Raw genomic sequence first — 72089 nt, forward strand, 5'->3', positions numbered from 1 at the left:
AGATGACAATATCAGCAGGCTGACAGTGAGTGTGTTGGAAAGACAGGAGATGTTTGTTCAGACCAAAACTTGAATAACCACAAAGCACATGACCTGGTAGTGGAGAAGGATAGAACTATCTGATTCCAAATCTTGAATCCTTGGATCCTGGTCTATTCTTGTTCTCACCCATAACAGTTGTCTGTTACCTCAGACAAGGAGTAGGAAAGTGTAGTCATAATATTTGCTCACTGTTCTGAATTATCTGGGTTTTTGACATAAATCTGACTCTATTTATTCCCTATTCATTAGAAGCCATTGTTCTATGGAGGGATTGATTATGTCACCTGTACAGAATTTCTTTTTACTAAATGATAAAATAGAAGAAAAGGGGAGAACTGTTTCTTCATGCACATGTATTCAACCCTTAAAGTTTCATATTCTGCAATTAGTGATACAGGACTACAGTTACTGTCTACTGGAAAAAGTAGAGGAAGCATCCTCACGAGAAAGTCTGAAGGTTAAATGGTCATGGAGACTGAACTACTTTCTCTCCTTTCAAGATGAGCCCTCCAGAAGTGGATTGAAAAATATCTGTGAATAAAGTTGGTTGATATTTATGTAAATTTTTTTCATAAAAAGGCCTTTATTAAAAACTGAAACTTTCCACAATAAATTGTTGATATTGAAAATTTCAATTTTCACAATATTTGTTACCAAAACATTTACTTAAAGTTTCAACAAAACAATTTTCAAAATCATTATAGAAATATTTTGTTTTCTGAAAAAAAAATGGTTACTTGCTGAAAACTGGGTCTTAGGTAAACAAAGTAAAAAATAGATTAGAAAATTATTTTAAAAGTTTCCATAAAAATTTCAGTAAATGTTTAACTGAAAATGTTATGGAAAAATGGGTTCATTTTGAACTCTGTGAAAGGGAAACAAAATAAAACATTTTGATTTTTGTTTCAAAATAATTTTTTTGCTTTTCAAACAACTTTACCTGTGAAGAGTCCTGCAGACTCTGCTCCTTATTATATTTGTAGGAGTATTTTAGTAAAACAGCCTCCAATAGTGTCGATCCAGCAAGATTTTCATGTAAAACAATATTTCTATACTCTGAGGAGATCCCAGTTCTGAAAACTCTAGGTTGCTACAGGTTAGCTCAGGATCAGATTTGATATGAAACAGTCAGGTGGAAAAAAGCAAAGGGTAAAATCACTTTTGCACCAAAATGTGTGTGAATTTTTGCACAGGGAACATCAGTTTTGACTGAGTTCAGGCTGAGTTCTGAGCATGCTTCTTATGTGAAATGGAGAGAAATGCTGGGTGTTTGAAGGAATCTTGTTTTGAGTTTTGAGTCTGTCCAAATCTGAAACTCAAAGAAAATCTTGAGGGGTCAAAAGCCACATGAATCAAAATAGAAACAAAGATTTGAATTTGTATTGTTCACCTTGAAGGATTTATTCAGCTTTTGGAAGGACTTGGAGATACCTTGATATTTGCTGCTGCTGTTCCACCAGGCATCACTTCCCCCTCTTCAGACATAGGCACATAGAGCTTTCAGTTAAGGATTCACAGTAGTGTGGTCCAAAAGGCATGTCCTGTACTGAAAAGCACCATAATTCAAACTGCCTCTAGACATTATTCAAAATACTATGCACCTTTTTCAAACTAGTGGCATGAAAATAGTATAAAATTCAAGAATTTCCACTATTTGCAAGATGGAAAAGAAAAACCAACATAGTGCCCCTCAAAATAGCATGATATTTGAGGCCTTTTTTCTCACTATGGTTCTGACAAGAGATGCTGGAACAAACCATTGGTTGGAAATCCTTGAGAGTGGAACATCTGTAAAATATGTTGTGTTCACACACAATAGCCACCCCACTTATTTTATGAACACTGGCTGTACAGATTCGAATGCAACATGGGACAAGATCTCTAGCTTAGATCCAACTGAACTCATGCAATCTACAAAAATGTCACTCCAGCATGGACAAGAAGCCACAAGACAATTGCACAAGTCAGCAGGCTCATATAACTCCATGCCACAGTGAAATCTAGCCTGACAAGAGGGAAGGAAAGGGGGACAATTGTACCAGGGTCTTGAGCTTACCTGTAACATCTATGTAAATAAAGTGAAATGGGAGGGGATGTGGCCCCAGAAAACATGATGTACAGGGTCCCCAAATTTCTCTTGACAGGCCTGAGTATACATGAGAATATACACTGAGTTAGCCCTATGGTCCATATAGCCCATTATCAAGTCTTCTGACAATTGCCAATGCCAGATGCTTCAAAGGAAATGAACAAAACAGGGCAATTATCAAGTGATCAATCTCCTGTCTTCCAGTCCCATCATCCGGCAGCCCGAGGCTTAGGGACACCCAGAGCTTGGGATTGCATCCCTGACCATCTTGGCTAATAGCCTTTAATGGACCCATCCTTCATAAACTTATCTAATTCTTTTTGAACCCAGTTATAGTTTTGGCCTTCACAACATCCCCTGACTATGGGTTCCATAAGTTAACTGTGCATTGTGTGAAGAAGTACTTCCTTTTGTTTGTTTTAAACCTGCTGCCTATTAATTTCGTAGGGCGACCCCTGGTTCTTGTGTTATGTGAAGGGGTAAATAACACTTCCTTATTCACTTTCTCCACACCACTCATGATTTTATAGAGCTCAATCATATCCCCCCTTAGTCATCTCTCTTCTAAAATGAACAGTTCCAGTCTTTTTAATCTGTCGTCATATGGAATCTGTTCCACAGCCCTAATAATTATTGTTGCCCTTCTCTGTACCTTTTCCATTTCTAATATCTTTTTTGAGATGGGGTGACCAGAACTGCATGCACTATTCAAGGTATGGGCATACAATGGTTTTACATGGTGGCATTATGATATTTGCTCTCATTATCTATCCCTTTCCTAATGGTACCTAACCTTCTGTTCGGTTTTTTTGACTGCTGCTCCACATTGAGCAGATGTTTTCAGAGAACTATCCACAATGACTCCAAGATCTTTCTTGAGTGGTAACCGGTAATTTAGACCCCAACATTTAGACCCCATCATATAGTTTGGAGCATGTTTTCCAATATGCATTACTTTGCATTAATCAACATTGAATTTCATTTGCCATTTTGTTGCCCAGTCACACAGTTTTGCTGTATCCCTGTGTAACTCTTCGCCATCAGCTTTGGACTTGAGTAATTTTGTACCATTTGCAATCTTTGCCACCTCACTGTTTACCCCTTATTCCAGATCATTTATGAATATGTTGACCAGCACTGGTCCCAGAACAGATCCCTGAGGGACACTGCTATCTACCTCTCTCCATTCTGAAAAACAAATTGTTTATTCCTACCCTTTGGTTCCTGTTTTTTAACCAGTTACTGATCCATAAGAGGACCTTTCCTCTTATCCCATGACTCCTTGCTTTGCTTAAGAGCCTCAGGTGAAGGACCTTGTCAAAGCTTTCTGAAAATCCAAGCACACTATATGCACTAGATCACCCTCGTCCCCATGTTTGTTTACCCCTCAAAGAATTCTAAGAGGTTGGTTGAAACTATAGTAAAAAAACAGAATGATCAGACACACAGAAGAACATGATATATTGGGGAAAAGTCAACACAGCTTTTGTAAACAGAAATCATTCCTCACCAGTTTGCATGTTACTAAAGTTAGGCTTACCAGCCTGTAATTGCCAAGATTGCCTCTGGAGCCTTTTTTAAAAATTGGCATCACAATAGCTACCCTCCAGTTATCTGGTACAGAGGTTGACTTAAGTGATGGGTAACACACCATAGTTAGTAGTTCTGCAATTTCATCTTTGAGTTTCTTCAGAACTCTTGAGTGAATACCATTTGGTCTTGGTGACTTACTATTGTTCAGTTTATCAATTTGTTCCGAAACCTCCTTTATTGACACCTCAATCTGGGGCAGTTCCTCAGATTGAATGACTCAGGTGTGGGACTCTCATTCACATGCTCTGCAGTGAAGACCGATGCAAAGAATTCATGTAGCTTCTCCTCTATGGCCTTGTCTTCCTTGAATGCTCCTTTTGAACCTCAGCTGTCTAGTGTCCCCACTGATTGTTTGGCATATATACTTAAAACTTTTTGCTGTTAGTTTTTTAATCTTTTGCTAGTTGCTCTTCAAATTCTTTTTTGGCCTGCCTAATTACACTTGACTTGTCAGAGTTTATGTTCCTTTCTATTTTCCTCAGTAGGATTTCACTTCCAATTTTTGAAGGATGCCTTTTTGCCTCTAACCACCTTTTTTACGCTGGTTAGCCATGGTGGCATTTTTTTTGGTCCTCTTACCTTTTTTTCTTTTTTTTTTTTTTTTAATTTGAGTTATACATTTAATCTGAGCTTCTATTGCGGTGTTTTTAAAAGTTCTAATGCACCTTGCAGGCATTTCATTTTTCTGAAAGGTAGTGCCCATTTTTAAAAATTAGCCATTCCCAACAGCGAGGATGGGACTACTATGGGATAATCGAATATACAGATTCAGAATGCATGGATAGAATGACTGTTCTGTACCTCCTATGCATGCACACTCCAAAATTGTTTTGTCAGAAACAGAATATTTGTGTGGAATGCTTGAACTATTACAAAGAGAAATAAGGAAAGAACCACTTCATGCAACCAACATCCCTGCAATAGTCTCTTCGCTTAGAGCTTGATCAAAAGTCAATGGGAGCCTTTCCACTGACTTCACTGGGCTTTGAACCAGGCCTTTAATGTAGATCCACCCTATGTGTGTTCATTCACATCTCTCTTTTCTATGAAAACTGAAACTCCTTCAAGGACTTTCTGAGTCCTTCAAGGACTTTCACTTTGAGTAGTGCAAAGGAGAATTCCCAGTATAAAGTAGGTGTGAGATCAGAATCACTCTCTCAGTCTTTCCCAAGAGGAAAATCTAGTATATAATTATGGCTTGTTAAATAATTACAATAATTAGCAATGCTTTGTATGCACTCACCATACCTGTTTCTATTACAGAGATAAAGGTCAATTCTGCAACTCATTCTCATACCAAAGGTGTTTTCTACTCAATGTGAGTAAAGGTTGCAAAATCCATCCCCCACCACCTCATTTTCACTTTGACATTAATCAGCCTCAGCAGCTATTTATTGCTTTGTATGGTAGAAAACAGCAAAGATTCTCCATTAATTGACCCTCTGGAATGATGAGGAATGGCAGCAAAAATTGTTTATAAACTCCATCATTCAAGTGGGAACAACGCAGAGTGCCATGTGAAGTAAAACCATGCGGCAGGGAGACCTTGCGAAGCTGGGGTGAGGGATGTCTGAACAGTAATTAGGTTAACCAAATACAAGTCACATGTTTCTAGGCAGTAGCAGCAGCAGTAGCAGCAGCAAAAGTATTACAGTAGCTCCTAAGAGCCCCGGTCATGGACCTTGACCCCATTGTGCTAGGCATTGTACGAACACTCTGCATAGATATCTCTTATTAATCTCGTCTCACATGGAAGCTTTTCCATCCCCCCCCAATCATTTTTGTTGCCCTTTTCTGAATCTTTTCCAATTCTGGTATAATTTTTTTTTTGAGATGGGGCAACCACATCTGCATGCAGTATTCAAGATGTGGGCATACCATGGATTTATATAGAGGCCATATGAAATTGTGCACCTTATTAGCTATCCTTTTCTTAACGATTCCCAATATTGTTAGCTTTTTTGACTGCCGCTGCACGTTGAGTGGATGTTGTCTGCTATGTCTCATTTATAAAAACTAAAGGCTTGTTTCACCCACCTCAGGCTGAACTCTATATGTATTTTACATGTTATCACTCTCTGGGCTGAACATCTGTTGCCTAATTATTTGTGCAACCTGCAAGCTATAGGCCAATTCTGGTTGCTGTTGATGTGAAAGGGAGTTTTGCTATTGACTTCACTGGGAGGTGGACCAGACTCTGGCAATGAAACTCTTAGGGGCTTGTCTGATTGAGGAGTTGCTGGCCACTGTTTCTGCAAGTGTACTCTAGAAGTTTCAAGGCATCATTTGCACTAAGAGCATAACTTCTACTCATGTGCTCTTATGAGGTAAAACAAAACTGATGGGATGATCACTCACTGTTCAGACAACATCTACATTGAATAATAATACCTACCTCTTAGAGTACTTTTACATCAATAGATCATAAAGCACTTTACAAAGGAGGCCAGTATCATTATCCGCATTCTACAGATGGGGAAACAAGGGGCAGAGAGGAGAATTGAACTACCCAAAGTTGCCCAACTGGCCAGAGGCAGAGCTGAGAACTGAACCCAGTTCAACTGAGTCCCAGCACAGTGATCTAGCCAACAGGATCATACACGCACATGGTACTTGCAAAGCATTAAGTGCCAAATTCTGCCATCATTAGTGCAATTGCACTGATTTAACTGGGGTTGCAGATGTGTAACTGTGGGAGCAATCTGGCTTTATATATAATCTCAGAATAGGGTCAAATCCTGCCTTTATATTTCATCTTAGTAACCTGCTCTGTGCAATAGTGATGGTCATCTTGAACTTAGTATTGCATAGCACTCCAAACCTCAGCAATGCGCTTGCTTACTTCTGGCATGGCTCGTTAAACAGCTCTGTCCTACTCCGCTGCTGAGATCAATCTTCATTCTCCTCATTCCTGGGAACTTTGGAGCTGGAAGTTGGAGCTAATGAAATATCATCTCCCTGTGATCTCTTCTATCTGCTTCCATTTGCAAAAAAGGGATTCTTTTTGTTCTTGTGTCCAGTGGAATCTAAAAACAAAGAAAAAGCCTTTTAGAAGCTGATTAACAGTGCTAAACTAAATCACTTATCAACAGTGAGAGCTCAATGTTCCAGTGAAGTAAGAGCAGAGTGCATACCAGTGAAAACTGAATGGGCAGAAGGCACTGGCCTGGCAGATAACTTGATGTTGTATTGTAGTCAGCAGCCTTATTCCTTGATTGTGTAGTGCATGCCAGAATATAGGCAGATCCCTTGTGGTGACACAAGGCAACACATGCTGTGTTAACCTAGGAGCTAGAATGCCACAGAGAAGCACAGGGCCTAAGTCCAGAAGTCTTAAATAAATCTCCTTTATTTTCATTAGAATGACATCTATTCTCTGCTCAGCTGTTGGGATCTCTCTCAGCACTTAGGTACTATGGGGATGGAGGCCAGATAATCTACTGGTAATGCTGGAGTTTGTTCTCTTTAGAGTAATGGTCTCCGCTCCAACCTATTGTTAAAGATAATCTACAATATGAGCCCTACTGCAAAAGGCCTGCTGATTTTAATGGAGGTAGGAACAACCCATATAAGTCACCTCTGCCGGAAAACCAAGGAATTCAGAGATCTTGGACACTGACAAGGCAGACATAATCATGTGGTGGCTACTGGATAGTCTCATGTCCAGATAGAATGCACTTAGTGTGATTCTGGATTTACTATGCATATGCTAACTTGTCACTGATGTCAGGGAATGCTAATGGCCAATGGGAGCACAGCAGTTGGAGAACTACCAGCAAAAGAGAGAGACCTTATGAAATGTTAGTTTCCTTTTCAATGGCATCCTCAAGCACAATACGCTGGTAAGTGCCCAGTTTGACAGCATTTCTCTCCCACTTCTATAAAACAAGGTTTGACCCTGTTGCTTGCAGAGCAGTGCAACAGTTAATTAAATAAACAGAAACCTGAAAAGTAAGCCTAAACCAAACATACCACTTAATAAAATGACCTGATCTTGTGCATTGAAGTGAAAGGACTTGACTGGAGCCCACAGACAAGATTAGAGTGTGGACAGGACATTTTAAAGAAGTGAAAAAATAAATAGCCTTGTTAACAAGGCTGGATTGATCTGATCCAAGATGTTTGGCAGGTTTAGATGCTTTTTACACTCCTATGATTAAAAAATGGCTGTTGATTTCTGAACAGGTGGAACGTTAATTTGAAACATTGTTAATCCTTCGGGGTGGCAGTGGGGGCTCTGTTCATTTGATTTGTCTTCATTCTATATTGTTACAATGTATAAAAACTAGCTACTGTGCATAAGGAATGAAATTCTCTCCAGGGGCCCATGCACAATTTATGTCACATTTAAGCTTTATTTTCAGGACTTTCTACTGGCTGTCCGTACGGGGTGAATTCACCCAATAAGCACTAAATGGTGGATCTAGATATCTCAGGGAAATTTTAAAATGGTATAGAGAGACCCCAAAGAATGCAGTCATCTCAAGATATCACTAGTGACTAAAAGTCATTGCCATCTGATGGCTGTTTGGTGACTCATGATATGTGAGCTAATGATCCATTTGCTTGTGAGCTGAGATCCTTATCACAAAATCACAATGGTCACAATTGGCATCTCTCCAGCATTTGGGTTCAGGAACTTGTTTATTAGTCATTAATTGTATCAGTTTAGTAATCTTTCTAGTATCTCCATGACACTTTCCCCGCCACAATAGGTGATATATTTGCTAAAAGTCCACTTAACACATCCAGATCTCTTCCATGATCACAATACTGTTTGATCATGTCTTTTAGAGTTCAGATATGATCAGTGCATCCAAACCCTTTTCTGAACCTACTCTGACTTTCCTTAAGCCTACCATTCAGCTGTACCACTTCCTTGTTCAGAAGCACTCAAGCAAACATTTTTGCAAACATTGTGAGCAGGATAATGCCTCTTGAGTTTTACACTCCTTCCTGCCACCTCCCCTTTTTCTACAGCGGAAATATAATCAGTCCCATTCTGTATAACTGCATTTGAATAAAGCAGACAGGTCCTTCCGGAGCCTTGTGAAATTCTTATTCCTGCAACTATCACGTTAACACCTTTGTCACCAATATAACAAGGAGAGGATGTGGTTCTTTTGGAATCTCCTTTAACATGCCTCATTTAGGGCTCGATCCAAAGGACACTGAAATCAGTGGGAGTCTTCCATTTACTGTAATAGTCTTGGATGAAGCCCTTATAATCCCATGTTCTATTGTACACAGATCTCCTGTTTTCTAGTTCCATTTCTACTATTTACATTTCCCATGATGCACTGCCACCATACTTTTCACCTCACTTTTTTTTTTCTAATCTACATTTTTAGTCAATTTTTAAAATTTCCTCAGTGGCATTTTATGCAAGGAAATGTCTCCCACCGATACCATACCATTCCATACTAAAACAGTTCTAGTTATCCATGCACATGGAGGTACCTGAAAGGCTCGAAGAGTTTGATCTACTGCTTCTGTCACTTATCTTTCAAAAGGTAAAATTTTAGTAGAGGTTTGAATTTGCAAGAATCTATTTAGAAACTCATTGGGATACATTGACTCAAAGGTGGATTCATGCATCTGGAACCCAAACTGAGGTCTTAATTCAGTATGTACTCAGGCAAATCTCAAAATGGGTCAGATCCTCACCCAAAGTTTGCTCAGTCGTCACTTAGCCATTGACATAACTAGGAGTTTGCCTCAATAAATAGTGAATAAAAACAGTGAGTAAGGATCTGGCTGGTGTGTGTGTGTGTAGGTATGTATGTTAAAATTATAAGCAGATAAGCAGCATCAAAAAGCCAAATGTTAAAGGCATGATCTGACCAATCAACAATAATGAGGTATAATCACAGCAAGCAACACCAGTGACCAAATTAAGTCATATAAAAAGAACTGGGAATCCCTGTTTATTTTTTTGTCCTGAGTACTAGATTTCCCCAGAACTGTATCCACAGCTGGTAAAGGACTCATCAAATTAAAGATGAAGTGACCCACCTTCAGAACCAGGTTGAAATGAATGCAGATCACATTTCTTTCAATGGGAATTAGGAATTCAGCTAAAACTTTGTGATTATGGTATGTAGGGGATGGTTATTCACAAATATTGGGAAGATTCTACACATTTCAGAGTAGCAGCCGTGTTAGTCTGTATTCGCAAAAAGGTGCCACAAGTACTCCTTTTCTTTTTACACATTTAAGAATCTTCTTCTTAGAAGTCCCATTCTAGAAAGTTTAGATTCTAGGGAGACAAACTTCTCTAGAATCTTCTTGACACTCATATCTAAAGTGTAACCATTTTCTGTTTGCTTCTTGTTGCTAATTTTAATGTTATTGCTGCCACAATAAGATGATGTTGAGATAAAATATTTTCAGTTATTGCTATTGTTTATCTTAGCACCTACTCACCCTAATCAGGGCCCCATAGTGCTAAGCATTGTACAAATAGGTGGTAAAAAGACATCCTGTTCCCCAAACAGCTTATAATCTTAGGTAATGATGATTTATAATAAATATATTTAAAATCTTATCCTATCTAAGGTTTTGGTACTTTTGCCAAAAATTGAAAACACTATAAATCAAAAATAAAGCCAACAGCTGCTTACCACCCCTAATCAAAAAATGACCACAATAAAACCAGGCCTAAGAATAAATTATATTCTTTGTGTGTGTGTGTAAGTGTAAGTAAGTGTGTAAAATATGAACACAAACTAATCCCCTCTCACCTTTAAGTATCTGAAACTTTTAGTTACAATTCCAGGGGAATCTTCAGGAAAATTTGTGACATTTTATTTCTGCTAGAAATGGAGATAAACAATTGCAACTTGTTCCAAATTCAAGATTCAAGCAAAGATTTTCCTTCCATTGCCTTTTTACTTTATTCATTCTGTGCCAGCTCTTATAAAATAAGATACCACAGGATTTCATTCTAAAAATCTAATATTACTGCCTTGTGGTAAACTGAATACTACAGATTCCTGCTTGATAATACTGTCTCATAGGATTCCTGCATGGTAATTGAATCCCCTAGGATTCCTGCCTGGTAACCATATCTCATATCTCATTGGCCTTTGGTAGTATTTCTTCCCATTGGATAACACCAGCCCCACCGGATAAGTGATAATAAAGCTTATACTCTCATTATTTCACATGACATTATTTTATGAGAGTCTGATCCTGCATGATTGAAGTCAATGGGGGGTTTGCCACTGATTTCCACTGCAGCAGGATTAGGCCTCTAATTAATACAAAACAGAAATTCAAGAGAAAATAATTTGTTGGAATATTTAACTTGCTTGATGATGATAACCTAAGAAAATATTGTTTTAAAATGGCAAGAATATACAAAGGCACTGCTTCATGGCTACACTATCTCCTCATTATTCTTTAATTTCTGGAGGGGTGTGCTTTCATCCTTAACAACACATGGGCTAGAAAGTCTGATTGCTTATTCTGAATGAGAGAGACTGTAATAACCTTTCTCTTTCTTGCCAATAAAGGCATGCTCTAGTGAACGTTTTGTATGGATTACACAGATAAGTCTTCGGGAATGTTTTCCATATAAAATTCTCAAAACAAGAAATAAGATGTAAAGGCCTCTGCACCAACTATTTATTCATCTTTATTATTCCATCGAAGAACCCCAGTCAAGGATATCTAGGCCCCATTGGGCTAGGCACTGTACTGATAACGAACAAAGGACATCATTATCATGATCCCCATGCTATAGATGGGGAAACTGAGCACAGAGCAGTGACATAACTTGCCCAAAACCACCCAGTAAGCCAAGGAGAGAGCTGAGAATAGAACCCAGGTTGCCCGAGTCCCATGCTAGTGCTCTATCCACTAGGAAACACTTCCCCTCTGTGCAAACCTGAGACAGATGTATGGCCAAATGGGGTTCTGTCTTATAAACAAATTGCTCAGTTGCTGACTAACTGGGGCTTTCCTGCTGGATAATTTCTCATCCCTGAAAAGTTGAAAGACTGACTATGTAGATTGCCATGAACAGTTGAATAATCTATCCCACATTAGACATTCCTGTGAGGTTCCATCTAGGTGAAGAAAGGTTTGCTGCCTTCTTTGCTCATTTACACCTTCTGAGGATTTGGCCCATTTTCTTCCTGGCACAAAATTGACTTCAATGGAGCTGCCCATTTACATCAGCTGAGGATCTTGGCCAAATACGAGAAGTCCGTTGATCTGGGAAACTAGAGACTATTAGGATTAGAACCCAGGGACAGCAGCTCAACCTGGGACATTTGAAGACTAGAAATTGGAGATTAAAAAAGACCTATGAGGTCACATCTCCCTGATAGTGTAGATTATCCCCTACAGAATATTTTCCAATGCTTTATCCAAATTAGTTTTAACTGTCTCAAATGATGCGGCTTCTACCTTTCCCCTGGGAGACTATTTCACAGTCTAAAATATCTCCCCATTTGTTAGTTTTCTCTGATGCTTTCCCCACATTTTCTTTTTTCTTTTCTTCATACCTTTACTTCTAATTTTGCCCCCTTGTACAATTCTGTCCTACCCTTGGGGTTTGTGCTAATCAGATATGCAGACAGTTACCATATTTCTTGTCAGTTGTTTTTAATTTAAACTAAACATAATATTAACAGCCCCAGCATACCACTAGATACCGCCTTTATTCTTCACTCGGGATTTGGAGACACAAACTCCTGAGTGCTAATCCCGCCTCTGACACTGACTCCTTCTGTGGTCTTGGGAGAATACCTTAGCCTCTCAGCTTCAGTTTCCATGCTACAAAGGAAATAATAATAATCCTTACCTATTTCACATGGGCTTTGTAAGGGATAATCAATGTTTGGGTAGCACTGTTAGTGGGTGTGAGAGATGAATCTGTGTAGAACAGAAGAGTTCAGTATTATTACTAGTACGTGTGGAGGGTGATAAAGGGAGTCACATTCTGAACTCACTGATTCTGTGTCTTGTAGGTGCTGCCTCAGATGGTGCATCCTTCCTTATGGCTGCTACATTGACAATGGAGTTGAAAAAATGTATGTGAGTGTTATGAATACAGCTGCAGTCAGCCTATGTAATAAACAAGCAAAACAAAACACTTTCAAAAAGTGGCTTTGGACAGCCCCTTAACAGGCCCTCATGACTTTCTTGTGAGTCACCACCCCCAAAATACTGGAAATACTATTGGCTTAGTGGGGTTAGCAACACAGGGTTGGAAACAATCTAGGGAACTCTTGTCTTCAGGTCAGTGGGGGTTGGCAACATGCTTCCAGTCTTTGGGGTTGAGGGGTGAGAGAAGGAAGGTGCAGTATGTATCTTGCTGTTAGGCACTCTGGTTGTAGAATGCTATTGCAGTACTGGAAGAGATTACTTGCCTTCCAAAAAACAAGCCCAGGGCCACATTGTCAATAGGAATTTTATGTAGCTGAGGGTAGAACATGCCCCGCCTCCCTCCCCACCGGGGTGAGTACAGTGTTCATACAAACTGGGAGCAACTACTGGGACACATGGAGGGAGAGATGCTCCATTAGGAAGGGGAACATACAATCACTATAATCCCACCACCTCTTAATCTTAGTTTCTGCCTCATGCAAGTGACAGTCTCTTTGGTGTACATCTCATTTAAAGTCTGGAAGACCCTCTTACATGCCTGGAGCCCTTTCACTATAAAAATAGGGGAGAATTCTTAAAAGCTACCTCATATCACATATATGACAAATCTCTTCCTACAAGACGGGCAACAAGTTAAATTCCTCAATTAGAAGTCATGGTGTGTGTGTGGGGGGGGGGTTGTTTTTTGGTATGTTACAGCTAACAACGCAGCTCTTGATTGAATACCAAGGCAGTAAATCAATGGAGGATATCTGCTCCTGTGCATGAAACGCTCCAGTTGTGCTCCTAAGGATTATAGTGTCAACAGAAGTCTTGATTTGAATCACACCCTTCCCTTCACTCAGGGGCTATATATTAGTCTTGAAGAGCAGACAGTGTTTTATTACTCAAAGCAAAGAAAATCACTGAGCTGAAAATACAAGAGTGATGTAGGGGAGTAATACTGTAGCACAACAAACTGAAACTCAGCGAACTTCAGCACAAAACTGATTTGACTCACCTTGATGTTTAAATATGGTTTAATGTTAATAAAGGAAGGGTTTAATTGGAATTCTGCTATATATTTAGACATATAGGGCTGGGTCCTACAGGTTTTACTCATGTGAGTAAGGCTTGCTCATGGTTGCTTTATAGTGCCCATAGAGATTGTTTTCATGCGGAGTAGACTCTTGGTTAGATCTGAGCTAGTGTGATTTACCATAGTCCACTGAATTTAATGCACCAATGCCAATTTATACCAGCTGAGGATCTGGCTCTTTATGTTGAGTATTTATAAGACTGCAGTACCATTTATAAGACTGCAGTACCAGAGTCACATATTTCTAGAAACGCATAAATAGATTGTATCAGAAGGGTATCTGACAAAGTGGGTATTCACCCACGAAAGCTAATGCTCCAATACATCTGTTTATCTATAATGTGCCACAGGACTCTTTGCCACTTTCACATAAATAGATTGGTAAGAGAAAAGCTTTGGAGAATCTACTTCTGAATATTTTTGAAATGTATACTTCTGCTTTAAAGTTTTGTACTGTTGATGGAAAAAAGGCTGCAGTAGCTTGACAAGCATGTCTGGAAATTGTGTAAAACTTGTAGTTTTAGCTTAGGAACACACACAAAGTTGCTGCAGAATCTTCTGACAATTAGCAGGTGTCCCCTTGCAAACATCGTAATAAATGTTTAATAACCCACATGCAACTCCACCCCCAAGCCGCAAAGCTGAACTCTCCTAATGTTGACCTTGAGGTTCTTGACTAGGTCACAGCAATGCTGTAATGCAGCAGTTTGCGTATGTTCTTTACTCCTTCAGACTTGTAGGAGTTGTTTGCCCCAAATGTACACATTAAACTAAGTAAAATCTTGATTATCCAAACCTCAGTCATCTTCCCTGTAATCTGAGTCAGATTGCCTGACATCTATTACTTACATTGAAAAGTCCCTCAGTTACTAAAAACCTTAATTATCCAGACAATCAATTTCCCTGTAACATTTGGAAGATTGAGTTTGCACTTAATATGCATTTCCAAAATTAAAACGGCAACAACAATGAAATGATCATGACAGGTCTATAATAAATGGGAAACACTCGTTACTTTACCTTAAAATATTAAAAACATTAATATTAAAACAGGGCTAATTGGATACCACATCTCACACAAATTCCAGGAATTTGATATGAGTTAGTACATTTCAGCTGGGATTTTCAAAGAAGCCTAAGGGAGTTAGGTGTCTAAATCCCATTGAAATTCAGGTTCCTTTGAAAATCCCACCCTTCACCATTCTAGTTTCCAGTTCAGGAGTGGCCAGAGCCAGATGAACTGCTTTACAGTGTTGGAAGAGACATTCTGAAATCCAGTGGGATTGAAAATCTGAACCTGTGTTCTTATGATTAGATAATGTACATGGTTCTTAGCTTTGCTGGATTGGGAAACTATAATTTCCATTCTGGGTTTTCAATGAAGATAACAATAAAATGGCTCTCTTTTTGGTTTTGCTTTGTTTACTTCCTTGTTTGTGCATCAGCATCATTCATGACATCATCAGAATCCTGGAAAAAGAATTTTAGTCAATTTGTACTCCTTATGCTATCTGACTATATTATAGGTCATCCACAAAAAGTGATTACTTAGTGGTGGATGTTAAACATGCATATATCCGTAGATGTACAATTCACTTTTGGTAGTTTTTTCTTTTTCTTTCCTTTTTTTTTTTCGTACACAGCATCCGCTTTCCTTTTGGCAGTATCTGTGTATCTTTGTGTAAATTTGATTTTCAGAAGTGTAGTTTTATCACCAAATATTTATAGTTTTAAGTGACTCAGTAGTAACTGCAATCTCAAAAAGTAATCCTAATTTTAGTTTTAATTACAGAAATCACAATACCTGTGTCTCTCACAGTGTAGCTGATGAATGAAATGAGTTTTTGCTTGGCAAATAAGCTTGTGATATCCCATGTCTGGGGCATCCCTCTTTAAGCAAATTATTCCATTGGTTTATGTATTTCGTCTTCCTCCTTTATTATAATTGTTTGTTTCTGGTGGCCCATTTTGTGCTAGGCATTATATGGACACATATGGCTAGACTGGTAACTTGCTTTCCTCGACTGTGCTTGCTTCCCTTCCTGCCCCTATGACCCACTCATTAGCAGCTGCCCCCCATAATAGCAGTCCATGTACTCTGGACAGTGCAGCAATTGTTCACTCCTGCTCCACTTGGAGAGCAAGACAATAAAAAAGGGGTGGGGTAGGGCCTTTGCCACATGCTCCCCTGTACCCCACACACTGAATGTGGGCCAGCACAATGGCAGCAGTGCAATCCACTCCATGCTAATGGATGGCACAGGATGTGTTTTTCATGGTAAGCAAGGAGCAACCAGATAGTGATTTTTGCATGCCTGAGCCCTATACCATCTCCTACTTAGGTAGGCCTAGATTAAAGAATGTTGGGGGCTTGTGCACTATGGAAATTGCCCCTTTCCTTAAAGCACCTCCATCCCATACATACCCCACCTGACACACAGCCCCAAACACCCCTCTTTTTGCCACACCACACAGAGCCCCGAATGCTCACATAGACCCCCAAATCCCTTCACCAAACCCCATTTATCCTCACAGCCCCCCAATCACAGCAGCTCTGACACACATCCCACAACACCTCAGCCTCATTGGCCACAACCCCCAATCTCACCATCCCCACTGTCTCCACACCCCCAATATTCCCCACTCACCCCATCACCAACTCACCCCCAGTGCCTCACCCATTACTCCAGGGACCTTCCTGGCCATTCACCAGCACTTCCCAGCTCAGAGCTCTACCCGTATTCCAAGCTAGGGCAGCTCCTTCCAATTCCAGCTGCCCAGTTTTACTCACTCCCATTGTCCACTCCACCCTCACACGGCCCCTCATTGCTCAGATTTGGCCCAACCATCGCCCCCCGATGGAAGACCAGATGGTCCATATTTGAGTGAGTGGCCATGTGACTGCATGCATGGGAGTTTCAGTGTCTCTCAGGATTTTTTTTTTTCTGGTGGTCAGGTGCTGCTTTGAGATGTAGGGCCTGTACAAGTGCACCGAGAGCAGTGGTTAATCTAGGCATGGCAGTGCCATAAACGCCACAGTCCTGTCCAAAAGATGGTACAATCCCTGCCCTGACAGGCTAACAATAATGCTAAAAATTATGTAGGAAAAGTTGTGGGGTTTTTTTTTGGTGGTTTTTTTTTTTTTTTTTTTTTTTTTTTTTTTTTACCAAATGCCATCTTTAAAGTGACTTTTAAACCATAAGGCTTCTGTTTGAACTCCATCCATGATAACTTCAGTAACAGGCATGATTTGGAGATAATGAATTCATTCCTGCCATGATTCAGGAGGTTAGATGAGATGGCCCAGTAGAGTGCTCTGCGTGTTTAGGGGGGTGGGGAATGGAGCTGCAGGTAGTACAATGCAATACATATTGAAGAACCCTAGAAGGAACCTGGAGTGGTAATCGAGGGGAGAAGAGAAGAGAACAACAAGATGGTGAAAGAGGTCTTACATTATTTAAAATAACACAAAAAAAGAATTAATTGGAATTATACTGACTGCTTCCTTACTTCAGTGAAAATACAACTCCCTTGCTCCCTCACAGAGCAAGGGAGAATGTGGGCTCATCAGTTCCTTCACCCTGGATTAGATCTCAGCTGAAGAGAGGACAGAACCCAAGAAAGTGCCCCCCACTGCAAATCACATGGCGCTGCAGCTTCTATTTGCTCCAGGACGGCTATGAGAGGCCCAGACTCCAGGGAGGAAGGGGAAGTGTAGCTAACATAGACTGCAGAAGTTAACAGAACTGTCCAGGCAGTGGAAAGGATTTTACAGACATAATCAGATCTGGTGAAGTATTACAATGTTTGTAATTGACACTATCACCTTGACTGAGGTTGGGAGAAGCCAGAGACTCTAATGAGTGAAGTGTGTCCATGAAGCAATTTTGATTTTCCATGGTTAGTCATTCAAGGGACTGTTGTGGCAGAAGGAAAGTGAACAGTGAGGGAGATTTTTTGGTGTGTGTGTAGGGGGGGTATGTATCCTAAGATCACATGGGTGAAGGGCTGGGAGGAAGGGTAAAAAAACACAAAAAATAGAACTAATTTAGATCTTGTCAGAAAATAATGTATGGGGCCTGGGGAGAGGAGAGTGAGGAAATTTGCAAAAACTCACTTCTGTTTTTCATTGAAAATTGTTTCCACTGACATTTTGTAATCAGCTCCAGAATTATTGATGGCTAATGACGCAATAGGGGCTTGTCTATTTGCATATCTAGAACTAACAAGATTGGTGCCAGCCATCACCTTGATCACTGGCTTGTATGTTATAGCTCTTTCCCCTAAACTCTGTTTTTTCTTTGTGGATTTTAAGTGGGGGGTCAGTGCCATACCAAAAACTGAAATAATTCTGAGCTGTATAAAAGGTTGAAATTCATGTCAAATTTCCACCTCACACATTTTTCTTATGTTTTATCCTGCAAAGTTTTTTTAACCTTTTTTCCATATTTACCTTCTATGATTTGTTTTAGTCTGCTTTATTATCAGTGCTGTTTAGAAAAGAAGCACGAGGTTTCACTGTTATCCTGCAACCCTTTCCACAATTCATTTGCTAATTGTTTCAATGCTTCATCATTGACCAGAAAGATTTCTTCCTTTGCCTTGCTACCTCTTTCCTTCACAAAACCAGATTTGCTCCAAAATTCACTTTGAAATGAAGGTTATTCCGTCTTTCCAATTTCTCTTTAGAGCTGGAACCTCACATTTATATAATAATGCTGCAGAGCTACTTTTACCTATGTTTGGTCCAGGGGTACACAGATTTTTGCCTCCTCCAGATCAATAATGGTGAAATTGGTGTGTGAATGGTGCAGTTCCGAAAAAATGTTTCTCACATCTCATTTTTGCTGGGTGAGACTAAAGTTACATTCAGTGTTTATTTGTAACTTTCCCAGGCAAAACAATGACAATGCAAATTTAACAAGCATCCTGACATGTATTTTTTTTTAATTGAGAATGCTCTATTATCATTAATAATTTGTATGGTATCAACAATGTGTTAGTGTTTAAAATAAGTATCATTGATCAGTCTACATTAATAGAACTTTGGATTTGAACCTCAGTGAGTAGGAGTCTCTGTCAATGTACTCAAAGAATCATCTGAATTGTATTAGCCTCCATGCTAAACTGTTTCTCTGTGGGCTCCTGTCTCTTTCCAAAGAACACTTAGTTTGAATGAAATGTGAAACCGTGGTCCTGACTACTTAGGATAATTAAACCTAGTATTCGGACCAAATTCCTGCTCAGGTAATTTAATTGTTGCAGCACGTTCATATTGACAAACCGAGATGGCTCTAAACCAAAACCTCAGATCTATGCAATTTCAGATTCAATTTCCCAGCTTGCATCTAGCAGTGTATCTCTAATGGACCAAAACTGAGTATCCTGAAATTTGGGGAAATTCAGATTTGATTTCAAACCTCCACGTTCAAAATGTTTGGATCTTGGATTTTGTTTGATGCATTAAAGAGAGATGAAGTTCAGATCTACATTTGATTGGACCCTATTCAGAAATTAGCAAGGAAGCAAGCAAGGAAGAGGTTAATTTGTGGCAAGAGGAAAGATCACAGCTGCTTTTCTTGAGTGCAGGGATTTGCAGGGTAGCATGGCTGGGACAGCTGTGGGGAATTAATTAACCCTCCTCCCCACCCCACTCCCTACACTATAAGAGAAATGTGCTGGAGGGACCTGGGGGGATTGAGTCAGGGAATAAGGTGGGAGGAGGGTCAAAAATGTGGTTGCAGTAAGCTACATGTCAAACCTTTGCTTTGGATTTGGCTAAAACAAGCTCTACCTTATACTATTACTTTGGCCGAGGGAAGCCTTGTTGTATTTGTGTTTTGCTCTAAAACCCATAGGAGTGGGATAGTCCTTATATTTGCTTTTCAGTAAATAGAGTGCCCACCACACAGAAGTTTCAATTTTATCAGAAGCAGGTTCCTTTCCTGGCCAGCTAACAGCAAATATATGAGATGTACAGGTTACAATACGGTCCAAATTCTGCTGCCTTTGTATCGTGTCTCAGCTCTTCCAAAAACTTTCTCCAAAGCAATACCTTTGGAGAGGCAGATTTATGTGTAAATATAGGGGATGGTGCACTGGGTACCAGAAAGCATTAGAAAATAAATTTAATTGTAATTTTGCCATAGAAATTTATTCCTAACATTTTTAATGGCTAACAGATTGCTGTTTCTAGCAGCAAATCTACAGATATGGTCTGTCACCTCCAAAAGAGTCAGTGCATTACTTTTTAATTCATATATGTTAGACATTCTCTCTAGGATTCAGTAACACCGTTAAAAAGATCAATGCAAAATAAGGGCTGAGGGAGAGAAATAAGACACAAAGGTGAAGGAGAAAAGATAGGTTTTTAGGGGTGTTCTAAAAACACATGGAGAGGTAACATGGCAGCTAGAGGGAGAAAATCTGTTCAAGATGACAAAAGTCTACAGGGGAGAAGGCTCTTGCACCAACACCGATGCGGGGCAGGGAAGGTTGTAAATAAGCAGAGGGAAGGGAAGTAGAAAGAGATCAGGCCCATAAGTAGTAATCACTGAAGGACTTCCATGTGATGCTTCTTTGTGGTGCATATTTATTTGAATGTTCATTACATTCTCAGACACCTAATTTGCACCCCTAACTGATCTAAATAATAAATCAAAAATAGTATCTGACACTTGGCCCAATCTTTCCATTTATGTCAATGAAGAAAACACCCTGTGACCTCTAGAGGAGCAGGATCTGGCCCCAAAGACACTGTTTAGAACAACTGGACTTAACACTGTGGAAATTATCTTTGTTTAAGGACTCATTGGGGCATAAAGAAATTAATCAATTCCTGGGAACCCTGTTTTGCCTTGCCGGTCCTTCCTTGTAGGATCTTAGTACCACTATATTCCCCTAATAATTATTTTGAAGCTATTCGCTGTACAACTGTGGAAACACAATATGCTTTTCATTCATTTCATTAGAGGGGGAAGGAATTGGTTAATTTGATCCAGAGGATTTCCTTTGCTGCCTGCATGTGTACTACTGAATATGGCTATCAGACTCTCCAAGCAGACAGACTGCAGGACACAAATAAACTCAGTTTCTGCTGCTGTAGTTTTAGGACTGTGTTACCGTTAAGAAATGTCTAAGAATTCAAGAATAATTTTCAGCTTGCTTCCATTGTCTGAGTAGCACATGCTTGCTATACGCCATGGTCTGAGTAATGTAAACCATGTATACATCATCATACTCTCGCTATGCTGCACTGTCTGAGTAATATACACCACCTATATTCTAGCATAACCATCTCAGAGGACCCTCGCAGAATTCTTTCCTTCTAGCTCATATCTGACTTCAGAAAGTAATATTTGGTTACTATTTTCCAGCAGAAATTTAAAGGGAAGTGGAGCTTTGACCTGTTACTAATATTTTTCCATTAGAGCTTTGAGGAGCTTTTGTGAAGAATTGAAAGATTTGGAATAGTAATGAAAACTGAAAAATTTGAAATTCTTCATCAAGAGAAATTCCCATTTTTGTTTGTTGTGGGTTGATCAAACTGTTTCAATTCTGACTTTTTAAAATTTTATATTGCATTATAATATACTGCGAAAGAAAAACAATTCTCAACAAAAGTCATTTCAAAACAAAAACTTGAAACATTTTATTCCAAAAATATTGAGGCAGGACTTTTTGACATTGCCAGAACTTCCCCATTAGCTTTCTTCATAAATGAAATTCTGGCAAAATCAGCCTGATTTTGGGGAAGAATTTCAATTTCGTTGGAACTGCATATTCCAACAGAATATGGTCCTGTCAAAATTTCTCGGACTAGCTATGTTTTTTTCAGACCTTTGGCATGCTATTGCTAGCATCCTTCTTGGGCAGGGAAGAGAATAGAGGCAGTGGAGCTACATGAGACCTCTCTTGTTTGTATACCTGTCCTTCATTTCCTGCATGATACTGACGTTTTTGTAATATTGATTTTTAACATGGGGACTAATGGCAGTAAAATGCAGAACAATAGTTCAGGGCCTTGGCCTGGCATCTGGCTGATCATGGCTTTTTTTAAAGAAAGAGCTACCACGTGAGGACCTTTACAATCTGATTTTCTGAGGGGTATACAATCCCAGTGCCACCATGCTTTGAGGGGGTCTGTTCCAGTTTGTATGCACTATAGATGCAGCTCTCCGGAGTCCTCTATTGAAAGGCAGGGCGACTCATTCATCTCTCTGGTGACTGCTTCTTTTAAAACAGTCTATCTCAAAGTTTCTTTGAATTCATCCAGCACCACATAATTACACTCTCCTCATTTCAGATTAAGAGATTTAACTGGGTTGCTGGCCTGAGTGTTCTTCACTTATAATTGCATTAAATAATTGAGCGTTAAAACATAGATTTAGAGAAGCTATTCCCTGTATTCATGTTTATTCCCCTTTGAAATATTAGGCAGTCCTCTAATTTGCCTTTTCCTGACTGGTGACTGATCTATAGGGGGTAAACTAGGGAAATTAACTCTTTCACAGATACATGATATTTTCCCTTGCTCTAAATGATCAATAACTTCCTCTCCAGGGCATTTATTTTTTCCATCCAATTATATGTTTTATAGGATTTGAAAAGTATATTAGAGCTCACTATTTACCTCTACATGCAGCATCAAGATTTATGTGTAATCCCCCTCCCTCCATTTGTAGGAATTTCACAAATAAACCACTGTCCCTTGGTCCAAAAGAGTACAGATTACAACAGTAATAGCTGTGTTTAGGATTAGTACTGCAGTATTTTTATAAAGTGAAGATTATGAATATCATTGCATTTCTTTTTATGGTCTGCATCCAGAAAGGGGATATTCTTTGGGTTTCAGAAAGGCTCCCCTTCTGCTATGCAACAGTGGCATCTAAACTATTGCAAAACTAAAACGGGACAGAGTTTTCTTTAACTGTCTAAATTTGGAGGTGGCCTGAGAATGCTAACAAAGAGGGACGGTTACCATCAACTGTTCTTTAATTATAGATCTGCTTGTTCACCTTCCCAAATCCTTCAAACCTTCCGAAAGGAAACAGGAGACATCTGAACTTGAGCTCTGCTGAAAGCTTCAAAGGCCTATTTAAAATAGCTTATAAAAAAAAAAGCCTCAGTTCAATACTTTTCTTCTATATGAAAGCATTTTACCAGTGAAAATACAGACAGGAAGTATACAAATCTTCCATAATAGAAAAGGAAGTAGATACTTGGCATTAAAGAAGAAATTGAACACTTACTGAAGCTATTCAGTTTTGTTATGCTCATTCTTTTGGCACAACAAAATTTCATGAGTACATGTTTCTCTAGAGAGTTAGGAGGTCTGTTGTCTCATTCTCTCTGCTTGTCTTTCTGCTTTGCCCCACTGAAATGAATGGTTTTGTATAGAATGTCCTCAAAGTGATAGGCAAGGTTCTGATCTCAGTGACATGTGGAAATTGGTAGCAATTCCACTATCCCGATCTCCAAAAGCCAAGGGGTTTTGTTAGTGTAAGAGAATAAACACATTTACTCTGGAATCCTCCTTTACTTCCTATTACATCCGCTTATGAAAACCCTGTTGTCCCCTGAACCTGGGTAGTCTAGAGCATTGTCGCAAGGCTTTTCTCACAGGGAATGATCCAGTTCCATTGGAGATAATGGAAAGACTCCCGTTGCCCTCAGGAGTTAGATGGCTGTAATAACACAAAGAAATGTTCACTGAAATGCTGAAGTTTATGTATCAGTTCAATTAGCTACAATAGGGTGAATTCTTTAAATGTGTATTCTGCCCACTGAGGATTGCACAGATGTGATTAAGAGTAAAATTTGGCCCCAAATAGATATAACCACATCAAATTCAAGTAAGAATTGTTTTTTTGCAATTAAAATTGCTTAAATTTCTGTGTATATGTAAAAAATATATCTAGCTAGTATCATTTCATAGGTCAGAAAATGTTGTTCTTCCCACCATCTTTTCCCCATCATAACATGTATATTAAGCCAGAATGAACATTTCCAGTTGTGTTTCACTTTGTGGGCCTGATTGTCAATCTTCATTATCTGCTAAGTGCAGCAGAGAGGAGCAGTCTCCATCTTTCCTCACTATCCAGCTACCTTCTTATCTTACTGCACACGGCAGCCTCAGGCAAGCTAAGCCACAACCACACCATACCCCTCCCCAGTGTAATTTGTGCCAGGGCTTGCTGGGGCTGAGCCTTGGCACCTCTAGGCTTGGCAGTTCCTAGCCCTGGCACCTCGGGGCTTGCTGCGTCAGTTATGAATGTAAAAAAATTGCTTGAGCCCCGGCTCCTCTTTCATTACAAGTTAAGCATTGCCTCTCCATGACAGTCCCTTCCTAATTTAGCACAGCTTTTCCTTTCCTTCACATCACTCCTGATGTTCAAGATTCTTAGGGCTGTGAAAGCTGCTCATTTTCCACCTCTTGCCTGCCCAGCCAAACTGCCTGTCTTCTCATCACTAATTCCTGTGTGTTCCCACTCAATGCCTTGCTGGGGCATTTTGTGGCTGGGGTAAAGGGAACATTGCAAGGCCAACACAGCATCTAAGGAAGTCATGTTGCAATCAGAGTCTAGGAAACAAGGGAATGTCTGGCCTTCTACACAGATGCAGCCAACCCTCCAAAGACGTCTTGAAATCTGTAACATCTTCCTGTGGCTCTTTGGACCCTTCATGGAGTTGGAAGACTATGCCCTCTGTCCCTCCACAGGGTTGTCCACCAGTGAGGAACACAATGAAGAAACTCCGCATTCGCAGGACCACTGAATTTTCTGCTTAACTTGGGTCTTTCTGTGGCTCTTTATGCGGGACGACATGATAGGGCCTGATGTCTGTATTCTTCAGCCCTCATAAGGAAAACACCCCCCCCCCCCTTTTTTTAAAAGGTTGAAAAACAATTCACATATTTTATCCCTTTTTACCCAGCTCCTGAATTCCCTATGTTATAAGCTGCATCATTTTTAATGTGTATGTGTTTTCGAAATGTTTTTGATATAATGGAAGCCCAGAGATCAAATAAAGTTTTGATTGGCCATCTTTCTTATTCAGCGATAGCTTTTCTTCTTTGTGAGTGTAATAAAGTGGGGGTGCAGACAAGTGTGGATGAAATGGACAAGGGAATGAAAGCTTACAAAGGTGCGATTATGAACTCACATGTGGAGGTTGGATTGAGAACATACTCTGTGTTCAATTTATGGGCCAAATACTCCCCTCTCCCTCATGAAAATCTCTCATTGATGACAATGGCAGTTTTGCATGAATTGTCCTTAAATGCCTTATTAAATGGATAGACCAAAATAGCACCTATTAATATTTATTTACTGAACAGTCTGATTTGTTAAATAAATGCTTTGGTGTCTTTACTGATTTTAATGGGCCAAACTTTCAGAGTATCCACAATTCTCAATGAAATCAACACTCCCATCAACTTCAGTGGGAAGAGGTTTAGGATCTAAGTTTGAACAATGTTTGAACCCATGTTTGAACAACTTTCAAAGAAAAGAATACCTGAATCCATTTTACTGGTTGTACTGAATCCATTGCAGTCTCTTGCACTCAGCTGTGCTATATGTGGGCTTGATTTGCCAAGGTGCTGATCACCTTGACTCCCATGCTAACATAATTTCAACATACTGATTGATAAGATTACTGTCCATGCATACCAGACACTTCTAAATCAGAATATTGCTCTGTCAATCTGATCATGTTACCTGAATGCAAAGTTCCACTTTTCAAAACTAGGTATAAATTCAGAATAAAACATGACACAAACACACTTAACTTTGCAAAAGTTCACTTCCAGATTCAAATCAGAAATTGCAACTGACCCCATTTCTATAAGAGATTGAACCAAAGTCCAAGATCACTGATCCAGATCTGGATTTGAACTTTGCATCTTGGATCTATCTCTATTCAAAATACAAGCATTTTTAAATAATAATAATAATAATAATAGAAAAGCCATCTTAAATCTGTTTTTGCATAACCAAACTGATTATTTTGCTGTACTGGTTAAAATATATTAACTCCCAGAACTAAGATTTTTATATAGAAAACAGGTCAAAGAAAATGTTTGATCAAGGATCCTCTCCTGAAGGCTAATTTTCCCAAGGTACAACTCCCAGTTAAGTTATTGACTTCAGTAGGAGTTTGGGGTAGCAGTAGCAGACCCTGAGTTCCCATTCCCTTATAAGAGAGGTTTCTAATGGAAATTTGGACTCAACTTTAACATCATATTCTAGTCTTAAAGCAATTAATAAGATTCAATGTATAATAAACTGGTTTATATGGTCTTCCAACCCTTTATATTAGTAAAGCTTATATCCTTTATCAAGCTTCATAGAAAACCATTAAATAACAAGATCAGATGACCTCATGTTTTAATTAAACAAATTCTAGAACACCATAACAATGTGTAGCACTGTTGAAATATTTCAATTCAAAGTAATCTTACAATTTCATGTTAAGTTAATTTCAGGGGAGAGAAAATGAATGATACTGACTTTGTCAAAACAAAGGTAAAAATAAATACATGTAACTTACAAAATAAACCAGTTCTGAGATTTCTGTACTCCATTATAACTTGAATATAGTCCTGTACTGGGAAACTATTGAAAGGATTATAAAAGTGCTATGCTTTCTTTCAAGAAACAGGTAACAGGTGTAAAATGTTCATAGGAGAGAATGGTTCACTGGGGGAATACCCCATTGGAAGAACATCCTAAAGTAAGTTAGAAAAAAAATTAAATTAAGGAAAAGAAAAATGTTAAAGGCCATTGACAAAATTATTACATCCATCTAATTGACATTTGAGTGTACCTCAATTTATGTTACTTGTTTTTAGCACAGGCAATAATTCTAAAATATCTAAAAGTAAATAGGTTTGATGTGACATCCAATTATATATACATTGTATCAAGAATGTCCCTGCTGATATGTCATACAGTCACAGCTGTTTGTTTTCTAGTCACACTTTGAACACTCTTTGCTTTCAGTGCCCACCCCAATCCCCGCAAGGAATTCATAAGTGTCCTCTCCTTCTTCTCTGATTCTTACTCGGAGGCTTCAGTAGACTCTCTCTGTATTTAACATTTGTGTGAAATAGCCGGACCATTTCATGATCTTTGTTATCCAGTACCCTGGGCAGAAAGAGAGAGGATTTCTGTGTCCTGCGGGTTTTAAAGCCCCTTCTGGGTCGGCCTTTCCCATTGATGGAGACATACCAGAGTCTCTCGGCACTGGCTTTGCGTTTGGTGTTGGCTCCATTGGGCACTGTCCGGTACAGGCGAGATGCGTAAGTGTTATAGCCCAACTCATGGATCCTTTCCACAAACTCGCACTCTGCATTGTAAGTTTCCTGTAAAGCAAACACAACAACCATCAGCTCCAGAAAGGTAGCATGGACAATAGTTGAGCATCCTGACTAGTGCAGGAACAGGACTTACAGAGGGGTCAGTTGATTATTAAACAAAGGACTGCAGCATATAGAAGAGGAAACATGAGATTAGAATGAGAGAAGGATGGTATAAGAGGGATTCAGAACAGAATAACAGCATCTATCTACCTTTCTATCTATTAACAAGGTCTCACAGTATCAGAATATCTAGCAATTCACAAACTAATATGTGAAAAACATTCACAAACTAACCTGCAATAGAAAGGGACAATAATTCAAACTATGTTACTTTTTAAATTGCTATATGTGTATATCTATGGATTTTTTTCCTCTGTAGATGATCTTTGTTGATTTATCACTAATCATAACTATCTTGCTATTACCTTGTGCTCCCCCAGATCTGTTTATTGTGTCCACCTGTTGTCTCTTTTCTTATACTTGGAACATGGGGAGGAGGTGACCAGCCCTCTGTGGAAAAAGAAGTGGTTCGGGACTATTTAGAAAAGCTGGACGAGCACAAGTCCATGGGGCCGGATGCACTGCATCCGAGAGTGCTAAAGGAGTTGGTGGATGTGATTGCAGAGCCATTGGCCATTATCTTTGAAAACTCATGGCGATCGGGGGAGGTCCCGGATGACTGGAAAAAGGCTAACGTAGTGCCCATTTTTAGAAAAGGGAATAAGGAGGATCCTGGGAACTACAGGCCAGTCAGCCTCACCTCAGTCCATGGAAAAATCATGAAGCAGGTCCTCAAGGAATCAATTCTGAAGCACTTAGAGGAGAGGAAAGTGATCAGGAACAGTCAGCATGGATTCACCAAGGGCAAGTCATGCCTGACTAACCTAATTGCCCTCTATGATGAGATAACTGGATCTGTGGATTAGGGGAAAGCAGTGGACGTGTTGTTCCTTGACTTTAGCAAAGCTTTTGACACAGTCTCCCACAGTATTCTTGCCAGCAAGTTAAAGTAGTATGGGCTGGATGAATGGACTATAAGGTGGAGAGAAAGCTGGCTAGATTGTCGGTCTCAATGGGTAGTGATCAATGGCTCCATGTCTAGTTGGCAGCTGGTATCAAGTGGAGTGCCCCAAGGGTCGGTCCTTGGGCCTGTTTTGTTCAATATCTTCATTAATGATCTGGAGGATGGCGTGGATTGCACCCTCAGTGAGTTTGCAGATGACACTAAACTGGGAGGAGTGGTAGATACGCTGGAGGGTAGGGATAGGATACAGAGGGCCCTAGACAAATTAGAGGGTTGGGCCAAAAGAAATCTGATGAGGTTCAACAAGGACAAGTGCAGTGTCCTGCACTTAGGACGGAAGACTCCCATGCACCGCTACAGACTAGGGACCAAATGGCTAGGCAGCAGTTCTGCAGAAAAGGACCTAGGTGGACGAGAAGCTGGATATTAGTCAACAGTGTGCCCTTGTTGCCAAGAAGGCTAACTGCATTTTGGGTTGTATAAGTAGAAGCATTGCCAGCAGATCGAGGGATGTGATTATTCCCCGCTATTCGACATTGGTGAGGCCTCATCTGGAGTACTGTGTCCAGTTTTGGGCCCCACACTACAAGAAGGATGTGGAAAAATTGGAGAGAGTCCAGCGGAGGGCAACAAAAATGATTGGGGGACTAGAACACATGACTTATGAGGAGATGCTGAGGGAACTGGGATTGTTTAGTCTGCGGAAGAGAAGAATGAGGGGGGATTTGTTAGCTGTTTTCAACTACCTGAAAGGGGGTTCCAAAGAGGATGGATCTAATCTGTTCTCAGTGGTAGCAGATGACAGGACAAGGAGTAATGGTCTCAAGTTGCAGTGGGGGAGGTTTAGGTTAGATATTAGGAAAAACTTTTTCACTAGGAGGGTGGTGAAGCACTGGAATGGGTTACCTAGGGAGGTGGTGGAATCTCCTTCCTTCGAAGTTATTAAGGTCAGGTTTGACAAAGCCCTGGCTGGGGTGAGTTAGTTGGGGATTGGTCCTGCTTTGAGCAGTGGGTTGGAATAGATGTCCTCCTGAGGTCCCTTCCAGCCCTGATATTCTTGATTCTATGTGCTCTATTTGTTATGTGCTTGTGTGTATGACATCCATCACAGTGGGGCCCTGATACTTGTTTGGTGACTTCAAGGTGCTATGGCAATACACATTAATAATAATAAAAGAATGCTGTAGAGGTTCAGAAGGTCTGTGTTCCCAGTTTGAACGTGGAACTGGGAAACAGACCTTCTGAATTCTAGTCCCAGCATTGTCACTAACTCACAGGAGATTTGGGCAAATTGCCTAATCCCTTGAGTTCAATTTTCCCATCTGGAAAACAGGGACAATACATTTGTCTCAAAGAATTATGAGGATTTATTAATTAATGCCTGAAAATCACTTTGAAGATGGAAAGTGGGGTAGAAATACTCAGGCATATCATTACAATTTGTTCAGTCAAGATGAAATTATTAGTTTGCTTGCATTTCTGGACCTATAATTATATGTCTGTGCACTGAAAATATAATTCTAATTTCCTGGTGCTTATGTACTATGGACATTTTGAAACTATTAAAGAGACAAAACTGTGTATCTTGATGATGAACTATATATTAATAGGTAGATGCAATACACCTGTGGACTATTACAATGAACTGAGTCCTAAGTAACAGTTGCCTTTAAACTTCCTTAATATCTGTTTGAGGTTAAGGAGGTGTGTGCAGGGGTGGTGGTGCCCAGAACAGGTCTAAGTTCCGTCCCCCCGCACACACACCTGCCTTGTTAGCCAATATATATATATTTTTAATTATGTAAAAATGTGAGGGCTCTGGGGTGAGGCTGGTGATGCGGGGTTTGGGGTGTGAGAGGAGCTCAGGGCTAGGACAGAGGGATGGGGTTTGTGGGGGTGAGGGTTCTGTGGGGGGGCGGGGCTGGGGATGAGGAGTTTGGGATGCAGACAGGCTGCCCTGGGACTGCGGTCAGAGAGGAGGACTCCCCCCAGCCCTTTCCCCGGAGGTCTGGGGGAGGGACCCCCTCTCCCCCACTGTCAGCACACTCACCTCGCACCACTGTCACTGCACGTGCTCCTAGGGCCCCTCTCAGGTCCAGGAAGCCCCCTCTCCTGCCCTGTGGTGGGTGCCAGGGGGGAGGGGAGCTGGTATCACATGTGTGCCTCCTCCCCTGCTGCTGCCCCTCACTGTAGCCTCACTGGGGGTGAGGGGTGGGGCTGTCCCTTGCCCAGCATAGGGCAGGAGCAGTGACTGCAGTTGGAGGGGTCCCCTGTGCTGGTGGAGGGTCCCACCAGAAAAGGGAAGGGTCCGAGGCGCACGGGCAGGGGCAGGGTCAACCTGCCCTGGCACTAGGGGATTGGGGGGGACTAGGACTCTATGGTGGCAGTTGATGCCGGCAGAGTGGAGTGCAGTGCGGAGCTGCAGGGGGAAGCCACCAGCTTGAGGCAGGGATGCTCTGGGGCCCAGGGGAGTTGCCCGGGGCAGCAAGTGGGGTCTGGGAGACACTTGAGGGAGGTGCGTGGGGGTGGCAGGTGGGCTGGGGGAGAGACCTGGTCCCAAACATTGGTGGAGCCGGGCACCGAATATTGCTGGAGCCCGGGCACCATGGGCCCATATAACTTGACGCCCCTGGGTGTATGTACACTTCAACCTGGATGGTCCTCTGAAACATATAACTCCTCTTACATGACAAAGAGTTATACAAACACACATCCTTCCTGGGACAAATATGCCCCTTCATGCCATTCCCTCACATAGCAGTGACAAGTTCAGTATGTCAGATCCCATACATGCTGTTCACTTAATGTATGCTCACTTTTTACATGAGACACAGAGATTTGTCCCTTTAGCTTTATCCTCTATTGAAGGATAAAAATGGGGTTTGAGAAATCCCACATGAGTCAATGCCTTCGCCTTGCTGTGGACAATAAAAATTGGGTATTGGGGTTTTAGCTCCTAAACATTCAGGCTAGATTTGGAGGAACATCCTCCACATTGCTAAGAAGCAAAGTCCCTTCTTTTCTTTGCCATTCTCTCAACTTAAACAGGTAATATTTGTAGAACATAAAAGCAGAAAGGAACCTCTACAGCATTCTTTGTTGAACTTTTCCCTAGAACCTCTTCTTTAGAGGAAGAATTCTCCAGTAGTTACAGCATTAGCTTGGGACTTGAGAGACTTACGTTCAATTCTCTGGCCCTCCACAGACTTCCTGTCTGACCTTGGGCAAGTCACTAAGGGCCAGATTTTTAAAGGTATCTACATGCCTGAAGATGAAGGTACGTGCCTGGTGAAATTCTGAATATTCCACTAGGCATCTCCATCTTTGGACAGCTAAATGCCTTTAAAAATCTGGCCCTAAGTTTCTCTGTGTCTCAGTTTGCCATCTGTAAAATGGTAATGTTATTGCTGCCCTATCTCATAAGGATGTTGTGAAGATAAACACATGAAAGAATATGAGGTTGTCAGATACCATAATGATGCGGGCAGCAATAGGAAGAGTTTTCTTTCTCTGCTTCTGTTCTTCCTCTCCTCTTTTATTCCAGAGTAATTCTTTCAGAATAAAGTCACTTTTATTTTGGAACAGAGTGTCCACAGAGGGAGTTATTCCAGAATAGCTATAGTGGAATAGTTATCCCAGAACAGAACAATGGGGATAAGGGTTGGGTTTTGGAGGGACTTGGCAGGTCTTACCTGGGACTAAGGTCAAAAGGAGTGAGACAGAGCCACTAAGGGAGTCCATAACAGCTTAGCTGGCCAATTGCATTGGTTTGACCAGGATGGACTGTGTGACCAGGATGGACCTTTGCCTCTCTTTGCTATCCTAAAGACTTTCAGATTCTGTGTGCCAGCTGACTAATAAATTGTTACGCTGTTTTATACAAGCTGCCACTGCAAATACTCACTGGAAGCATTGTGCCTTGAAGGGGGTACAGTACAAGCCTCCGTCTGGATTTACTGCAGGGAGCCACAGAGAGAGACAGGAATCAATGGCACTGAAAGCCCAGTCTTGGAGGCCATGGGCCTGCCCCTGTGGAACTGTGTGAACCCTTGGGGTTCAGTATACTAAAGGGGCACTCCCAAGGGACTGGTTCCAGACTGTGAATCATTCTAGTCAATTTCCCCATGTATACAAGCCCATGGTGTGCCCTCTCCTGGTCTGAATTGTTGCCTGTTACTTGCCCTATGAAAAGGAGAAGTGGGAATGCAATAGCTTTTCCCACTCTGGTCCCTTCCCCTATAGAAGAGAAGAAGTTGTGAACTCTACCAGGAGTAGCAAAGACAATTTTTCACAATTCAAAGGAGACTTTTGCAGCTGATTCCGTTCCCGCTGGAGCTGAGACCAACATGGGGCAGCCACAAAGTGGCTTGATTGCCTTTCTCACACTGAAGGGAGAAATCCAGGAGGGAAGGCCTCTCAGCCACCTTCTGTGGCTTCTCTCCATCATAAGAGATTAACCTTTTTTCCTTAGGAGTCTGTTAGCATCATTTAAATACCGCGTGGGGAAAAATATCTAATCTGAACAAGGAAAAGTAAGAATTTACTTTAATATCTTTCATTCATTTGGGATGGACTGCTTTTCTGAGTTGGTGGAAGAACACCATTCTAGAAAAGGGGTGCTCAATCAATACCTCTAAGTGGGAGCACAGGGCTAGCCCTGTTTCTGCTGTGACATAGAGCCAAGAAGGGGTACATTCCACTCCAACGGTTTTTCTTTGGTGAAGCTACTTGTGACACAAATCCACTATACCAACAAAGAACCATCATCCTTACACACAATCCCTTTATAAAGCCCCAGTGAACACTACAGAAAGCATCCTGTAAACATTCACCAGAAAATACTCTTGAGGTGGTAGAGGGAAATACATAAATATATTAAGTTAGTTGAGAACTCCTCTCTTTTGATGCACCTTAGAGACTAACCAATTTATTTGAGCATGAGCTTTTGTGAGCCACAGCTCATGCTCAAATAAATTGGTTAGTCTCTAAGGTGCCACAAGTCCTCCTTTTCTTTTTGCGAATACAGACTAACACGGCTGTTCCTCTGAAACCTCTCTTTTGATGGTAATTGCGTTATGTAGGCTGCATGGACATGGAAAAGCTCTCCTAGCTTAAACGTATCATATTGCTCAAATCAATAGAATTACATGTAATAACTAGGTGAGGAAAGCAAGTTCCAGGTAGCTATATTTTACCCTGCACATTTTTTTCTTTTAAAATCTGCTTTCATATCTCAGGATTCCTGGGGAAACCGTACAGTCTAGTTGCTACATAATAATAGTTTGATCTCAAGATTGCCAGAGATTCAGTCAAAGACATTGGACCAAATTCAAAGTTGATGGATCATGAAGTGGTGTAAGTTACATGTTGGTAAATAGTTCTTTGTACCTAAGTGAGTGTAAAGGAGTTGAAGCTGAGGTATTTTACACCAAGGGTGATGTTCTGGCCAAACTGAAGTCACTGGCAAACTCCCATTGACTTCACTAGAGCCTGGATTTCATCCTAAAAGTCTGGAGGAAAGTGTAAGGTTAAAGTAATGGTTTGAGGGGCTTACTTTAACTTACACCTTCTTATCACTTTTTGTAGTTGATTTTCCTGCTATATCTCTGTCTTCTGACCCCAGCTTGAGTTCTCTTACATTTGCTTGGGGCCCAATTTTGTACTCTGTAAGAGAAACAGTCCCATTGACATCAATGAAGGGTTTTCTAGTTTTTGACTCCCTTCCATCTGACATTTACACCTACTCCTGCTGTCAAAGATATATTTAATATATTAATTTGGGCCATTGTGAATATATATTGATATCATATTTGTTTCTGGTGTATTTTCTTGCTTAATTTTGTATAACCCAAAAACTTGTCAAGAGAATCCTAGCTTTTGCCAAATAAATTATTTTTGTTTCTTTGGCTGTCCAGGCAACAAGAAAAGTTAGAATACTTAGCACTTTAAATGCTGTAGCAGAAAGGTGCTATCAATCTTTTTTTTCTATAAGCATTTATTCATAGCAGATAAACCTTGTCCACTCAAGATAATAGTGCTCCTTCCCTGCATCCCCATGAAAATTACTGACACCCAAATAGAACATGTTTCCATTTCAGTACAATAGTTAAGGTGCCACTGTCTTAAAATAAAACTTACTGAAGCATAAAGTCTTCCCCTTTTGTTCATGGCCAGGTAGCTGCCAGAGAACAACCCTTTGATGGCAACGACTCCAACATCAACTGCAGTTATCTCTAGAATACCTAGAAACAGAGGAGAGATGGGTTGTTCCCCTTCATATGTAATTTTCTGAAATACATCCGAATAGCTACTTACCTCCAGAATATGAGTTTGCACTTATAACTTATACACTCAAGAAGTTATACTGTAGTCATGTACATAAAACAAGACTAACATAATTAGACAATACAAAGAAAAACTAATGAGATGGGAATCGTTGGAAACTGACAGTAAATTCCTACTTGTTTGATTGAGCTTCAACTATTTTTAAAAAGGAAAGATCTGACATTGAACTGCAGTGCTACGAATCCTATATGTATATGTATAAAAAGTTTAAATCCCCTTTAATGCTTTTCTGAGGGATACCACAGCGCTTGACTTACTGAAACCGGTCACAAAGCTACCCACTTCAGGACAATGCTCTTTCTGAGGTCTCCAGAGGGTAAAATGGAGTAAGACGGCTGCATCTTAGAACCACATATATCATCATGACAGGAACTTGTCATTTAGAAAGTTGACGTAGTGCTTGAAACAAGGACAGTACGAAAATAAGGGAGGAGATATTTCAGCCCTTAGAAGATCGTGTCTAATGCACTAGACAAGAGGGGGGGGGGGGGAGAAGCCCAGACAGCCTCCCAAAGGGTTTACATCCCGCCAAAGGATGCTAGGTACAAAGTATCATAGAACTCGTGTAAGGGACGAGGCGGTAGTAGGTGCTGTTGTGATACACGTGCAAACTTATATCTTGCTTTTGGAAGCTCCCAGGTCAGCAATTCTGGTGTCAAAGCTCAGTACTCTCTGTAACGATCTAGAAGCAGGATGTAAACCCAGGAGCGTCTTTTGACAATTAGAAAACACACACAGTGCTCAGCCTTCCTATTTCGCGGAGTTCAATTCTTGGTCTGACCTCAATCTCGACAAATACGTACAGCTGTTTTGAATCACCCGTCGTTTTGCCGTCGACTGAGCTCGGAAGAATGCCTCCTAAAAGTCTTTGATAACCAGAGGGTTTTTTCTCTAGGAAATCGTGGTTTTCCTCTGTGCACTTGAGCCAGATCTCGGAGGTCTCCCGGTCTCTGCGCGCTAAGCAGAGCAAGGGCGTAGGTTTCCCCGGAGGAGCATCCTGGGCTCCAGACACCCAGCGTGGGATGCTTTACACAGAAATAATGCTGCACTTCCTATCCCGGGGAGTGGGGAGAAAGGAAAGTCCCGGATCTCTGGGGATTTAAGGTTCCGCTGTGAGAAGAAAGTTGTTTCCTCCCCAAAGCATCTTCATGAGACCCCGAGTCCACATAGCGGCTGCAGTAGCTCCACTGGCCTGCTAAGAAAAGTATTTGAACATCCCGATCTTTCCTGCTCTCTCTCACTCACAGCCCTTTGCTCTTGGCATATCCCGTTTCGTCTCAGTTACCGCTGATTCCCCGCACATTGCCAAGGGGGGTAAAAGTCATTTAGTCTACACCACCTCACATCCCCCCCAGGAGGAGACGAACAAGAAGACTGGGGGCGGGGAGACAGCACACGGAGTGAGGGGGGAGAACTAATCCGAAACCCGGGTTGAGGCTGAAGAAAGCCATTGGATGGTCTGCAGGCTCCTCAGGAGTCAGCACTGGTCCTAGCTTGGTGACAGGGAGCTGCGAGGGAGCTTTGAAAGGAAATGTGGGGAGAGATGCCTGCAACTGTAGCAAAGATGGTTAGACAAAGTGACAGTTGAGTGCAGGTAGCCGTTGCCTCGATCCTGGTTTATCCCCCTTCTGGACACACAAAAGCTGCTTCCTACACTTAATGCTACAACCAGGGGGACTCAGCCTGGGTGGGGTGTGTCTGTAAAGAAGGTGTACAAATCAAAGGGGGCTTGGGACATAAGTTGCTGCATCTTAGACCTGAGCTGCTTGTTCAGAGCATGGAGAAATCTGGGGCAAGAGAGCAGATTTAAACCCCCTCCCACACACACACACTCAGATGCTTTGGTCAGTAGGCCCCCTCCTATCGCCAAATCAGAGGCAACTTGAAAAAAACAATTTTGTTTTGACTTTTTGGAAGTCGGGGGGTATGGGGGTACATTTCTTTCCCTTTGTCTCATTCGCTTTTAGCACAAGCCGCTGAGCAATTCCGTGGGTGGGTGTGGGTGTAATTCTGGAAGCTGGTTTAAAATTAACTAGTTATTAATAAGTGCGCCGATTCTGGAGAAAAAGGAGGACCAGATCCGACTCCCATTGATCTCAGCCATAATTCTGCCATTGACTTCACTGGGTCGGGTCCACATCTGTATTTCTCCCGTCTTGTGCCTTGCATGTGGGCAGAGGAGTTTGGAGAATACGCTGCATGAAAAGGGCAGGGGGAAGGAAGGAGAGAGATGGGCTTTGTTGGGTAGTATTAAAGATCCAACAAAATCCAAACCGAGGAACTCTTGGACAGAAGTGTATTACTCTTACGGTTATTAGCAGCTTCGGAATTAGTTGTTTCTGCCAGTGTTATCTGGGAGGGACAAATGTGTGCTGCAAAGAAATTCCAGCTTTGCAAGCAGATCAGGGCAAAATCTTGCTGAATTTGAATCTGGAAAAAAAATCCTAATAATAAAGGAGCAGATTCTGCCACCCTAATTCCCCTGGGGTAGCACCTTATTCCTCAAGCAATCCTATGGAACTCAATTAGGATATTCCGGGAGTAAGACGCCGTTCAGAGCAAGGGTGTCGGAGTCTGTCCCCCCGTGTGACTGTTTCACTGTCACTTCACTCTAAACAGCCCCAAGCTCATTAATCGCCTTGGTTTCTAAGGTTAGACCTGAAGGACAATTCAATGGGTCAGAACGAATAGTAATTGAAAGCCACCCTGCAAAGCTAATAGAGGAGGAAATGGGCAGGGGAGAGGCATGCACAGTACTTACTGAAGACGCTGTTTTTCTCCAGGGTGCCGTTGATTTTCCCATTGGAGTGGATCTGGAGGTGATACTTAGTGGCACAGTAGAGCTTCCTGCGCCTGGGTGCTCCCCCGAGATGCTCATAGACCCCGCCGCGCCCCCCAGCATCTCTGCGCAGCCTTGGGTCACACGTTTGGCCTTTGGCACAGTAAGGTACCTTGGGCACCTCCGCAGCCAGCCCTTGGGACCAAGATTCCTGCAACAAACTCAGCAGCAAGATCCAAATTATAACCATTGTGGCATGATGGCCGCAGCCCTTAGTCTGCTGGGGAGATCAAGGCTTGGCGCAGATGACACCAGGGGTCCCATTAAAGAAGTCTTGCTAGCAGCCCTTCAAAGTTGCAAAGCACACACTGATTCAAATCGTGAAGCATTGGCAAGTTTTTATCTGCCTCGATCAGTCCCTTGTATCTGTCTTAGAGCTACTTAAATCAAGAAAACACGGGCAGAGGCCACCGAGGCGTCCCAGCTGTTTGGATTAGATGGAGCTGCAGTGATCAGAGTTCTCCTTGGGTCTCCAGCTAGACAGACTGCACGCATGAGAGAGAGAGCGAGAGCGAGAGACCCACTGAATTTCAGGAAGAGACTGTGGGGAAAATTCGTTGATCGACGGAGCATTGAAATAAAGGAAGCTTCCTGCAACAATAGCCTGATCTGCGACCAATTGATACAAAGCGGGGAGGCAAAGGTATCAGTCTTGTGTGAACTCCCAGAGTGCAGCCTGGATAAAATTACACAGCATCACACACAGAGAGAGAGAGACACACACACACACGGTGGCTTCTTGCGGATAACCGCATCACAGAGAGAGGGGGGAGGCAGCAGCAGCAACCCAGCTGAGGGGCAGAGAGCTGCTTCTGCCTTGGTTTCCCCCTGCTTTGAAAGATCCAAAATAGAACAATTATGCGTCTGAAAATTATGCGGTGAGGCGCTCATCCCTGGGGTCTGTCACTTCTCTCCGGCTACTCCCTATCGCAAATCACAACACATGACCGCTGGGATGACTGATGTCCAACTAAAACAACTTGGGGAAGCAGCTTTTACAAATGCACATTTTAAAAAGGGAGCATAATAAAAGGGGTTCAGACACTGGCTGCTCGGGTGGCTGAAGGGAAAATACGTATTAAAGGATTTCACTGTCAGTCTTTAGTGACTTAAACGTCTTTCTTCCCTTTGTCCTGAACGCTGAAAGAAAACAGTTATTAGTAAATCAATCATTTAACGGTTGCTAATATGCAATATTTGGATGGCTTTAAGACTGACAAATTTCTAAATTCACTCATGCGAAGTGCGCCCAGCTACAGAGAAAGTATATATATTCGTGCATATATTTGTAAGACATTGGTTTTAATCTTTCCCCCTTAACTTATTATTTGTTGTTGTCTGGTAAATTACATCAGGCGTAACAGTTAGGTCTGCAATTGCTAGTAGGTAGCTTCACACATCTTTATCAGCTTTTTGTCTCGTCTAGTGGAGTTACCTATACATAAAAATGGAACGCAAAAGGTTATCCAACTTCTACAAAAACATTACGCTGCCCAGGTGTGTTACTCAAAAGATGCTCGTCTATTAGATTTTCATATGAAACCGTCAATAATTAAAAGTTTCCTGGAAGTGTTTGAGTATTAGTTAGTATTAATGCGGCTGAAGGCCACACAAATGCGCCTTTGAAGGGAGCCATGTCAAAATTATACCGTTTGACCTTGACCAATATGATTTTTTATTCACTGTCGGTTACGAGGAAATATATAAAATAAGGCTTTCCTACGGAAGAAAAGAAGAGTTTCTTAAAGCAATATAGAAGAAAATAAGCTTTTACTGGACGGAAAAATCACCGAAGGGAAACGATCTTTTTCTAAAAGGAATGGCAGGCGGACAAAGTGATCTAGAAAGCGATTCCCTTTTAGATATGCTTAAAACTTAAAAAGAAAAGGAGGACTTGTGGCACCTTAGAGACTACAAGTCCTCCTTTTCTTTTTGCGGATACAGACTAACACGGCTGCTACTTTGAAACTTAAAACTTAGTAGCCCTCCAACGCTAAAAGGCTTTCCATCCTTTAGTTGTCTGGAATTCAAGGAAATACATACAGAACGAACAAGCACCCTTCTCCGCCAGTACCATCCTCCCTCTTTTTCCCATAAGTTATGTCCCAGCCTCACAAGGAGAGTTTGATCTGAGAACTGATAAATGTTTGTATAATTAATTCTTTTGTGTTGTTTTTTTTTTGCAATGCCACATGCATGCAATTATGTAGGTACAGTTTATTTAGTAAAAACTTGATTAAACTATAATAGCTAATGAAAAATATGAACCTATAAACACACAAGGCACTAAACTTTTTTTTTAATAAGATCATTACGTAATGGCCAAATCCTTCAGCTAACACTGAAACAAAAAGAAAAGGAGTACTTGTGGCACCTTAGAGACTAACAAACAAAAGTCCTCCCTGAAACAAGCTTTCCCTGAAGGAGAATAGTACATTAGGTTTTATGAATTCTTTATCACCCACAAATTACTGCACAAAATAGCACCTAGGTACTAAGATGAGGAGGAAAATAGTTTGAAGATATATAAGCAGACGGATATAGAAGGACAAAAATAATGATTATTTAGAAATATTAGGTAAGTCTCTTCATAGCTAAAGTCAGGGTGATCTCTACGATTGTTGGATCCCCATAAAGATGTGAAATTGAAAATTTACAGTTTTAGATTTCTAGGTAGTTTTTCATTAGTACTCTGGGGGGGGGGGGAAACCCCAAGATACTTCTTCCCTCCTACAATAGTAAACCAAAAAGACTAGTGGGTGGACTTTTGCTCAAATTGCTTCCATCTTGATCACATTATGGTTACCATTTTTATAATTAGCACCATCATCTACAAATCTTTCCGCCTTGGGCATCTAACACAGACATGCTTCCCAAACGATGTGTATTCTATTTATTAGGGAAGAGAACACTTATAGGTCTGTCATTAATGGTTCCCTTTCAAATGAAATGAATACGACCTCCAGTGAAATATCAAAGGGCTATAGCTACCTTGTCTCACTTGGTGCAACATTGAATAGCAAGCAACCTTAAGTCGTTTTGCTCTAGTCAGACATCTATACAATAAAACATAAGCCCACTCTTGTATATTGTACGTTGTCTGGTGACCATTTCTGAAAACAAAAAAGGTCCCTTTGATGTGGTCTAATTCTAACAGAGGGTGGGACGTCAGATGTGGTCTACAGATTCTTTCTGGAAATATTTTTAATTATGCCCCCAAAGCTCCTTGTAGCCCCAGAGTGATAATCAGAGAGCAGTTTGAGTCTATTACTTAATGTGGAGGGAGAGAATAGGCTTGAGACAGCGTGCAGCTAAATTAGAATTACAACCTGTAATGAGCTATGAATTCACTTGAAATGTGTGATTTTAAGTGGAACACGTTAAGTGTCGGGTATTTTTTATCCTTGATCTTGGTAGCAAAATATTTCTAAATGCTCTTACATGTAAATGTCATTCAGATAATATTTCTCCTACCAAGTCACTATGTAAAGTGTTTGAGGCTGATTATGTTAGTAGTAGTATGCTTCAATTTAATAACAGAATATATTTCCAATTCACTACCATAGAAGAATTACTGAACTATATGTACATATATAACTATATGTATATACACAGATAAGTGATGTATTATGACTAACACTGCCTTATATTATCAATTCTGTTTAAATAATATATAAACCTAAATATTAAACAAATCTCTAAGCAAATAAATGGGTTCTGAAATTGTTAGATGGTAATAAATGTTACAAACACCCATTTTGCACTGATGTAGTGATGCTATTTTAATATTGAGTGATCTACAATTTAGTTCCACTACTGGTCTGATTCATCTACTCCAAGCACAGTGATATGCATACTCTAGGGTACACACTATGTTTCTTTTAACATACGTCAATGATTTACAACTGAAGCTGTTAGTCTAGTGCAAGAAGGAAGTTACAATTTGTAGAGCAATAAATACCTACTCAGGAGGCGGAGCCCCCAGTAGAAAAATTGCCTCCCTCCCCCAATTAAAAATTCATTACTAGTTCAAACATGGACCGTGGGAAGGTCTCAAAGAAAACATATTCAAAGTGATTATTAGGTGTTTGTTTGCAATTTAGTTAATAATCTTACTCTGTATATAATTCTCCTCTAAGATCCAGTTAGATCACACCTGCTGCTAATTGTTGTTGTATAGACCTCATACAATTCTATTCGGTTTTTTTCAACTAGTTTTAGTTTCTTTGTGGTTTCTCTAGTGAGGCAATTCTGCACCTTGTGATCAGTATAACTTTGCTTAAATGACTTTCCAAACAAAACAGCATCACATTACTTTGTTCCATACATGTAGGTAATATTGTTTATTAAATTGTATATTGTTTGATGTTTGTATTTTAAATAGAGTTACATATGAGGTGCTGGACATACAGTTGCATGTGAGGTGTATTTTTAAAAGTTTTAGTGTATATTTTCAGGTGGATAATGTAAGATTTAGTTCATCATACATTGAATGAACATAGATAATACGATTTCCCTGGTGGAAAAATTAGATAAATGGAAGACATGTATAAACATTTCTCTCTTTTGTTTTTTCATTTAAAATGGTTTTCAGCTTTGTAGCTATTTTAGACTTTTTATTTATAAACAAACAATAAAAAGCCTTCACATAATGCAAGCTCTTTAACTTGAGGAAAATACAGTCAATACTATAGCTACTGTATTAACTATTTAGCTATTTTACAACTCAAATGTAATAAAGTGACCCAGAACATTTAGTTATATAAGCCTTACATGGTTTACTCATATCATTTATCTCCATAAACTCATATACATTTATGTACAAATGTTATATACATTTTAGATAATTGTTATGCTTTACAGTTTTGTTAATGTTATTAAGAAGCTAGTTCTTGAACTCCTTACTGAGGAAAATTTGTGTTTAAGTATGCAGGCATTTGCCTGGGTAAGGATTGCAGGATTAAATGATTCTTTATGGGCCTGATTCAAAGAACATGGAATTCAGTGGGAATCTTTTCATTGACTTCATAGGGCTTTGGATCAGGCCTTATATTATTACTAAAATCATTATCTAAGAATAGGAAGAAAACAACCTCTTATTGTGTTAAGAGATTCAAAAAGAAAAATTGAGAGATGTTAAGCTAACTTTTAAAACAACTTTCTTTTTCAGTATTATTGTTTATTCCCTGTGAAAGAAAGGAACAAATTAAAGAAAAGGGGGAGCAGAAGTACACAAAACCCCATGGTAATAATATCACACAGTACGGTTGTCTGTTTGTCTGCCATATGGTCATGTCACGTGGTTTAGTATTGAAGTATATCTCTCAGAGATCCAAATGGAACTGTAACAGAAATATATTGAGCAATACAATAGTGCAAGATCCAAATGGAACTGTAACAGATATATATTGAACAATACAATAGTTCAAAGTAGAGTAATGAAAATAGTTCTGTGACAGGAAAAGACTGTGTATATGTGTGTGTGGAAAGAGAGATAGGGAGAAAAATTAGAAGAGTAGAACAAAAGAAGTGCAATACATTGAAGACATGGGGACAGATTTTCAAAAATGATCATCTTCTATCCGTTCCCAGACAGACATTTAGTAAGCTGAGAGCTTTTGAAAATCTGGCCCACAGTGTTACTCTGGATTTATACTGATGTATAATGTGACAAATATTAGTGTCTGGCCTATAATTCTGAGGTGCTTGTCAGATGTGACTAATCCTGCAATTTAATTCTAGCTAATTTCCCACTGCTTTCAGAATTTGGTCCTTATTCCTTTTACAATCAAAGACTTGTTAGGATTTCACTAGATCCTGCACATTTTACAGAACTGTATAATTTTAAGGGAACAAGATCAATCCTCTCCTCAGCTACATGGATGTGATCAGATCATCTCATACTCCATAAAATCAGATGACATACATTGTGATTTAGACTGTGATAAAGTGGCCCTTATGCAAGATGTAAAATAGGTCCTGTATCCTGAGGAAGTGTCAGCTATGTTGGGAGGTAAGATGTGAGGGGAGGCAAGAAGGAGGCATGGGTGATCGGGGAAAGGTCGAGCAAGTTTCATATTTAAAAATGTAATGGAGAAAAAAATGGAAGTACTGGTCCAAGAGAACACGATACATGAATTTCCTTGTGTTCCAGTTTTAATCTACCTGCAGTTACACAGGGGGAAGTGCCTCAGAGTGGTACTGCAAGAACTAAGTGTAATCCCAGTATGCTCCAACCTCTACACACACACTCTTCACCCTCCCACATGTCATGGAGGAGAGAAAAAACATGGCAAGGGAGGAGGAAAGAAAGGAAAAGGTGGCTCCTTGTGGTACTGCCCGCCCCCACCTAACGTTCCTTTTGGAAAACGGAACATACACAGAAAATGGGCACAAAGTTAACTATCCTTGTTTTATCATAACTACCCCATGCACTTTAGGTATGATTACATACATGCAACCTACCCAGAAATAGAACAGCTCCACAGTGTTTTTAATTATGCTAGTCCACCCACTGATCAATCCCACTATACCACAACTACACTGGTTGGGGGAGGGGAATGGAGGGCGAAGGGAAAGGTAAAGTGGGGAAGAAAGTGGACAACTGATGAGACTGTTAATTACTTCAATGAGAAAATACTCTTCCTTTGTATCACACTCAGTGATTATAATGTGATAATCCTAGAAGCCCAGTGGCATATGTATCAGCAATAACTTTTGGGGCATCATTTGTGGTGGGTTAAAGAGCACTCCGTTCTCTGATCTAAACTTTTTTGTCGGACACATGCACATCCTTTAACAAGTTATAGATCTCTAAGGGCCAGCTTTTAAAATGTACATATCTATCTATTTAAATGGACCTATCTGCATCTTTAGGTGCCTAGTGAGATTTTCAAAAGCACTGTGGTGCCTAACTCCCATTGAAATCAATATACTATTACCCCCATTGTACAGGTGGGAACTGAGGCACAGGGAGACTAAATGACTTGCCAAATGTCACACAGGAAGGCTGTCGTGAACCAAGAAATTGAACCTGAGTCTTCCAAGCCCTAAGCTAGTACCTTAACCCTTGGGCCGTCCTTCATTTAAGTTTTTATTTCAAAATACCTGACAGCAATTAAATATTATCCAGCATATATTCTTTACTGGCTAGATTCCATCCATATGGGATGTACAGGACATGGCATGTTTGACAGTTTGAAACTTTCTGGAAAGCAGTATCTATTGGGGTAATGCAGACAACCTACCTATCTTTTTTCTTCCTTTCTTGAGGGAACTGCAGGGCCAGCTGCTACTCATTTCCTTCTGACTACTGTAGGCAGCAGAAAAGAAATCAGCCATGACTGCTGCTACACCTATTAATCCACTTCTGGGAAGGTAGCTTTTTTTTCTTAGAATTTTTTAAATGATAGTATAATATGGCTACTGTTAGGCCCTAGTAGGCCTCTCACTGTCAGGCTCTTTGAGGTAGGGTCTCCCATTGCTCAGTGCTTCTGCACCGTGCCCCTCTGTGCCTGGTGTCTTGATATCAAGGTCCTTTTTTGTTGGCATTCTCTCTCAACATCTGGTGTCATAGTGTTGACTATTCTGATGGCCTCAATTACCTTGCTATCAGGCTCTCGAGTGTCAGTAGATCAGCCCGTAGTACCAAGTATACTGGCACTGACTGCTCCTTTTTCCCAGGCATCAGGTTGAATTTTCTCAGCATAGCCCTGTCTGCATTATCCTTACCACTGGTTTTGTCATTTTCTTCTTCCAGGGACCAAAACTAGAAAAGCTCTCCTGCACCCCCTTTTTAAGTGTCATGTGTACCATATCCTGAATGATATAATGAATTTCCAGAAACACTGTGGGAGACTGGCTGAAGCTTGGATCTACAAGACGTTGTCTCCACTTTCTGTCATTCTTCAGTCAAAATTGCTTTGGCGCCATAGCCTTCCCAGTTAATTAAGTTATTCCGTATCTCTGGCAGACCCGCTACTCAAAACCCAATATATCTAAGAGAGTTGGTCAGTGTTACCAGGTTTCTTTGAAAGGATTTAAATATTTTTAACACTCACCATGTCCTCAGCTCCCCACCCATGTCTGCAACTAAGGACAGTTCAAGTCAGTCTGACCCTGTGGCTAGATCGCCTAGAAGATACCTTCTTCAGTCAGATTGCAAATGGAGAAACCTGAATAGCAAGCATTATTATCCAAATATGACTTCCAAGCCTAGGACAGACGTGTGCTCATTATTATTACTATTATTATTATTATTATTACTGTACTGTACTGCCTTTGAGCCCTAGACATGGACTAGGACTCCATTGTGCTTGCACTGTATAAATACAGAACAAACACAATCCTTGCACAAAAGAACTTATTAGAAGAGGCTTAGAAGGTATAGGTAAAATCTGTGATTCCTGAGGATGAGCAAGTGAAGAAACATAGCCTACAGGACACCTGTGATGCTGTGGTACTGCAGTGAAGGGCAGTGGTTACTTTGGTAACCATGCACTAGTACTTATGACTCATATCCTCTGGTTTACCAAGAAGGATACAGGCCACCCTTTGAGCAGCTTGAATTGTTCAATGGCAAGGTGGAACACTCACTGTACCACCTTAAAGACTCCAAGCCACTTTCAGATCTTTGACCCCCTGTACTATGTTTGCCGAATGACCTCCATTGTCAGATATGGGACACAGTGTTCTTTCAGGCAATACTTGGAGTAGGAGCTTGCACATAGGCAGTCACCTCACCATCAGAACAAATCCTACCCCAAAAAAGGCCATCTTAGTAGACCTGGCTTTATCAGCATACAGTACCAACTTCCACATTTGAGGGGTTTGTTTAAGAATCTCATGTCAATCTGTTTTTGTGGACATTTATCTTTCCTTGTTCCTTTTTGGTTATCAACTTTCTGTCTTCTTATGGTGTGAAGTGGCATTACCTCAGCAGAACAGGTCCTGGAGATAATAAAAAAGCATTATTTCATCCATTCCTATTCTCTATTGTTGCCCCCTCATCCTGCTTCTCAATCCCCTTTCAGAGGTCTGTGTTACAAGAAAGGGCACTCCTCCAACTGGGATCTATAGCAGGGGGTCTCTGAGCTTTTAAAAGACTCATTACTTTTGAATATACAAAATAAAAGGGGAGTTACATCCCAAAATCATATACGGGTCTCAGATGTGTGAACAAATACATCAGATGGCTGATGTTCCAGATAGTGACACTGGTATCTATAATTCTTTCTTTTTGGCCACAGCATTGGTTCATGGTTCTCAGTGTATAAGGTGTGAGTTTCCATATTATGATTTGCACTGTTTATTGGAAATACCTCAGATTCTGAGGGAGACTAATATTGCCAGTATCACATTTTGCAATTTACACTCTCCATAGCCTAACCAGTACTCATCAAGGCCCTGATTAAGAAAGGTACTTAAGCACATGCCTAACTTTAAGCACCTGAGTTGTCACATTAACTCCAATAGACATGTGCTTAAGTATCTTGCTGAATTGAGCACCAAGTGTCTGGCAGCCCACTGGAGAGGACTGGGGACAGTACCTATATCTTTAGGACTGGCTGAGAAGACTGCTTTCTCTAACCTGCTTTCAGGACACTCTGCCAGATATTCCAATTATTGGGCCTAAGAATCAACCTCAAAAAGTCCATTTTCATCCTGACATAAGAAGTGAAGTTAATTGGGACTGTTCTGACTCCAGATCATGACCACGTACCTCCCACAAAACCACATGATAAATAATACTTGAGTTCCAATCAACTCCTCACACAACTGTCAGATTATTTCTCAGGCTGTTAAGTCTCATAGGTTCTCAAATGTAGGTAGGCCAGATTCCACCTGAGATTATTGCAGAAATGACTGTGTATAGCCAGTATTTCAGCCTCACCCTGGATCAATGGGTGACATGTTTTTTCTGTTGTGGTGGTTGAAACCAATACTTGCTTGCAATGGCATCCACTTCAAACTCCACATTCTGTTGTGTTGGTAACCAATGCTTTGGGACTAGGATAAGGAGCTCATAGGGGTCAGCCCACAATTCAAAGCTTCTGGACAGGGGAGCAGACCTACCTCCACATAAATGTCCTTGGATTGAGAGTAGTCTGTCTGGCCTACAGAACATTTCCACCCTCATTGAAGGACAACTCTCTTCTCATTTTAATGGACAATGTGACCGCAGTATATTCTATAGCAAGCTGCTGCCAAGAGCAAACTATGTACTTGCCACTTCTATAACAGGAAGCCATAAAGTTTGGGAATAAGGGTGTCCATCTTTGTATCACACCCACAGTTTTCCACTTTCCAGGAAAAGATAGTGTCCTAGTGGGTAATCTCAGCAGAAAATACAGCACCCAGCAAAACTGACCCCTTAAAGAGACAATAGCCCTCATTCTCAGAACCTCTCAGATGGAGATGTTGGTCATATCTGGGGTATCTAACAGATACATTCTTCTTGGGAAGGAGCTAAATATTTTTCTGTACATTCCCTTCAATTACCCTGGACTGGAAGGTGTTGAAGAAGATCAGACAAAACTGATCCAAAGTGCTGCTCAGAACCAAAGTATTAAATTTTTGGTAGTCCAACCTGTTAGATCTGGTAGCAGATTCTCTAGTCTCCTGAACAATCTTCTAGAACTCTTGTGCCAGTAACAGGATCAGATTCCTATCTCCACTCAGACACCATCCAAGTAAGGCTGTATATTTTCTCATTATGAACTAGTGAGGATTCTGGTACCAAGAGGTGTTAAGAGTACATTCCATCACATTCAAGGCAAATTCATCCGCATGTATCCAAAACGTCTCTTTTGTTGAGATATGAAAAGATGCTACTTGGGAGTCCATCCATGTATTTGTGTGGCATTATTCTCAGGACTTGGCCTCTAGATCAAATTCTCTGTTCAACAGAGACATTCTGGAATCTTTATTAATGTACTTTTCTTCAAATCTACCTCGTAAGGGAACTACAGGGATCCATGCAGACTATGCTTGAAGAAGAAAGAATTGTTACTCACCAAAGTAATTGTGGTTCTTTGAGATTACTGGCTCATAGTTCTTTACAACAAATTCTTGATACAGTAGAAGGAAATGAGTGTTGCTTATGGCTGCACCGCATTATACACCCTTAGTTGGGGATGTAAGTACACAGGCAGGGAATGAACACAGTTGCAAAATACACTGATTTACAAAAAGTTTCAAGCTTCTGTGCTGTGGTTCCATTCATCACCTATAATGGGGATCCATGCTTGAAATCATCTTGAAGAACCATAGCAATTATGACAATGTATCATTTTTTTCTGTGTGATTTATAGCTTGGGTATCAATAATTTGGCTACAAATAACCTCTTTTATATATTAAAAATCCGTTTTACTACATATTTCCATTTCAAATATTTAATTGTATTTTAACTCTTTTATAAAAAGAACAATAATTTTTATTTTTATTGTTCTTTAATTTTTATAAGGTTCTCTTCAGGTTTTCAAGTATAATTCTCACCCATCCTCATTGAAAGAATAACAGTTTAGAGACCACGCTTTAACAGTCCTTTGAATGGACAGTGAATATAGGTTTTTCATATATACTGGTTTTTGGATACTGAGCACATGTTTTTGTCATAAATAAAACAAATATACAATCAAATTTGTAAAATAAATAAAGATGGAATTAAAGTCATGGGTGCCTGCTACCCTTTGGACCACTTTGTTTGTATATTGTATCTCTTTTTCCTTGACCTTTGTCAATTTTGTCTTTTTATATTGTACCATAAGCTCTTATGGGCAGGGACTGTGTCTTCTTAAATGTTTATAGAGCACCTAGTTCAATGGAGCCCTAATCCTGATCGTGGCCTCTGGGCATTTCCACAATGTAAATAATACATTAAAATAGCTAATATTGACAAGGCATTCAGGAGTGATTGTTGAAGTTTACTCAAAAACGCAGGGTATTTCAGCCTCGGTCATAGAAATTTCCTTTTCTGCAATCAGAGTCTAGATCATGAAAATGAGAACCATGTTCTTCATAGGAGGAAATCTTGACATGGACCCCAAAACATCTTTCCATTTACCTGGAAATATACTATTTCCCCGCATAAATGTACATACTATTTTCAGTATCATATTAAAGCTAACTGAACCATAAAATTTCAACAAATATTTATTATTGCGGTAAGACAGAAGAAAAGAAGAGGGTACAAAGACAGGAGTCTGCTCTGACCTCCTCCCTCCCCCTTTTCTGCTTATCTGTTCCTCTACTCCATCCAAGATGGAGAAGGTGAAGCCAAGGAACAAATTCCATGTAAGCACATCAGGCACGATTAATGCTATTTTGTACTGAGAAACTGGAGGCAAGGTCACCCTGCATCTTCCTGCAGAGGTTTATGCAAAGGGTCCATATCACCATAACTATCCTCTGACTTAGAAGGCTTTATTGAAGTCTTTTCAAAGCCACTCTTGATCCACTAGTATGGCTGACACTTTTCAACGGGAGCTAAAAATGCCAGATCAAGGAATGAGACATTCAGTTTTGGATTCAAATGTAGAGTGTGTTAGTTTCTAGTCCAAAACAATTTATAAAATATATAATTATTGGGGGGGAGGGAGATCCTCAGCTAGTATAAATCAATATAGTTGAATTGAAATTGAAAGATCTGTGTCAATTTACACCAGCTGAGGATCTGGTTCATTATTTTTATTTATGTGCAGGATCAGTCCAATTGCTTAGGTCTGAGGGAGGTAATTATTTTCTTATATTTTAATATAATACAAAACTAATGGATTAATTTAGTCTTTCTACAAAGGCTTTTTCCCCCTGAGATTTTACAAACAAATTTTTAAATAAAAATCTTTCTTAGATTACTCATTGCACTCCTATTTTTATTTGAAAAACAGGGCAATGCCAACCTCTGAGGAATACACACAAACACAAGGAATGTCCCCAATCCAAATTTAGTGCCCAAGCCTGCAAACCTGTACTCTCTTTGTGCACTTGAAGAATTCCATGGGGCTATTCATGTGACTAAGAACTACTCACGTGAGTAAGGATTTTTCAGGATCAGGCCCTTGTTCTAAAAACAGCATTTTAATTACAGACAATCTCCAAGCAATGTGTACAAAAGAGTTTTTTCCTGGACAATAACAAGGGTTATTAGCCTGTTCTTTTTCCCTCTTGCTCTTTGGTTTAAAAGGAGGCACCAATAATCCAAACCAAATAAAACTGACCTTTGAACCTTTTCTGCTGTACTTTTTCTCATGCCATGATTTCTTTAGTGTGTTAGTGATCTGAAGGCTCGTTCTGGGCTACAGCCACTTTCCCAGACAGGACTGCCTTTCGTCCCCTGACAAATCACTGCTGAGCCCCTTTTGTCCTGCACCACTTTGATCTCACCTGCCTGTCAGGAGAAAAAGAACTCCCGTACAGTCAGAATGCATTGCAAAGAAATTGGCAACCATTTCATTCCCATACACCATTTCAACAAAGATCAAGATAGTGATAGAGAATTTTAACCCTTTCCTTGACCCACAGACCCAGAAAGGAATGCTCAGTTATGGTGGAATGATAAGATAATTTCTGAAGGTTAAATGAAATATCCTGCTAATTGTAATTATGCAGCATATTACCTATCAAATAAAAATATTCTTGCAGAGCAGACAGTGTTTTGTTCAGCTATGAGCTTAATGGAAGATCCATTCCCTTTAATTAGATGGCTGTTGAAGCATAACCTAAAGAAAAATAATAGGTATACTCTAATGTGAAAGAAATTAATCCCATAGTAAATAACCATTGGTGTATTTAGTGTCCCATCTGAATCTTTTCCAGTACACAATCTTGGCCATAGGTGTGCTCCTTCCCCAGTTCAATTTCTGAAATCTATTTTTTTACACTTAACCCATCCCACAAACCTCATCAATTCTATGTCAGTTTAGAAGAAGGTTAATGTACAGTGATTTTTTCCCCAGTCATTTAGTGCCTGGCTATTTATTGTTACCAAAATAAGCACATTTCATTCTTTGATATTTAAAGGTTTTCAGTCATTTAATAGATCTGCTGTTTCCACAGCTAGTGGGCCAGACCTGCTCACAATGGGCCACATCATGCCTTTGATTTTAGAGCAAAATTCACCATTGACTTCAAAGAAATCAAGATGAGCCATTAATAATATAGGTGAGCTCCAGCTGTTTATAGCTTCCCTACTTAATTTCTCTCATGTCTTATAATGTGCCCAGCTTCCTCCCCTCAACAATAGCAGCCTCATCCATCCTGGAGTCAGCTTCTTACATAAATATCTCTGCACCTTTTTTAGTGCTAACCCTTATGCATGGAATGTCCTCCCTGAAGTGATCAATAGGATCACCACCCTTAACTTCCTCAGAACCCACCTCAAAACCCACCTTTGCTTTGATACCTATAAGGAACAGCCAATTAGTGAAGTGTACATGGAGGAGCAGATGGGGATCATTGAGGCTTACTTTATAATAACAAAAAGCCTCCAATGTATATATGGACATAAAAATTGTATACATCTGATTGCATCCCTCTTCTTTCTCCCATTTGCCACCGTAGATTTCAGACTTTTGGGGATAGGGGCTATTTCTTCTGAAGTGTTTGTACCATGACTATCACAGTTGGCCCTGATTCTGATGGGGACCTCTGAATGCTACTACAATATATTCAGTAATAGTAGTAATAAGAATGCATAATTACTAAACCTGCATTGAGTTAGAAATTCGTATTCCCTTTCCTGAAAAATGTCTTTAAACTACTTTTAAAATGGAATTGCAAGAGCCATTTTATATTTAGGTCAAGGCCTTGAAAATGGAATAAAATAACATATAGGTGGGTATAAAGGCAACCAATCTGACTGGTCTGAAAACATTAATCCTGTCATAGTTATGGAATGGTGACTCTTTGTAGAATGATCAAATAATGCATGTGACTGAGATGGGATTAAAACACATGGGGCGAAATCCTGACCTCATTAAGGTCAATAGAAAAACTTCCATTAACTAAAGTGGGGCCAGGGTTTCACCCATGCTCTAGTATAAATGGAGTGTCCCAATCTTTGATGGTGCCTGCTCCCATTACAGTCACTAGTAGGTTAGCCACTGACTTCAGAGGATGTAGGATCAGACAGAACCTTTCTGGAGTGAGAGAGAGAGAGGGGCTGGGAAGTTCTTCTTGCCCTCTTTGAGAGCACTTTGGTCAGTGGACAGAAAGCATATTCTCATCTCCAGAACCTTTGGTATTTCTACATCCATATCATATTACATTTTTCATTCTTGAGACAGTTGTGGCTTCTGCTCTTCTGACTTTTGTTAAAAGTTTAAAAATTATACTCTAACCATTAGCTGACCTGTCCTATAAACCTTTTTCTCTTGTCACAAATTACAAAGATGTTGAAGCAATATAGGTCAAATCCAAAACATCTTGAAACAATTGGGAGTCTTTCCATTGATTCAGTGGTCTTTGGCTCAAGCCACAGATTTGAATATGAAGATCAGCTCCTCTCCCAAAATGTGTATACTGAAATGATTAAAGATGCCTTCCAAAGAAGACCAAGAAATTACTACGGATGACTCTGATGAGAATGGAAAGCTAACAGACCCCTAACTTATTCAGAATGCTTAAAAGGATAATCAAACATAGATTTAATGCAGGAAACAATGTTACATTAGTGAGAAAAGGGGGGAAAGCACTCTGAAATTTGGTGTCATGTTGGTACATTAATAAAGTTGTGATATACTGTGGCTCATAAGTGATATCATTACTAAGCCAACATTTTTTTATTTATCTATGTAACTAGAATACACTGAACCCATGTTCATGCACTGGGTTTACTTCTGTTAAAAAAAGAAAATAGAAGCTAAAAGACAATGAGCAATAGATTTGTGTTTTGCATTTGTCATTTTTGTAAATTACAGTGATTGTATTAATTGAAACGACTTTCTTACTGCATTTTTGTTAGCTTGGTTTTTTTGTATTTTTTCTGAAAACTTGATCCAGCCATTTAAAAAAAATTACACAATAGTTGTTCCATCTGGAAAGAGTATTTTATTTTTACAGTCTTTACACTCTACCAGTTAAAGAGAAAGAAGACAATAGTTACTAGCCCATTATCAGTGTCCACATGCAAAACCTATTAACAAACCAGCAAGATTTCTGCCTCCAGTATACTCAGGTTACATTGCTACTACTGAGTGCGTATAAAACCACAACAACAAATCATTATTCCTCATAACTAAGAAGCATTAAATATCTCTTTAAATTTGCTTTCTCAAGTATGACTTAGCACTTAATAGCATACTCCCGGAACCACCTTGTAAACTCAGTATCAAACATTCTTAATGGGTTATAAATATTTGATGATCTGTGATTCTTTTGCTATAGACCATGTATGAAGAAATTAAAAGCTCCAGTTAGAATTTCCTTCAGTTTGAGCCAAGCAATAGGCATTTAGTTGCTTCTTTGTGAATGTGCCCTACCTACAGTGGAGGAGTTGGACAATTTCCCTTCAAAATTCTGTATGAAAAGAAAGCTTCTCTGACTTGAAACTGGATAGGCTTTCTTACACTTTCACCTCTCTTTGATTCTTGACTTCAAATTTCAAATAGCTTTCAGAAAGCATCAGAATACTCTACACTTTCCAACAGTGAAATCTTTGTGATGAAGGGTAACACAATCGGGCTCCTGGTGACGGTTGCCGTATCCAGCCACTAACAGGATCTGAGGGCTAGAAAATTGATAGAAGGCTACATGATTTCTAAACAGGAACTCGAATTCTAATGTCTACCAACCCTGCACTTTTGGGACACTATCTTACAAGGTGCTTTGTGTCTTCAAGTGAATTCCATCAGAGCTGAGGGTGCTCTGCACCTCCCAAGAGGTGCTCACCACTTTGCAGAATCCAGCTCATTATCAATATCAAGAAAACCTTTAGGAGTCCCTTACCATTTCATGCTAGTCATAGCCTTGTGAGTGGGGTTTATTTTGCCCCTATAGTTGTCCTACAATTAATTTCAAGGTTCTTGTTTTCTTGGCAGGTAAGTGTCCTTAATGCAAACCCAGGAGCTTAGCCTGATGTAATCCCCTAGCCCAGTGGTTCCCAAACTTGTTCCGCCGCTTGTGCAGGGAAAGCCCCTGCCGGACTGGGCCAGTTTGTTTACCTGCCGTGTCTGCAAGTTCTGCCGATCGCAGCTCCTAGTGGCCGCGGTTCGCTGCTCCAGGCCAATGGGGGCTGCTGGAAGCAGCGGGCGGTAAGTCCCTCGGCCCACGCCGCTTCCAGCAGCTCCCAGTGGCCTGGAGCGGCGAACCGCGGCCAGTGGGAGCCGCGATCGGCCGAACCTGCAGACGCGGCAGGTAAACAAACCGGCCTGGTCTGCCAGGGGCTTTCCCTGCACGAGCGGCGGAACAAGTTTGGGAACCACTGCCCTAGAGAGATGCACATGGCTGCTTGGATGATGCAAGGAATGGGGAAAGTCATTCGTTTTTTCCTAGTAACCAGACACCTTTTTTTTTTTTAAACCCTAGCACTGACTGTGACACAAGAAGAATTTTCACAAGACTTTTCATGACTGGCCAAGTAACTCACTCATCTATCTAGACATTTATAACTTAACAAACCAGGTTGAGAGGTCCAAAGATAGTTCAAGATAGAGAAATGATTGAGACTGAAGCATTCAACTAGTTTAGACCCTAACTTACTTCTCTTTCTTTGATTGAAAGACTGAAATAGGCATAACCATACAGTGCAGAGGGAGACTGCCATCCTCATATAACACTATCTTGTGCAGGTAGAGAGGTCATGTGAATTCAGCATACTCATCAATTAGTCTACATTTGAAGAAAAATAACAGCCAGAAAATGCCCCTTGTTACAACTTCAGGTACAGATTTCAGTACATCTCTTGACGCTGGTCATTTGCAAGGAAGTTTCTGGGCTGTAAGCCACCCCAGAAGTTCAGGAATCTGTTTCACAAGTTAGTTGTGTGAATGCTGTCTGCTGCTTTGCACTGTCTAGCCCTAGAGATGGTGCAATCAGCTCAGGGAGGATCTCTCCAAGCAAAGGTGATTCTCAATGTAGTGGAGCCAACTGAGAGGCTGTTCTGCCACTTCCTTTCTCTGCTGCTGATGTAACAGGGAAAACAAGGCATGACTAGAGGAAAGGCGAAGTGGCTGGGATGCCTCTTTCCTTTGCTAAACTCCAGCTATGGTTCTGGACTTTTGGGGCTGTTGGCAGCCAGCAGGGTGCTCTAACTCAGCACAGGTGGACTAGAGCTAGCAGCAGAACCAGGAAGTGCAAAAGTGAGCTTTATTTACCTTTGCATATACATTCTCTTGACTTGCAGTTGCAGCCTTGGAGCTGGTCCCATATACTTGTACAAAATATTTACAAACTGATTTTTTAAGATTTTATCTCCATGTTTTGATCCACCATTAGTGTTTTTTTTAAATCTCTTGTGATCCTGATTATTTATAATTAAAGATTTCTGCTCCAATGTAATTATGCTTTAAGCTGTTTCACATTTGGTTAGTTCACTGATTTTAAATTCTATTAATTGATATCCAGCGGAGAAAAAGTAAATAGTCAGTTCTTCCTCTAAACATGGCATGAATGGTTGAGTCAAAATTAGCTCCCCACTCTATTAGTCTCTGATTTTTAAGGGAATGCTGCAGTCTTCAAAAAATCAATTATCTTCAAAGCTCCAAAATGAAATGGAATGAACAGGGGCCAGGCTCAAGAGCATCCCTTGTGTGCTGAAGTTAACATTACATAAGTACCTTAAACGATCACTAATTAGTGCTTTCAATGGGCACTTTGAAGACCACAGGACTGAAATATCTTATTGTGAAATAGACAATTGTGTATAACAGACTAGATCAACTCTCTGACAGGGGGCACTGAAAAGGACCCTTCTATTACAGCTTGTAACCAGAGATGTATTTTAAAGAACCAGTAAAACCATTGGCAACTTCCCCTTTCCACTCTTCCAGGCTAAGAGGGTCCCCAGACACCAGTTTAGACAGAAAAGCAAATTATTGTGTTCATTTCTTTATTTTATTTGGTCATATTCTTGTTTCAAGAAAGTAAACGTTTGTCTGCCCCTTGGTCTTTGGGAAATTATGCAGTGAGAAAAAGATCCTCACCAGATGTCCCAAATACAGCCTCTGGAGATCTTGCTCCTATTAAGGGGATAGTTATATAAGGCTCAGTGAATATTGCATAAACATTCCACACATTTTTTTACATTAATTTACTTCAGGCTGTACTTACAGTACTCCACTTTTGTGTTTGCTTTCCACAAATATGCAATACAAGGAGTATTTTAAGTGAATTTTGGAGAATTTTCACTGGAAGCAAGTTTCAAATTCATAATCATGAGCATTTGCTCTGTCAAACTGATTCTAAGAGATATGCCAATTAAGAAATGGAAACATCCCATGTGACCTACAAGTTCAGCCAAAACTGCTTACATTTTATTTACAAATACTGAGCAGTCGCAACAAACTGCTCATGAGCAATCTGCAAATTAAGCATTTGAAAAAAAAATAGAATAATGAACACATGTGGGGAAATTGTGATGTGTTGTAGAAAATGTGCACATAGAAAAAGAAGTGGCATTTGTTCAAAGCATTACAACTTATTTGCCTACCTTCTAAATGGTATTTTGTTTACTCTTTGATCTGAAATATGCGGAGTCCCATAAGGTATACTTGGGCCACAATGGAAACCAATCAGAGACTCTAAGTTAAAAAGAAGGAACATTGGCTTGGTTGTTCTCCCCCTTCTCACATGGAGACTGAAATTTCACCCTCCAAAATGAAAAGGAGTACTTGTGGCACCTTAGAGACTAACCAATTTATTTGAGCATAAGCTTTCACGAGCTACAGTCCAAAATGACCTTTGTAGACAATTGACAGTTGCAATTAAATATATTTATTGATATAACACTAAACAATTCAAAAAATATAAAAGGAATCCCGAAAAGACATTTATGTTCCTCAGATAAACAGGTATGAAAGCAAAAATAACCACTTTAAATTAAAAATCCTCTTTGGACAACAGAAGATCAAATTTCCATGAGCTACTGTGATTTACACTAGTTGAGGTTCTGGCCTGGAATTAGGCTTGGTTGAAAATTTTCTGTGGAAACTGGTTTTCAGAAGAAAATTTATTTTTTTCACAAAAAATGTCTGCTTTCCAGGGAAAGTTTTGACTTTTTGTCAAAAAATCAAAAAGTTTTCAATGTTCAGCCAAAAATTAAAAAAAAAATGTTCATAAAAATCAAAATTTCTGAGGAAACAAATTCTGACCACAGATCTTGGCATGCATAATATTATAAAATATCATTAAATTATACTGTGGTTTCTAGTATTCATTGAACTGGTTGACATATTTGCTCTAATGACTAATGAATATTTGCTACAGCCTCCTTGGAATTCAGTGACCCCACTGATTTAAATTGTTTCAACGATCAGTAGCAGATCTGAGTGCATGAGTTTCATTGCCTTGTTTTGAAAGTATAAATAAAAAATATTACTGTTCTTAAGAGCCACATCTTTGGGTTTATAATATTTTTGGAAGTCCAAAACTATATCTTCTATGAATAGTACTTCATTGTCATACGGGGGATAATTGCTTCAAAAGATGCTTTGTGGTCATCTCAAATAGCTAATGAACTATTTAAAGTCTAACAGGAATGTCAAAATATAAGAAAAGAGGTTCTACAGAAATATTAACAAAATCATCCCTAACTATTAATGGAACATATAATAATTTTCTAATTTCACAAGATCAAACTTGGATTAAGGTGAGTATTTCCTTAATATTTCAAATGAAAGGATCATTTGCTAAACAAAATATCAAAATTGTTCTAATTATTATCACTGCTTATAAAGTTTTCACAAGTAGAAAAAGCATGCACATATGGGTTTTAGTGGGACAGTCTGATAAATAAGTCATTGGCTCATCTATTACATCAACTAATAGCCAAATGTAAGTGAATTTGTCTTATTTTTGACTCTTTGTTGTGGTTAGGATTTCAGGGCTATGGGTTTACCATGCCAATTTCACAGATGAATAATAGCATGATTGTTTGTCAGTCATCCTCTGAACAGGTGTTTTGGAGATGTAGATTGCACAGCATTAAGCCTGTGGCTCAGATCTTTGCAGGGCTAAGCTCTCTTGTTACAGCTGGAAATGTTCTATTATACTGAGTTCTGTAGAGTGACCACAAGGAACATGCAATCTATAAAAAGTTAAAGCAGGGGTCATCTCTAATTGAACTAACTCAATGTTGAGGTCAGATTTTAAAGATCTTTAATGTGAGAGATCATGAAATAAAGAGCCTTTAAGTAACTGTTGAAAACATATAATTTTTTAAAAACTAAATGCACAAATTGGGTTGTGCATTGTCTGTAGTGGGGGAAGCCAAGCAGCATTGCAGGGAGGATCAACAGATGATCCATGTTTTCCTCTTTCATTTCAGCAACGTCCTCATTGTGTTCATTGGGCTGTGATCAAATGCATTTTCTATTTTGGCGATTCTAATTTAAGGCCTTGTAACCTGCAAACATTTGTATTCAATGGGACTATTCACATGACTAAAGTTTCTTATGTGTGTAAGTGCTTGCAAGATCAAACCCTTTTCTTCCATAATTCTTACAAGATTGTTTTTATTCAGGTGGGACATATAGAAAATTTTTATTGAAAGACAATTGTCCTGCTGTTTTATGTCTAATTGAAGGGGCGCTGTCAACTGGTTTTTAGCCCCCAAATTAAGATTGTGTGAAAGAAAAGGTATTTTCAAAATCTAATGGAAATGTTTAAAATACATTTTTAAAACCAATAAAACTGATTTATAAAGATTTAAATAACAACCCTGCAGAGCAGTCTGAACAATAGTATTGTGGCATTTCATGGAAAAAGGACCGTGAAACTGACTAAAACCAAAAGGGAAAATGGCCAGTCTGTTTTCATTGTCCAAGATGAATGAATTCCAAAGATGGACCCACACTAAATCCCTAGATATCACTACACCAAAACATTGGGGAAGTTTGGATCTGGGCGCACAGGACTGAGGGTTTTGATCCAGCAAGGTGCTCAGTGCCTCCAAAGGGATGCTGAGGATCCCTCCTCCCATTAACTTGAGTGACCTCATGTGCTTGAGAATGTTCACTTTTATGGTTTGAGATTTTCACTGGCAGAATCCAAACATATGGCACAAATAATAAACAGTGCTTTCCATTTTCAGAGCGCTCTACAAACATTAACTCACTAAAAATGATTAATTTCTATTAAATGTTAAAAATATTTGTAGTTCTAAGGTGCTATAGTTATTTTAGTAGCATAGGTAAGGACAACATTTTAAAAACATAATTGGAGTTGTAAGTTGACACTTTCCCTTTAAGCAAATATACAATTCGTGAGCTGCTTAGACAACATTTCTTGTGGTTATAGTCAGGGCAGAATATGAATGCAGTGTTTGTAACCCTGCTGAAAAGGAAGGGCCTTTCAGCTTTAGAACTAAAATAGTTGTCCATGTACTGCTGTAGGTCATTTGGGTCAGTATCATAAACATAGGAAGGGGCAAATGGGTTTGGATAAAACAAGAATCCCTTCCAATCTTCCCCTTCCCCTGGCTTGAGGCCCCCTTTCCCTCATATAAAGTCTCTAAGGATTACTACCAATTTTTCTTCACTTTATCCTGCCTTGTGCCTGGAGGGCTGGACTGGATGGGACTACACTGGGAACTTGTCAGTGCCACTCTTTACCAGGCCATAGAGGACAATCACTGAGCAATGCAAGGCACTCCACCCCTTCTTCCATGCTGAGTATAACGTGTTTACAGCAATTCTAGCCCCAGCCCAGAGAGAAAGAACCTGAGCCTGCAAAACACAGCTCTCCCCTACATAGCAGCAGAGAGCACACATAGCAGGTCAGTAAACCACCTCGCTTTCTCTTCTAGGAGCTTGAGTGTTTCTCTTAAATTCTGAAGAAATCCTACAAGCCAAGTTCTTTCCCTTCTTCATAATAATGGAAATATATTGCTGAAAAAGATACACACATATATGTCCTCATTTTCCAACAGTGCTTTGGCTAACAAGTTTTATTAGGTTTCAGAGTAACAGCCGTGTTAGTCTGTATTCGCAAAAAGAAAAGGAGGACTTGTGGCATCTTAGAGACTAACCAATTTATTTGAGCATAAGCTTTCGTGAGCTACAGCTCACTTCATCGGATGCAAGTTTTATTAATTGCTCTACAACGGTATGTAATCACAGGTTTTTCTTATTTCTGTTACACATAGCACATCATCCATTGTTGAATGTAGAGTGGTTGTATCCGTGTCAGTCCCAGGATATTAAACAAGGTGGAGAAGGTAATATATTTTACTTGACATAACTTGTCTCTCTCACCATCAGAAGCTGATCCAATAAAAGATACCTCAGCCACTTTGTTTTTCACACAGCATATCAGGCACTCAACGATGTCTGGCTTATTTGCTTTGAGCTTGAGCTCTCCTGTTCTCCACAAGAAATCACCAATATCCTATACACAGTACCATTCTGTTACTACAGTGATGAGGGACATTTAAGGGACACCTAAATAGGTGAGTTCATTTTGATACTTAGACAGACTGATGCATGCATTACATGCACATTACATGTACAAATTTAGTTCAGTGAAATAGTATTTTTAAATGAACTTTCTGTTAAAAAGACAAACAGACAGGTCCGCGATACAGGACTTTTTGAAGAGCCTCCAATCAAGAATTTGTTGATGCCTTTTATGGGAGAAAAGGAAGAACTGAGTGGAAAGTTTATTAGTTTGCATGTGAAAAGTGTTGGAGCGTTCACTGTTTTTAAAATGGCAGTACAAGTGAAAATGTTTCTAAACCAGTGACATATTGTTTGGAGAAAGAAAAGGAGGACTTGTGGCACCTTAGAGACTAACCAATTTATTTGAGCATGAGCTTTCGTGAGCTACAGCTCACTTCATAGCTCACGAAAGCTCATGCTCAAATAAATTGGTTAGTCTCTAAGGTGCCACAAGTACTCCTTTTCTTTTTGCGAAGACAGACTAACACGGCTGTTACTCTGAAACCTGTCATTGTTTGGAGAGAATTTGTTGTTTTCTATAGTAGTTAATATGACTGATAAAAAGCTGCAAGAAGATGGGAGTACTCCAGATGGAAGGTAACAATGAGATTCTGCCATAAGGTAGGGTAATTCTGCCATCTGTTTGAAGGAGGACCATTACTTAAAATAGGCAGGCTGAAGTGAACTCTGATGTGAAGTCATGAGGGGAATGAGGGTAAAGTAGGGTTGACCACACAAGAGTGTGATGGGGTGTCCACCCCACACAGGGCCTGAAGAGGTTAAGGTGGCTGGGTGAGCCAATTAACTGCCTAGGCTGTACATGGAGGAGGAGCCAGGGAGCAAGGAGGACTAATTAGAGATGAAGCTTCCCTGGAGAGGAACAGGAGGAGCCTATATAAAGCCTAGTAGCTGAGCACAGAACAGGGCTGTAATCACTCTTAGGGTGAGAGAAGACAATGTATGAAGTAGCCCAGGGATACAGCAGTGTAAAGTTTAGGACTGTTGAGACCTTTACTTATTGTTGTAGGATCTGTGGGCTGGAACTCAGTGTTGGGGGAGGGGCATGTGTTCACTGACCAGCCCCTGGGGAAGTGGTACCATTGAGGAGCAGTGAATTGGAAGACTGTTTGGGATGATTGCTACAAAGAGACTTTGGTACATGAATCCCTTGGAGGGGGAGTGACCAGGGACTACAGTGACCAGGCTAGAGGGCCAAGTCATGAAGAGGGAGTAGTTAAATCTTGAGAAAGAGTGAGCACCAAGGAGATGCTCCAGTGGTGAGTAGAACACTGTGTGACAGAGGGTCTGAAATGCTAGGTTTGTTTAGCTACCCTGGAAGGAGCAATTCCAGATTGGCTTGAGATCAGAAAGCAAACAGATTGGTGCTATCTTGAAAAAAGCCAGATCGAGCCTAGGTATTTGAGTTCTTGGGGAGAAAAGGAGATGCCAGCCCCATGCCAAAAAGACCAGACACTTGCAGATGACTGATCTACCAGGAGTCCTATGTTTGGGGAAGTTACGAGGTACCTTATGCTAACATGATTCTGACACCAATAGTACCTTTGAATAGACCTAGTAAACTTATGTTTTTATTTAAAGTCTGATGTTGTTTCTTTAATATGTTTATTGCATAGAATTCTTTGTATATAGTATCTGACCTACAGAGTGGTTTGTAGCATTCTTAGAGGGCTTTCAGGAATTCTTTCTTCTTCTGTGTAAGGAGTATGTAAACTACAGGTATAAGATGCAGCTTATAGGATGATGGATGAGCTAATAGATATGTGTATTGTATTATATTCTATGGGATTTTTCCTTTCTGTGGATTTCTTTGGGGATAATTGGATGTGATAGGAAAAGGAGTGTATGCCATCTCAATATTTGGTATTAATGGCAATGTAATACAGTGATGAGTCCTGCCTTTTGGCCTCCTGCAGGGAGGGGAAATAGCTTCTGGTTGATCCTACATCACCTGTTGAATTTCTCAGTGTTTCCTGTAATCCAGGTGAAATGAATAAATATTCACTAATCCAATTTACAGCATCCAAGGTCATATGTGGGTCACTATAAAGCTGCTTGAAGCCTGAGAGTCTTAAGCCAAGTAACTGCCGCTGCAATGCATTTTGGGAGGCAATTTGTATGAAAGATGCTGTTCAGAATAAAGTAGTATTAAGTCTTATTGAGGGTAGCCACAACAGTAAAACTAGTCTCTCTATCCCCTTATCACCCTGATGCCAAACACAACAGTATCTGAGCATCTCACAATCTTTATTGTATTTAGCCACACAGCACCCCTGTGAGTTAGGAAAGTAGTATTATCCCCATTTTACAGATGGGGAACTGAGGTGCAGAAGACTGTGATCCTGAGCAAGTCAGTGGTAGAGGCAGGAACCAGGAAATCTGACTCCTGAGTCCGCAGCTAGTACCCTAACTACTAGACCATTCTTCCTCACTTACAGATATGCAAGCCCATTGACTTCAGGTGACTTCAGAGGGTTGGACAGATATATCTGAGAGTGGAATATGACTTGAGATATTTTAAAATGCCAGTCATTTCCACCTACCAACTTTAGTAACTTCCTGTATCAAAATAATTCTTCTAATTAAATGCTTAAAGTGCTTAATACCTTCATATTTAATCATCTGTATAGACATCTGGTATATCTGAACTAAACTGTCACATTCATTAATGATTGTTTTAGAGACGCAGAATCAATGTAATAAGATATTGTCATCACCCACTTTTCTTTGCCTTGCCATGATGGAGGGATGACAAACTGTCTGATTTTTTTCCACGTGTTTTTTCTAATGCTGAAGTAAATTCTCAGTGAATGGAATCTCCAGAAACATCCCCTTGATTGGCTTGTTAAACTAAATTAATTAAAGGAACCATAAAACTAGAGAATACTGCTGTGCTCTAAGCATAGGCTGGAGAGACATCAGTCACACTATTAAATGTATTCTGTGGAGTTTAAAAATCACAAGGAAAACCCTCCCACAGAAATTAAATAGCACTCATGGGAAAGAACCCTTCTTTCAGCAGGTCTGCTTGGGACTTTCAGAGCCATTAACAGGCCTAATATACTGCATTACCTTTCCAGTCATTTGTTTTTCCTTTGTTGTGATGCCTACTTAAAATATCAAAGCTGTGAGAGGCTCAATGAGATATAGAAAACTGAGTAACAGAAGTTTTATATGACAACCACAAATCCCTCCCTCTGTCTTTTTAAGAGTTCTTTGCTGGTATCACTAGATGAAAAAGAAATCAAAAGTCCATGGGTGGGACATCAGGACTGACAAGATATGGCCAGATCAAAAAGAAACCTATGTTAATAAATCAAAGAGGCTGAACAAAAGAACAAAAAATATTTTGAATCATATAACCTAAATGTAACCTGTCTCAACTCAGCATATTTTAAGGTTCACAAAACTGATTTTCATCCATTTCTTTGCCCTTAATACGGAACAGAATGGTGTGGAAACCAAAGATGCCTCAATCTTAAAAATAAATTAAACAAATAAAACAAAACACATAATTTGGGAGATATTCCCCTGGTGACATCTTAAACTCACTATTCTTTAACAGCCAATGAACAAAATCAATACCTCTCCTGAAGCCAGCTAATTGAGGATGGCATGAAATGCGGAAGGGCACTAAACATTTCTTTACATTTGTTAGAAACAAGTTTAACAATGTTAATCTGTGTGCTCTACTGTGGAACTAAAAAAGCTAAAGAATGGGGAACTGACAAACTAATGTGTATATGTGTGCTCTGAAGCTCTTAAGATTGATCTATCTATCTATAGTCGACACACACATTTCACTCTATTCCTCCGCTCCTTTCCCCATTTACACAGGATTGGAGGTGCCCATAATTCTTTGCCACTTCTTGCGGTCCATGGCACATTTTCAAGATCTTGGTGTTCCACTCCCTTTCTCTTCAAACTTCTCTTGACTTTTCCATTGGATGCTTGGTCTTTCACATCCTTTCTTGCTGTCCTTTTCCTCCAATGCTTTCATTCCTGTTCTTTCTCCTCCCATTTAGTGATAGACAGGCTAGAGAGCACATCTGATAAAAGTCCCAATTTCATCTGACCCCTAATTTCTAGGCATACTCTGTCTAGCCTCTGCTTTCCTCCCTTTCTCCTTGGTATATTATCTACTACCTGTTTCTTTTCTTCCATCTCCGTAAGACCCACTGTTTCCAAACCATAGAGCAGGCATGGATAAGCACATGCAACAGCCCATGGTACTCATGCCAACTTTTTCACTGATGTCCATGCACGTTGCGTTCTCCAGTTCTCCAGATCTCTCTGATAGCACTAAGTGTACTTCCCAAGTACACATTCTTTCTTCTGATTCACTTTTCTCCTGAAACTTCAATCAACAGTTCTTCTTCCACCTTCTCTACTTGCATAACTTCAGTTTCCTTTGTGTTTATCTTCAAACCATGGTCTTTAGACACAGATGTCCACTCTGATACCATATTTAGCAATTCCTTGTTGATGTATGCAGATCTGACAGCATAGATTAGTCTTCTCTGTCTCCATGGACTTGGTACTCCTACTAATTTAACTCCATAATTAGGATGAAGAAGTGGACTCAGCACACTGCCCTGTCTAAATCCCACCATCACCTCATAGAATTTCAGAGTTCTGTATTTACTATCTTAGCTCTTGAGCCTTGATGCAGCTCTTCTATCATCTCCACTTCCTGACGTTCCCCTTCCATCCATCTCAGTACTCCAAATGCCAGCTCCTGCAGAAACAAGTCATATGCTTTCTGAAGATCAGTAAATGCTACATGACAGTCGCATCATCCACTTATCATTTTCTCAAACATGTCTCATTGCAAACATTGCATCTATAGTATTCATAGACTCTAAGGACAGAAGGAACCATCATGATGACTGCAGGCCACAGAACCTCACCAACCTACTTCTATGTAGGCTCATAACCTGTGGCTCCATTACTGAAGTCCTCAAATCTTTATTTAAAGACTTTGAGGTACAGAGAATCCAGCATTTACTCTAGTTCAAATTGCAGGCAATCGTGCCTCATGCTGCAGAGGAAGGTGAACCTCCCCACCCCAGGGTCTCTGCCAATCTGACATGGGAGAAAATTCCTTCCGCATCCCTAATATGGTGATCAGCTAGACCCTGAACATGTGGGTGAGACCCACCCACCAGACGTTACAGATAATTCTTTTCCTGCTAACTCAAAGCCCTCCCCATCTAGTGTCCCATCTCCAGCCATTGGAGATATTTGGTAATGGCAGTCACAGATAGCCATATGCCATTGTAGGCACTCATTAAACCATACCCTCCATCAATTTATCAGGCTCAGTCTTAAAAAGCATGGGGTTTTTTTGTCCTCACTACTGCCCTTGGAAGACTGTTCCAGAACATCACTTCTCTGATGGTTAGGAGCCTCCATCTAATTTTAAGCCTAAATTTATTGATAAACAATTTATATCCTTCTCTTCCCTAAGACATGCTGCTTCTCTCCTACATTTTCCTCCGCCTTACACCTCAGCCTTGCCTCCAAAACTCCCTCATGGACTCTGAAAGGTCAATTGTAACAGGGTAGTGCCCTGATAGGCATTTGCATCAGCCATGTTTATAGAGCATAGTGATCAGTAGCCTGATTGAAAGCCCATTGAAGACAATGGCAAGGTTCCCATTGACTTCGAATCAGGATCCTGATGCATACAGCAGTTGCACTTGTCAAAACAACTGCCTATGAATTGTTGTATCCATTTATCTACTTATCTGTCTGGTTAAAAAGAAGAAACTTATGACTAAGACCAGAGAATGCAGCTCAGGATTCATCAAATCCCCTGGTTCATACAATTTGGACACTGACTTTTCCCTGATGCTGCTAAGGAACTTCTTTCCTTAAATGTTTGGTTGGACTAAACCGGTTTAGTGGGTAGTTAGTTTTCACTTAAACTTAGAACTGAACTGTGAGTTGTGGTCATGGGAGGTGTCACACTAATTTAGATCATTGCTGCCACCTCAATACTAAATGATAGTATTAAGTGAATTATGCACTATTCAGAAACATCATACAGTCACAATTAGAAAGTACATTTTATTAGAGGCATTCATTTGGGGGGATAGTAAAATGACCCTGTTAATAAACTAGCAGTCACACTGCTGGGCCAGCAGATCGTTGAGTTAAGACTCCTAATAGGTCTGAATTCAAGCCCTTATGCTGACTTCCTTCTCAGAGGAAACTTTGAATAAAGCATCAGTCGATGTCCTGTCTCCTCTGTGCTGCTTAATAAAAAAGAGACATTCAGGCATAGGCGCCGACTTCCCCTCTTTCCCGTGGGTGCTCGACTCCACTCCCGGCCCCACCCCCACTCCACCTCTTCCATGAGGCCCTGCCCCCATCCCAACCCCTTCCTCAAAGTCCCCACTCCAACTTCACCCCCTCCCTGCCCTTATTCCGACTCCTTCCCCAAATCCCCGCCCGGCCCCGTCTCTTCCCCGCCTCCTCCCCTGGGCACACCACATTCCCGCTCCTCCCCCTTCCTCCAGGAGCGTGCTAAAGCAGTGGCCAGGTGGGAAGTGGTAGGCAGAGGAGCAGGGACGCAGCACACTCAGGAGAGGGGGAGGTGGGGCGGGGGGTCAGAGCTTGGCTGGTGGTGGGTGCAGAGCACCCACTACTTTTCCCTGTGGGTGGTCCAGCCCCGGAGCACCCACGGAGTTGGTGCCTATGCATTCAGGTAGGTTGGGGAGATGAAATCCATAGATCCAAACCAGGGTCAGGAACTGAGGCTGCAGGGCATACCCCACAGTGTCTGTATATGTACATGTGCGCCATATGAAATCTGCTATATAAATGAGATATTGTCACTATTCAAATACAAACCCACACTGATCAGTTTCTGTTTGATCCCATCCTGAAAAGGCAGATTAAACTAGTGTACTTTACTACAGTTATGTTTTTAACAACTTTGTAGCTAGTCTGATCTCTTCTCTCACAGTTACAAATTGAAGTTTGCCTTTTTCAATGTGTTGACTAGTATGTATTGCATTCCTGGATACGATTGATATTCAATTACTTAATATGGGAAACTCTCTTCAAAACCAGGTTTTTTAAAGATTTAATCTGTATAATCCTATTGAGTGACAAAACGGAAGTGAGACATGGTGATCCAAATGCAAAGCACTTTAGATCTAACTCCTTAAAGATACTATTAAAGTGATTGGTCTTCTGTGAACAGAAGCCTGCACCTGCTAGTTTCAGATCCAAATATACAGGTATAAACTTTCACAACTACTGACATCTTTTGCCTAATCCATTGTATAATTTTTATTGGCGTCAGTCTGGAATTAAAGGTAAACGGTTTCTTTTATCACTAATTATCTGTTAAAAGTACCATCTTTTAAGACAAATCTCATTTTTGAACATATTTTCAAATTAAACATTCATTATTTAACTTTGGCAGTGTACATTTTTTAACCTGACACTCTTTAAGGCCGGCATGATAAACCCTAATCCTTCAATGTTTAGTAATCTTTTATTTTGTAAACTCTTTTTTTTTTAAAGAAAGCAACCTAGAAATGTCTTTGATGTAGGTTCGTCCTTTATTTACCATAGCTTCTGAAAACCTTTTGAAAAATTAACCTCATCAATGGAATAGCATTGTACAATCATTCATACTTTGATGCATGCCATTAGAAGAAATGCCGTGCACCACTGCTTACTAGAACAGTCAGGAGAAAACACAGATGGACTTTAAATGTGTGTTCACATACCCTGCAGAGGAAAGCTCTGTCTCTAACTGAAATGGTTCAGTATATTTCCACTGGACTGCTTATTCGAAGGATGAACCACTGTAGGTTTGCTCCACTCTGGTGCTGTTCTAAACCGTTTCAGTTACAGTCCCCTCTGGGTAACTATCCCACAGTACCCAGCACAGTTCTCAGAATTGGTGGATCTTGGAAGATTTCAAAGACCACTGGCATGCTGTGGGACAATAAGTGGAGGACTACTTTAACTCTTTCAATCTCAACTCTTTTAGGGCCATCCACAGTGTGTTGGCTGGCACAATTCAGACTAGGCTGGCAATTAGCCATGCTGAAAGAAAGTCTAATCCAAATGCCATTTGGCACACATGCAAACTATTTGGAGCACTTTTGTGTGCAGACAAGATTCTCTCCTGCACCAAAATAAGCTCATCATAAATAGTTGGGATTGGTGGGCATCAGGGAACCAGTTACATTCACCTGAATCTTAAACTTCCAATCCCCAGCATCAGTCACAGCATCCCAGAGCCTGCTATAGTTTATGAAAGCTGGCAACTTCCCTTAAGCCACCATACTCCAGCAATGATAGAGTGAAGCTCTACTCAAGCTCAACCTCTTCCCTTCTGCCTCTACCATGCCCCCTAGAGTTGTGGGTAGGCCATTGGCATGGGAGCTCGTTTGGCTCATTTTAAACTAGCTGAGAATTTCCCAAACATTAGATTGTTTACAACTGGCTAGTTAATCTGGCTCCTTTCTGCCAGGTGTAAAGGTGTCTAATCAAAAATCAAAGTTTGTTTTACAAGCATGTGAGAGAGTTCCTAATGTGATCTATATGTATATAAGTAGTACCCAACTATCATATGGCCCCTTACTATCCAAATCGCTCCGAAAAAATTAATAGTGCTAACATGGCTCTGTTTCTCTCTTCCCGCTCTGTTTCGAGGCAGGCTTTAGCAGTTCTGGTGTTTAATATTTAATGCAAATGAGGGAACTTCTATGGAAAAGATTGGATGAAGAGGTGGGTTTTGCTGTTAGATCTGGCAGTGAGTTGCATATTCTTGGTCTGGCAAATGTGATGGTCCTAAGAGGGCCAGATCCTCCACCGATGTAAATCAATATTGCTCCATTGGCTCAAATAGAGCAATGCTGATTTACATCAGCTGCAGATCTGACCCTCTGTCTCCTGGGGTTATGAACCCCTCCCCCATTGCCCATCTGTTTGTTCCAGTGCAACATAGTTATAGTAGGAAGCAGTGGTCATGGAGAGAGATGGTCTCTCAGGTAGCAAGACAAATTCCATATGAGGCTTTGTAAAACAGGACAGCAACCTTAATCTCAACTCTGTGTTCTCTACTTCTGCAGTGAACATGTATCAGGATAATGTGTTCTTGGTGGCCTGTGTTGCTGAGCGGGTGGGCTACTGCTGTCTCTAGTGCAGACAATGCTGAAACATGCAGCTGCTTGGGATGGAGAGTGGTACTACACCCTTGCCCCACATGCCCTTGCATGACATTTTTTTCTGCCTGCCCCACTTTCACTCATCCCATGTGAGCTTGATCAATTGGGCTATATGTGGGAGAATTGGTTTTCATTCGTAGGAAATAAAATTCGAAGACTGGTGTCTGCAAAATTTACCCGCCAACTGTACACCACACCCGTGGGTGTTTGAGCCAAAGAAGCATAGGTGTAATAAGCTATCAGAACCAAAAAGATTCAGAGGGAAGAAATTGTCCCTATAAACTGAGGCCTCCCAGCCCCAGCAGAATCATGACATGAAAGTGGCAACTTTGTTGGCACACTGTTGATATTCATAAATAATGCATACTGGTAAGTCAAAGTGCTCTCACCAGGCTACCTGCCATTTGTATTTGTTCTTAATTCTAAAACACTGACTGCATTCTATGGTTCAAATGTTTAGTTTTTTGTTGCAGAATGAACTGCATTCCAAAAACGTTTAGAACTAGAAATGGACACAAGCAACAATATAATAAGGCAAAGTCTATTTTGAGAATGTTAACAATGTTGGGAGTTTGTTGGGTCAGAGCCAATGTCAGCATTTGGTATAATGACTAAATTCATTTAAAACCAAGATTGCAAAGTGTTTAACTGCCCGGGGAAAGAATGGAGTCAGTTACTATAGCTGTCCTTTTCCCAAATTTTTGTTATCTTCTATGTTAAACTTTCTACTATTAGTTACATTTTGGTCTTATCTCTTTATCCACAGACAACTACAGATGGGCCAAAACTGGATCCTTAAAGCTTAATCTTATCAGATTTTGTAAGGAAATGGGACAAATTTGCAATATGACAGCCTAGGACTGAAGATAGCCTTGTGATTGATTAATATATAATGTTCACTCCCAGAGTCAAAAACAGAAGGAAACTATTTTAAAACTCCTGAACCAATTTTCTTCAAACTTGTCTTATTTAATAGGTCTCACTTGAAACTAAAAATCAAGCCAAATTAGAAGATGGTACATAACATAATGTATGCAAGATTAAATACAATACAAATGGAAACATATGTTAAAATAATTGACAGTTTATTAAATATGAAAATATTCTCAGTTTTCCATAGTGTGATTTTTTTGTCAGTTATCTTGTGGAATCCAGTATGCATCATCCTGAATTAGAGCATCTATTCATCTAGTTCAGCTTCCCATCTCAGAAGTTTCTGATTTAGAAGAAAGTGGCGGGCTGGGAGAGAACACCCACAGTGCACCTGCCCAATTCAACAATGTTGTACCTGGAGGACAAGTGCTTTTGCAGTCTTACATAACTCTGAAATATGGGCCTTGATAGCCACTTACCTATAACAACTGAAACCTTTGGAAAGTCATCTTTTCATAAAGTTGGGGCAGTTGGTCAATCAGGCTTGGAAGTTTAGGTTATAGATCTCTCAACAGTGCAAAGGCCCATTAAGTCCACTGGCTCAAATAATTTTGGAGTAGCTAGTCAACTGGCCCAAGGCTAGCTGACTTTGCTGAGTCTCTGCTCTGGTTCTCCCAAGCGTGGCATGCAGTGTAGATGCCAAGCATGGTGTGGCGTGCAGTGTAAGTTAGGTTCCTAAAGGCTGCCTATCCCTAGTGGTGAAGCCCTTTGTTCCAGGACAAAGTGACCTGAGCTGAAATTCAGACCCTATTAAGTCAATGGGACTTTTACCATCAACTTAAATGGGGCTAAGATTTCACCCTGGGTGTAGTGAGGCTATAGTGCTGACCAGCTTTAAGGCCAATGAGCTTTGGAAGAG

The 72089-nt window shown here is 40.3% G+C and overlaps 1 protein-coding gene across 1 annotated transcript; it reads right to left on the reverse strand.

Moving 5' to 3' along the window:
* Window positions 1-26226: 26226 nt before the first annotated feature.
* On the reverse strand, window positions 26227-38301 carry FGF3 (fibroblast growth factor 3). The gene is made up of 3 exons (XM_048853917.2): window positions 37413-38301; window positions 34445-34548; window positions 26227-27285 (listed from the first exon to the last, which is right to left on the reverse strand). Exons 1-3 carry the CDS (start codon window positions 37678-37680, stop codon window positions 26950-26952), a joined length of 708 nt encoding a protein of 235 aa, XP_048709874.1. The 5' UTR covers window positions 37681-38301; the 3' UTR covers window positions 26227-26949.
* Between the last annotated feature and the right edge of the window lie 33788 nt (window positions 38302-72089).

Source organism: Caretta caretta, chromosome 6 (genome assembly GCF_965140235.1).
Source record: "Caretta caretta isolate rCarCar2 chromosome 6, rCarCar1.hap1, whole genome shotgun sequence".
Lineage (NCBI taxonomy): Eukaryota > Metazoa > Chordata > Testudines > Cheloniidae > Caretta > Caretta caretta.

Excerpts from the sequence above, each read along its gene's own strand:
- FGF3 (XM_048853917.2), bottom strand. The coding sequence starts at position 37,680 with ATGGTTATAATTTGGATCTTGCTGCTGAGTTTGTTGCAGGAATCTTGG. Across the intron at positions 34,549-37,412 it reads GGAGAAAAACAGCGTCTTCA|GTATTCTAGAGATAACTGCA; the intron begins GTAAGTACTGTG and ends CTCTGTTTCTAG. Across the intron at positions 27,286-34,444 it reads GGGGAAGACTTTATGCTTCA|GAAACTTACAATGCAGAGTG; the intron begins GTAAGTTTTATT and ends TTTGCTTTACAG.